This window comes from Gobio gobio (genome assembly GCF_949357685.1).
Source record: "Gobio gobio genome assembly, chromosome: 17".
Classification (NCBI taxonomy): Eukaryota; Metazoa; Chordata; class Actinopteri; order Cypriniformes; family Gobionidae; genus Gobio; species Gobio gobio.
The window spans coordinates 39,210,297-39,279,814 of record NC_137110.1 but is presented as its reverse complement, the minus strand read 5'-3'; the positions used below and the strand labels follow the sequence as shown (position 1 = coordinate 39,279,814).

General features: G+C 38.4%; 2 protein-coding genes across 4 annotated transcripts; both read left to right on the top strand.

Annotated features, from left to right (window-relative positions):
• The first annotated feature begins 15,520 nt into the window (after positions 1–15,520).
• On the top strand, positions 15,521–27,966 carry cobll1a (cordon-bleu WH2 repeat protein-like 1a). 2 transcript variants are annotated; one of them, XM_079840654.1, is made up of 13 exons: positions 15,521–15,579; positions 15,663–15,717; positions 16,260–16,300; positions 17,341–17,418; positions 17,623–17,769; positions 17,867–18,068; positions 20,547–20,772; positions 21,095–21,201; positions 21,447–21,665; positions 21,983–22,091; positions 24,243–24,378; positions 24,540–25,702; positions 27,544–27,966. In XM_079840654.1, exons 5-13 carry the CDS (start codon positions 17,678–17,680, stop codon positions 27,549–27,551), a joined length of 2,262 nt encoding a protein of 753 aa, XP_079696780.1. In that variant the 5' UTR covers positions 15,521–15,579; positions 15,663–15,717; positions 16,260–16,300; positions 17,341–17,418; positions 17,623–17,677; the 3' UTR covers positions 27,552–27,966. The 2 variants fall into 2 exon arrangements, with proteins under 2 accessions (XP_079696780.1, XP_079696781.1); XM_079840655.1 differs by lacking the exon at positions 16,260–16,300 and having other exon boundaries at positions 15,527–15,579; positions 27,544–27,963.
• Positions 27,967–38,358: 10,392 nt separating this feature from the next.
• LOC307141377 (fidgetin) lies at positions 38,359–62,879 on the top strand. Of its 2 annotated transcripts, XM_079841551.1 has the most exons (3): positions 38,359–38,574; positions 39,316–39,479; positions 57,500–62,879. In XM_079841551.1, the coding sequence occupies exons 2-3, from the start codon at positions 39,449–39,451 to the stop codon at positions 58,702–58,704; spliced, it is 1,236 nt and encodes a 411-aa protein (XP_079697677.1). In that variant the 5' UTR covers positions 38,359–38,574; positions 39,316–39,448; the 3' UTR covers positions 58,705–62,879. The 2 variants fall into 2 exon arrangements, with proteins under 2 accessions (XP_079697677.1, XP_079697678.1); XM_079841552.1 differs by lacking the exons at positions 38,359–38,574; positions 39,316–39,479 and adding an exon at positions 42,114–42,181.
• Positions 62,880–69,518: the final 6,639 nt, after the last annotated feature.

Sequence of the window (69,518 nt, the reverse complement as noted above, 5' to 3'; positions counted from 1 at the left end):
CCCCATGTCCTCACTTTTCAAAATGCTTATAAATCACACAGAATGAGTTTTTTTCACAGAAAGTGAACTGCACAGTCTCCTGTGAGGGTTAGGTTTAGGGACAGGGGCAGTGTAAGGGGATAGAAAATACGGTTTGTACGGTATAAAAACCATTACGCCTATGGAATGTCCTCACATTTCACAAAAACAAACGTGTGTGTGTGTGTGTGTGTGTGTGTGTGTGTTTACGGAACTGGATGGTTGTACCAGCTCTGTATGTTACAGTAGAGCAGCAGTGCCTGCGGGCCACCAGACATAAATAGCCAATCTGGCTTTCTGCCCTGAGTGCTGTGGCCAGACCTGTGAGCGCCTACTGGGCGTGTACTCAGAGCAAATCAGCTACAGTCCCAGGGGCTCCATGACCCCTATGAATCCCCCCTCCCCTTCAAGATTCACTGGCTCAAAGAATAGAGATATAAGATATAGGAGGGGGGGTATAAACTATAGAGATGGAGAAAGCAAGAGGGAGAGAAATAGATGACTATGAATCACAAATTTTGGGTCAGTAAATTTTTTTAAAGAAAGTGAAGGATCTAAGGATTCTCAGTACCAACCTGTGAAACCATACAACTATACCATTTATCATTTAATCATTAATTGATATTATTATTATTTTATTTATATAATTTATGATTTAATCATTTTATTCTTACTATTCATCATTTTATGTTTTTATATTTTATATTACTAATGATTTATTTTCTATTGTTGTTTAATCTTATAATTGTGTGGTTTTAAAGGGGACCTATTATGCAAAATTCACTTTTACATGGTGTTTGAACATAAATGTGTCGGCAGTGTGAACGTACACAATCACCCTATAATGGTAAAAATCCACCCACTCTTTTTTTTAATCTCCATAAATCATAAGCAGTGTCTCAGAACAAGCCGTTTGCAGATTCTAGCAGTGTGATGTCACATATGCTTAGGCCCCGTCCACGACTGCTGACAGACTCTGTCCTATTAGCATAGACCCCGTCCTAAGTGAGCTGTACACAGTCCGCCATGTTTATCTCCTCGTCGCCAGAGCATTTAACTGCAGCATTCAAGTAAGACATTTGTTCTTATTAAAGCTACTAAAGTTATTCTGTCAATAGCAGTGAGGGATTTTCTGTTTTTCTTTTGTTGTTTGATTCATATTAACAGCATATATAGCAGTAGGTACTGTATATTACACTGCTATCATTTCAATACACAGATCTAATATACACATGTGTTTAACCATCTGTGTTTATGTGTTTATGTGAACTTTGTGTGTTGTTTACATAACCTTGTGTGTATTTGACCGTTTAAACTTAGTTTAATACCTACGAGACGCGCCACCTGACAGCCAGCTTTCTGTGTGCGTGCTTCGGATTTGTGTGCGCTCAGAAAACCATATATCAGAACAGAAGTTTAGACTTTTGTGGCTTTAAAACGCATGCAGATAATAAACTTTCATGATGCTGAAGAACTTTAATGTCACGTGACGTGATCGCGACCATGTATCCGAGGCACAAGCTATAGGCTCTGTGAACAATCATACTAAAAATACATTTGAATGTGTTGAAAGTTATGTTAACTTTACTCTGTGACTGTGCGTTCGCTCGGTGGCTGACACTTGTTGCAATTTATTAGAATATCATACTAATAAAAGCTGTATGACTTGTGTTGCTAAATGGCATGCAATTCACTTTAAAATATATATGATAGAGAAAATTCTGCATTCCTGCTACTGTGGCTATGTTAGCCAATTGACCAAGTAACTAGTAAATTGTGCGCACGATTTACTAATTCATTCTCTCGTTTTATAAATCAGGCGCACAATTTACTATTTTGTTACTTCGATTTGCTAAAATGTGCGGACGATTTACTACTTCGTTCCCTCAACTTGCTAAACCGTCCACACGATTTACTAATTTGTTCCCTCGATTTATAATTAATGCACATGATGCACATTAGCAAATCAAGGCAACGAATTAGTAAATCATGCGCACAATCTATAAATCGAGGGAACTAATTAGTAAATCATGTGCACGATTTCGCCTACTATTTTTTCCTGCATGTCATGTGTGGGGCTCCGTAGTACGATGTAAGTACACAAGTCAACAAAATATATAACATTGTTCTAGTGGTTTTTGGATATTTGAATATTATTTGTCATCATGACTAAAAGATAAGAAAATGTCTTTATTTCAAGGTTTTTACATCACAGGATGATGTTTTAAAGCAGTAATTTTCCATTGTTTTTCCCTTGGTATAACATTTGTTGGATTTGTACTGGTCAGATGAAGTCTGAGCATTGAAACATAAGATTATTCAATAAACTCTGCAATCTTTATTATCATCTCCTGCTTCTGCTCTCCTCTAGCTTTCTCAGTCAAACTCTCAGGCTGATAGAAGACTGTTAATAGAGTTTTGGGGTGCCAGAGAAGACTTTCTGTTAGCAGGTCTTACTGGTTTTGGACACCAGACAACTTTTGACCAGATCCCGGCGTCCGGAGTTGGAATTGACATTTTTGACATAGGGAATCCATTCAATCTAACAAAAGCAAATGCAATAAATTGATCAAAAGTGACAGTAATGACTTTTAAATTGGTACAAAAAAAATCTATTTCAAATAAATGCTGTATGAAGGTTCTTTGGAAAATGATCACAGTTTCTAAAAAAATATTAATAACTGTTTTCACCCTTGATAATAATAAGAAATGTTTCTTAAGCACCAAATCAGCATATTAGAATGATTTCTGAAGCATCATGTGACACTGAAGACTGGAGTAATGATGCTGAAAATTTAACTTTATCATCAAATAAGTTTTAAAATATATTACAACAGTTATTTTAAATTGTACTACTATTTGAGCTGAATATTGGACTGGGTAAACCCAGCCCGATCTGCCGGCGATTTGATTTCGCCCTGCAGCTCAGGCTGGAAACCTGTACATATTTCTATCCTGCTTCTGTTACAAATTTGCGGGGACCAATCACAAACCGGCCTATCCACCTGGTGCGCTATTGGCGGGTTTAACACAATGACGGATAGAAAAGCGATGGATCGTTGGTCTGATTGGTTGAAGGACTATCCAATTGCGTACATAGTCATTTGAATTATGCCCGTTGATCACGCCTCTTGTCGTCTTGTGCAGTAGAAAATACAAAGCAGACTCCCCAGACCAATGTTCAATCTTAAAAGATTGAGCTTGGTCTGGTGATAGCCAGACAAGCAGAATATTACGCTTTTTTACTGTATTTTTTCTTCCAAGAAACATTTGAAAAAATCCGACCCCAAACTTTTGAACAGTAGAGCACATAATCGTAGTGCTAGTAAAAGATCCCACATTTTATTACAAGGCTATCTGACTGAATGAATGTCCTACATTGCATAGTTTAATGTCATATGTCCATTTATTTATTAACTATATCACATAACACATAACTCACACTGGAATCCAGTTTGGGAGATAATAATAACATTCCTGTGAGTGGCACCTGAGCATGCATCTGGCTTTCTAAAATGGATTATGAAATTTAACCACCCCTCCCCCCATTTATTCCCATTCGAAATGGTGAATCTAAAAAATGATGCCCAGATTCATGTTAAAGTTCGAAACCTTATTAAAGATGCCATAATTGCAGGCATAATTGCATAACATGCAGGCTCCATTCTTCTTTTTTCAGACAATACCATTCATTCAATAATTTCAGTTGACAGTAAAAAACATCTATAAAGCAGTAATTGTTTTATTTAATATGTAACAGTAGTTTCTAGAATTTTCTATAACTACGATTGCTTACACACAAACAACAGTTGACACTGCTCCAAACCACCCACGATGCAAAACTCTTAGTCCTCGTCCAACTGAAAAGTTATAGTAGTTGGAATAAACACATTTCACCAAGCCAAATGAAAAATCAATAGTACTAAAAACATTTTAACTCACTGGATCCTGCATAGATCATGCACTTAGATAAAATGCATGTATAAACCAAACAAAACATGCTATGCCTTGCCCTTTTGAGGAAATAACTACCACATTAAAATAGCAGAGGTGAAAAAAAAACAGTTTGAGAACAAACATCCTTATGCAAATCTGAAAATTGCATGCCTGGAATATGAAGCATACGTCAAATAACTCAATACTTATGAAGCTATACTAATATAATCAGTAGAAGCATAGACTTAGTTTCTTGGTGCAGTAAGCTTTTTGACCAAGTTGTCTGCATTCATTTGAAAAGTGCTTTCAATGATTTCAAGACTAAATATTTCAGGCTGCCCTCGCCTGCTCTGGGCTAGATTTCAGTTCACAACTGTGACTAATATTCGTCAAGCAATTGTTTGTGTGCGTGTGGGTCTGTGAGTGAGCACTGTGAGTAGTCTCTCCCTCCCTACCGTCACCCAGCCTGTTCAGCCTGTTCCCTCTGAGGACAGAAGTAAAAAACAACTCCCTCATCCATGCATCCACCCATCCAAGCACTCATCCAATGATCCATTTATTTAACCCCCCTTCCAAAAATGAGCCAACCCTCTGGAGAGCCATTACTCCCAGCCCCATCTCTAGGGTCAAACCAACCCTCAGAGAGGAGGTTTGGGGATATTTGGCACAATTTAAGTATACAGTAGGCACTCCTGGGTAAAGTACTACTACTCACAATTTTGATGAGCTGTCAAACTGAGAAATTTAAAAAGCTCCTCAGGTATCATAATAAAGTTGCATGTTACATCATAATATAGAAACATGCTAAGACCATCAGTGTAAAATATGCCACCTCAGTGGATCCTGCACGCTACTCCAGTTTAACAGGATACTCAAAGATTTTGACAGTATGTCATGGAGAAGGTGGATTCAAATATTCCAGGCCAACTCTGGGCATCTGTGTGTCTGAATTTCCCCTCAAACCATGACAGTCATGCATACATATTTAGACACCGCATGTGTTATAAAGACTGTATGTATATGATTTCTGACAGATGGGGGGGGGGGGGGGGGGGGTGACCGTCCACACCTCACACTAAACACCAACACGTGACATGTCCGAACGCTTTCTAGTCAAGAATGTGACATTTTCCTCAACTGTGCGTTAAAATAGTTCAGCTTCGTCGTGGGTAATAGGGATTCGCAACAGCTGCTCTCCGTGGTGCTGAAACACAGGTGCGCGCGCTTCCGCCTTGCATGGGCTCAGTTCAGGTCATCCGCCACGCGCTTCACGTCATTTTCGCATACAGTTCCCGAGACACGTTGACTCTTACGTATTGAACACACAGGTGATTCGTGGAATAAAATAATAGCAAATTTCATCTAGCATTATACATGTGCAAATAGAACATTTATAAAATGGTTCTCAATCTTTTTTAAGTCTTCAGTCTGTTTTAAGGGGGTTGTTTATTTGGATTTCACTGATTGGTTTAATATTATTGTTTATAGTAAAAAATAAAATGTCAAACCGCGAGTAACCTTCAAAATGGAATGGCGTTAATTTGAGCGTTTTCTTATAAGTAGCCTGTACTGTTTCAACAAGTCAAACATTTTAAGTACCTCGCAGGATCCACAATAAACAAATAAAAGGTTGTAATCGAAAGATGATGTTTATTTGATTGTCCTGAGTGGTGACAGAAGCCCAAGGTGAGCTCGAAGGCCCTACCTTTATAGATGAGGATTCATCTCGAGCGCAGGGGCGAAGCAGCTGTCGCCATGTTGACGTCTCCTTTTATTTCTATTCCGCAGGCTCGAGGTCCACCCAAAACACAACGAACTCAGAACATGACTGTTGCGTACCATTTACACGGCCATTTCTAGAGCTTTGTGTCAAAAAAACACCACCTGGGGCTACAACAGATCTACATTTGCGACCCTAACTACACCGATTGAGGAACCGAGATTGATGTAAATCCACGTAACGAGGAACCCACCCAAAGGGTTAAACGGTGTCTAGGCGACAGAGAAAACGTTTCTGGGCGTGCCTTTTTCACTGACCAAAAATGAGTTTCGGAGGCATAAAGGTTCGTATTAGCACCGCGAATTGGCTCATAATGGTGTTTTCGGATTGTGCTTTTCACCCCTTCTCGTGTACAGCCAGTGCGCGACGGTGGGTGGGTGTGGACATGTGAGGGAAGGAGGGGGTCGCGTTTGCTCCTCTTTTCAATGACAACCATTATCAATATAATTAACGTGCTCGGTGGAAATGCCAACGTCTTATGAAATCCTCAAAACAAGAGTTATTATTCCATTAAGCTTAAACCAGTCGACTGCAGCCCTTCGCTCAAGCTCATTTTAATAGATCAGCCAAATTCAGCACCACCATCATCATCTCCATAGGCAACCAGCGGACAGAAACCCAAACATCTGTCCAGATTCCCTACATTCACAAATCCCGTGTAAAACCCCTGATATGGCTAAGAGCGATAATGCCAGCAATCCAAATCCCGTTTAAACTCCTTATATGTGCCTGGATGATCCCAATTACTGTGCAGACATATGCCTCATCCTCTATGATCTTTGTATGGATACGATTAATTATTTTGTTTTACGTCATTTGATCAAGATCACATTGTGTTTGACGTAAAGCAGCAAGAGGGTGACCTTTAAATGAATGCACCGTCATATTCTAAATCTGGACATTAAGGACATTAAGTCCTAATCACCAACTGTCTTTTTTGTTGACGTTGAGGTAACGTTAAACAGCCTATTTATAACAGCCATACATTTATATTTTCACGAGCCTGGTCCTCGCAATTGTATCTGCTGAGTTGTAAGGCAATATATGATTAATATTTGCCAGGCCTTTCTAGACGTTTCTGAATTGATCTTTTACTCACCATAGCAATGCCTGTCAGGCTCGAACCTGGATGACGGTGGGCTCCAATAACTTCGTTTTTACCGTTAGTTCCTCCTGTTGTGTCTTTCCTCCCACTAAAACGCGGTTGTTGTCAAACAGATTGAAAGGACGCGGCGATGTTTTTATCCATTGAAAGGCGCTCTCAGCTGTCGTTCGTCTCCCCAAATATCACGGATGATAGTCGCTTCCGGTTATCGGTGGCTTGGGTGGTGGGAGTGACGCGTGCGCGAGCCTCACGACTCGAATCCAGAGTCAATGCACAGAACCTGCACGTGAGGCCCAGGTCGACGACTTTTACGAAAACACGAGGTTGCACAGAGGACAGATATCTAACATGTATGAAGTTTAGCATTTTTGAACATTAGTTTTCCCATTGTTTCGTGAATTGCTTTGTTTCACCTTTTTTTGTCTTGTTTAAATTAATCTGAAAAGGCTATAATATGGCATTTAAATGGCAAGTTGTGGGGCATGTTGTCACAGAAGGTCTTGGCCAATAACGGCGGAAACGCCTTTTATGTGCCTATGCAGAAATTGACTTAATAGATCTGCCCTGATAAAGAGAACTATTAAGTCCTTTTAAAGGGATAGTTCACCCAAAAATTAAAATTTGACATTTATCTGTTTACCCCCAGGCCATCCAAGGTGTAGGTGTCTTTGTTTCTTCAGTAGAACACAAATGGAGATTTTTAACTTCAACTGTTGCTGTGTGTCACTCATAGAATGCATGTCAATGGGGTCTAATTCTATTAGGGAGAAACCCAACGGTATTTATATAATTTTTTACCTCAAATACAAAACACACAGGAAGTGATGTCTCTACACTAGATCGTGTACATTGACCTTCTTTCCCGGAAGTGCTGCGCTTTCGGGGCTGTTGGACATGGTGTTGTATTTGAGGTAAAAAATGATATAAATACTGTTGGGTTTCTCTCAGAAACCGATCGTTTCGTGTCTTAAGACATTAATGTGTCATCACGAGCCGCATGGATTAATTTGAAGTTGTCTGTGCATGGTTTTTTTACCCTAATAGAATTAGACCCCATTGACATGCATTCTATGAGTGACACACAGCAACAGTTGAAGTTAAAAATCTCCATTTGTGTTCTACTGAAGAAACAAAGACACCTACACCTTGGATGGCCTGGGGGTAAGCAGATAAATGTCAAATTTTCATTTTTGGGTGAACTATCCCTTTAAGTTTAATGCAGATAATTCTGTGTCTAAATGTGAATCTTCTTCATATTACTTTTACACTTTATTTTATATCCGTGTCTGTGTTGTCTGCATGTAATCATTATGCACTCAGAATATTGTCTCATGTTTCCATGCAAATGTAATGAGACCCAGACTCAGAGAGGACAAGCAGATAAATGTTAACAATGGTGTGTATTGTGCAGATCAGAGGACAAGCAGATAAATGTTAACAATGATGTTTATTGTGCAGATCAAACAGGTGAGTATTGAGATTAACCAGAGCACGTGAACACTGAATCTTGAAAGGGAATCACAGTCTTTGTCTTCAGCAGGACATGACGTGACAGCAGGAGTGGAGAGATGGATCACACACACCTCGTCTGGGTAAGTTAGCTGGTAATCTTACACTTGCACAGGTAATCAGGACTGAAGACGCTGGAGACACGAGGGAGTAGAAACATACACAAGAGAATTGCAAGAGATATGCTGGAGCATGGGAATGCAGTTAAGTATATACTGTAAAAAAATATTTTCATGATTTATCAAAATTTTTCTTTTGTCAAATCAACTTAGATAATGAATGTGGTTCAGATAACATAATACTTTGAGTTTCTGTTGAATAAACCAATCTCCTTCATTGTATTAACTTAACATTTTCATTTCAATTAACTCGATTTTAAGGCAACCAGGTTACTCAATTTTTTTTTAAGTTAAACCAACAATACTTTTTATTACAGTCCTTGCTCAAAGGAGACCAGACAATGAGGTGATGATCAGAGACAGGTGCGGGTCATGGCTGAATGAGTGCAGGTGAGAAGCACAGGGATGCTGGGAAATGTAGTCCAGGGTGTGAGTGAGGGAGTGTAGCCGTGAAGGAGGACTAGTGCACTCGTGACATAAACATGACTTGATTTCCCCATTGTTGTTTTTCCTAAATTACCCTAAACGTACTATAAAACAATGGACCACATTTATACATGAAAATAACTACCTATGTTCTCTAGGGATAAAAAGCTTAAAGGGATAGTTCACCCAAAAATGAAAATTAGCCCATGATTTACTCACCCTCAAGTCATCCTAGGTGTATATGACATTCTTCTTTCAGACGAATAAAATCGGAGTTATATTACAAAAGTCCAGGCTAATCCAAGCGTTATTATAGCAGTTTTTGAAGTCCATAAAAAATGCATCTGTCCGTCAAATAACGTGCTCCACGCGGCTCCGGGGTGTTAATAAAGGCCTTCTGAAGCGAATCGACACGTTTGTGTAAGAAACATATCCATATTTAAAACTTTATAAAGTTACGTTTCGGCCGACCACCTTCCGTGTTCAATTAATGGAAAAAGTGTTGAAAGATCCTCTGCCGATCGAAAGACTAACGCGACCAGGTACGCTCGTCCTGACGACACGTACGCATCTTGAGTTTCACTTTAAACTTTCAACACTTTTCCACGGAAGGCGATCGGCTGGAACTTTACTTGATAAAGTTTTATATGCATATTTTTCTTACACAAACGCATCGATTCGCTTCAGAAGGCCTTTATTAACACCCCGGAGCCGCGTGGAGCACGTTATTTGATGGACAGGTGCATTTTTTATGGACTTCAAAAACAGAGCAACTATTACTGCTATAATAACGCTTGGATTAGCCTGGACTTTTGTAATATAACTCTGATTGTGTTCGTCTGAAAGAAGAATGTCATGTACACCTAGGATGACTTGAGGGTAAGTAAATCATGGGCTAATTTTAATTTTTGGGCGAACTATCCCTTTAAGACAATATTAAAAGAGATTCAAATTATTTTTACCTCAGCCTATCCACTACATTTCACTTTCAAATATACATGACAGGGTCATTCAATATTATTGTGTTATATAGTTTAGGGACCGAGATTGTTCATTCCTCAAATCCTCGAATTCACCACACACGGTCAAAATGAATAATCTTTATCCATGCTTGAAAGAGGATGCTGGCGTGCACTTCACCTGAGGCATAGGAGAGGCACTCTGCTCCTAACAATGCGCCGGCGCCCCCTGGTGGCGACAGAGGGGAATGGTAGCGCTTCTTATGACACCTTCCCTATCGCATGACCTGACTTCTTTAATTGCTAAGAAACTTATCGGGTTCTCTTCGGATGTTCATTAGATGTTTACTATGGATGAATGCACTGGTAAATGTATATGGTCTTAGTCGTAAAAATAAACACCCAGAAAATATCAGTGATTTACTGCATTACCGCACTGCTCTTTGCCAGCCTCGCGCCTCCGCAGGGCTTGTGGTGATGCATGACGCATCGCGCTGGTTTTGACATTCACTGAGCTTCCCTCATTAAGCGCTCTCGCCCGCGGATTGTCATCGAGGCATAGGGCGTACTGAAGGATCACCAGTCCGCTGAGTGGACAGAACACGGGTAAACTCTCTCAATGGAGCAGCTGGCTGTGACAGAAGTGTTTACCCTGCCGAACGAACAAGTGAACAAACCGATGCGTTCAGTGAAAGGTCCTAGATTCCTCAGCTGTCGACTAAACAAGCGATGTACGCATTTATAAATAGACATTTAGATCAATGTTAAATGTGCAGGTTATTTTAAAATGACTGTAAAAGTAGTTTGTTTAATGTGTTTCTTCATGTGGGCACCTTTGGCCCTGTGGAATTTTTGAAAATGTGATGTGTTTGCCGTTTAATAATAGGTCTATTATGTGATGTCATTGACATGGAATCAAAATAGATAATTCTTATTTTCTGGAATATTGCAGTGTTTATTTTAAATGATTTATCCGTGCATATCATTATTTAATGCAGCGATATCTTTTCTCTATTCTTCTCTGATGACGTGTTTACTGGCGTGAGGGCGGGACAACCTGTCACTCATATGAGATAGACCAATAGCAAACCACTACCATCCAACTAATTTCAGATGGACATCATTTCACTCGGATATAGCCTACATTACAATAGGGAGGAAAAGACAAGCACGCAGCCATCTTTAGAATTTGGTGTTTGAACTTCCGTTTTTGTTGTAGCTCTATGGCATCGCTGTCAGAGTAATTAGCTGATGAAGTGGATTTACTTTATCTATTATCCAAAGTTATCATGAGCTTTATAATGTTTGAAGCGGACATCATAACAAATATCAGTTGACCTGGAAGATTTTAAAACGGGCGGTTCATTCATAAATCGGGGTGTAACGATACATCGTTAATCGAGATATCACGATATAAAAATGCGACAATATGTATCGTTGATGTAAACGATATGATCCGTGATATATTAAGTTGTTTTATCCAAGGCTCAAATGTATTTATTAAGGTTTAATTCACCTACAAATGTAAATTCTGTCATCATGTACTCACCCTCATGTCGTTTTGTTTAACTTCCAAACACAAATGAAGATATTTTTATGAAACCTGAGAGATTTCTGTCCCTCCATTTAAAGTCCATTCCTCTAAAACTTAAAATGTCCACAAAATGTCATAAAGGCATCATAAAAATAACGAATCGAGTGGTCTAATCCAAATCCAAGTCTTCTGAAGAGACATGGCTTAATATGATGACCAGATTTACAATGACGTGCATTCTGTAGGCTAGTAAACACAGATGATTATTCCGAGTATGATTATTCAAACCAGTATAGATGGTTTATTCTTGTATGAATAGTACATTAATAGCGGGAGAGGCAGGACATAGCAAGCATCGGGAGAGTCTGTGTGCGTGCGGCTTAAGACTAAGAGATCAAATGCCTGCATTGAAAACGCGAGTAATGCGTGAAAAAAAAAGTGTATCGTATTGTAAAAAAATTCTTTATTAATTCTTAATTATTTTCTAAATTCTTTAGACAGAGCGTATTTAGGCCACGCCCACACCGGGGGGGGGGGGGGGGGGGGGGCAATCCAACGCTCTCCATTGACTTTGCATTGCGTGAGGCTGCCTCATTGTCATTCGGACTTATAACAAAAAACAGAACAATGTCTAAAAGCTGAGATGTGACAAGGTGTACAGCAAACAAGCTAAACAACACAGAAAAAGTTTTTATAAGCTGTCGACCCCAAAAAAACGAGCGTTTAAGGAGACAAAAGTGGATACAGGCAATACGAAGTGAAGCTTCAGCAGGAACAATGGGTACATTTTGGGATCCTGACACTCAGTATGCCTCAATATGTCTATGTGTGCAGTAAACATTTTGTCACTGTTAAGTCAAATATCCAAATGTCAGTATTAAATATTATATTTCCTGTCGCTGATTACGTTCCCCTCTAGTCGCCGTAGTTCTCAGTGTAATATGACCCGTCGCGCTCTGTCTCAATGGCCTGAATCCACTTTTTTGTCCTTAAACGCTCGTTTTTTGGGTCAACAGCTTATAAAAACGGCTGGGTTTTTGCTTCTGGGTGTTGTTTAGCTTGTTTGCTGTACACTTTGTCACATATCAGCTTTTATACATTGTTCAGTTTTTTGTTATAAGTCCAAAATGACAAGGAGGCAGCCTCCCGCAATGCAAAGTCAATGGAGACGGTTTGAATAGCCCCCCCCCCCCCCGGTGGGCGTGGTCTTCAGATTATGACGCGTGTCGCTCTATCTCTATAGTGAGTTCTGTATCGCGATTTGTATCGAATCGTGACACTAGTATATCGTTATACCCCCTATTCATAAATCCATAAGATCTTACCTTCATGCTGTGAAAATACAAACCGGAAGACAATACACAACAAGCACTTAATGCATGATGCGCTGACCAATCGGTGGCTGACTTGAAGCAGTGCATGCCTGTTAGAAATGTTGTCCGACTTGAGGCAGCGCCGACGCCACGTGACTGTGTGTCAACAAAGTGCCGCGAGAGAGATTCGAGCAGCCGGCGGGTGCATTTTGCGCAGCTTCTCCAGAGCGGCTGCAGGAGCTCTGATGACGACATAGCTGTTCCACGATTGGCCAGATTCACCGCATAACTTCGACCACATGTGTTTGGTGTTTATTCTAAAACCTTCAGTTCCACTAATGCTCACAAATCAGTGTTTTATAATGGTAAAACCTCTTTTCATATAGTTGCGATGTCATTTTGTCATGTTTATAAAAATAAAACTGATAAAAAATGTAGACCCCACTTCATTGCTAGTATAGCAATGCTATACCTGCTGTTCAAAATATGTTGAACTTTATTCTTGTACAAACAGACGCTGTATTAAGCAGTACATAAAGTATTACATGACAATAATGTCTCTGAAACATCTGTGTATTTGACAAATATTGCATTTATTTCACTTCAGCTGTGATAAAGTATGCAAACAGCGCAGTGTCACTACAGGAAGCAGAAAGTGTCCAACTTCACGTCTCCGTTTGCAGCTACTCCACCGATCGGTTACATCCAGCCGCAGCCGATGTAGAACACACCTAAGGTCTAGCAACTTCTGTTTCATGACAACTTTAAAAATAAAGTTTCCAAAAGTTTTTTTTTTTTGCAGAAATGCCACAGAAGAACCGTATTTCCCTAAAGAACCTTTCAATGAAGAGTTCTTCAAATAATTATATTAACATATATATCACTTCTTTATAAAAATATGGTTATATGTTGTAAAATATATACAGGCATCCCATAATACCATCACAGTATTTTTTTACAGTACATTTTTTGCCAACCACAGATGCCAGTTTTATTACTGTCAGTTTAACTTTAGCGTTAGGACATGAAAGTGCTCAGAGGTGAAGAAAGACCATTAAATGACCGTAAAAAATGATATCTGAGACATATTTGAGTTTCTTTAAATGCTACATGAAAACTACAGCATCGTTTTTTTTCATTAGATTAAAATGGGCTAAATTTGCTAATAAATAAAATTCCCTAAATATAGGCTAGTCCCAGTGTTCACACACTGGACAATTACATTAGCACTAAAGTGTGGTAGTACATGCCTTCATTAGAATGGGCATGCTGAATATTTCTACTCACCCCTTTGACACTGAACACACACACACACACACACACACACACAAGTTCATGAATATCTGTTCAGATGCCAGAATAAGCACATGGACTGAAATGTAAACAGACACATGAGAAAAGATTCAAGGTCTGACTTTTCTTTGTGGAGCTGGCCACTGGTCAGAGGATGTGTGAAATAAACAGTCGACTGAGAGATGGCATTATGACCTGCTGCAGGAGGAATAAGGTCATGTTATCAATGTGAAATGTAAACACATCTTCACACAAGGCTATGTGTTTGCGCATCTCACTGTGTGTGTGTGTGTGTGCTTCTTTGATACAATGAAACCACAGTCCTTTAAATGACTAGAGCATACTTAATACATAATTACTGTGATGAGTCCTTGACCCTGTTCTTCAGGGCTGTGGAGTAGAAACCCCCTTGGTGCTTACAAGACAAACAAACTAAACGTTTCCCCCATGTATGACTGAACTAAATGACTGCCGTTCTGTGTGGCCCGTCTGAGCAAGCAAGTGTTGAAATGAATCAACTTGCAGCTGAGACTTTAAACACTCTGAGACAACAGACATCCACAATAATCTGATTACTCATCCCTCATGTGATTAGCCGCCAGAAGTTCTTGAAGATTCCTAGTGCACTAGTGTTAATTCCTAGAAGATTCCTAGTGCACACGTAAACGCAAGTAGCTTGACCCATTCACGACCACGTACAAACTTTCTCTTCACAGCTTCCTTCAAACAATTAAGACAACATTCCTAACTTAACAACATATATTTTTGTTATACTATTACTCCTTTTAAAGTTGTTTTGAATTTAAAGTTGGCATGAAATGGAAGTCGCAATAGTATTTTCTTCCTGAAAAGGCTTCTTGAACAAGTAAAAGTGGACTTCATTTTGACCATCTGGGAATTGATTGGATGGTTGTGGTTTGCTATTGGTTGATCTCATGTGAGTGACAGGTTGTCCCGCCCTCACGCCAGTAAACACATCATCAGAGAAGAGATGGTTGCAAGTGGGAGGTAAAGTTGTTTTGATTTATAGATTATGAGAACTCATGATTTAAAAAAAAAAAAAAAAAGTTTATAATGAATGCGGTATTCCATAAAAAAAAACTAGATTTGTTAATTTTGATTCCATGGTGACTTTAAGTTCATTTAAATCAGAATGTCAACTCAATGCTCTCTCTCTCTCACACACAAATTATGTGTTATGCAAAATTCATGATGATGTGATGGTTCTGAATTTTTAATAAATTGCTATTTTTTATTTATTTATTTAAATAGAAAAACATCTGTGGGGTTTATATATGTTCTAATTTTATTGTGTAATGTTTGAATAGTAATGTATGACTGTTGAAACGTTAAAATTTAAGAATTATAAACCTCTCTCTCTCTCTCTCTCTCTCTCTCTCTCTCTCTCTCTCTCTCTCTCTCTCTCTCTCTCTCTCTCTCTCTCTCTCTCTCTCTCTCTCTCTCTCTCTCTCTCTCTCTCTCTCTCTCTCTCTCTCTCTCTCTCTCTCTCTCTCTCTCTCTCTCTCACACACACACACAGGAAACAGATTTGTTGATGTCACACACAGCACTGGGCATGTCCATAAGGTACTGACAACACTAGAGGATTACCAAAGCTTGTCTTTGCATTCTCTCTAAATCTTTACTCATTTAGTCCTTCTTTTATTCAGAAACGGCAGGTGTTTGAGGAAACCGCTAACAGAAGACTGTGGTAAGGACAGAAAGGTAAGGACAGAAATAAGACACAGGTGCCACACATTGTGAAATATGTCCAAGCGCTGAATAGCCTACTTTATGAGCTACAGATAGTACTTAAGTTAATCCTGCTGTAATGTGACAAACACTTTTACGTTGTAGTGAATGTATTGTAAGTAACATTTTGTGAACATTTCGGATACAATAAGAGTAAAATGAGCAGTTGTGGGTTAAAATATATCTGAATAAAAGAACCAAATGTGTATTTCGGAATGAATTTACCGAGTGTTGGCTAGCCATGCGCGCACCAGGTGCACGTGCGTTTGGCGTTTGTCGAGTTCGTTCTCGTGGGAAATTCACACAGTTGATATGCATTACTCCGCTTTGCATGGATGATCAGTGCCAGGGAGGCGTGAAGTAACGCTCACGCCCAGGTTATGATAAACGTGAAGCTCCAGCGAGCGAGCACCAAACACACCCAAAGGCGTTGGCTACCAAACATTATTTTTTAATTTTCGTCACTTTCAAGATAAGTGCTTCTTATTAATTAAACTGCTTTTGTTTTAATCCAGGAATGTATAATCAGCTGTGACTCGGACGTCATTTTGTGTTGGTATGTAATGGCAAGTTCCACGAACAGGGTAAAAACATGGTCTGAAAAGTTATCACAATTTTGTACATGTTGGAGTGCACTTTAAAACATTGATTTGTGTTATTTTAGAACATTAATTAAACCTAATATAAAAAAGTTTAAGCTTTTAATTAGATAAAAATGCTCCAGGGTGCGGGTTGCAAATTTCAGAAAATTCAAATTAGCCTGGCCCCAAAATACTGGTTTGTATAAAAATATTTGTTCACTTTTCATCCACTATACCTTGAGTTGAATGGTTTGATTGTAGTCAAAACCGTATTTTATGTGAAACTATACACTACAGTTCAAACGTTTGGGGTTGGTATAAGATTTATTATCATATTATGAAAGAAATCTCAGTTCACCAAGGCTGCATTTATTTGATTCAAAATACAATAAAACATTAATATTGTGAAATATTTTGTCAACTAAAAATAACAGTTTTCTGTTTTAGAATGTTATGTATTCCTGTGATGGCAGCTGAATTTTAAGATGGTCTTTTGGAAATCTTTCTTATGTGCTGATTTGATGCTTAAGAATCATTTCATATTATTATACAATTTAAAAATAGTCATGCGGCTTATTATTTTTGTGAAAATCTTGTAAAAAAATTGCAGTTTTCTTATAACATTATAAAGGTCTTCACTGTCGCTTTTGATCAATTTAATGCATCCAGAATAAAGATATTTTCTAAAAATCTTACTGACCCGAAACGTTTTGAACGGTAGTGTAAAAAAGTATTTACTTGTCTGCCGTTTTATCATTTTTATTGTAGGACACAGCTGATTGTGTTTTAATAATTTAAGTTAAGTTAATTTAATAATTCTATTCATTACTAAAGCTGGATATTATTTGGAGGGGGCTTAGAGGCAATTAATGTGTTAATTTAACAACATGAAAAGTAGCTAGTTTTAAAGTTAAAGCAAATCCAATATATTACTGATTTATTGCTCCAAAGAACATGGGATTTGCTTTTAAAAGTAAAGCAACTACAGTTAAAAATCTGATTCCATTTCTAAAAGGTTCACGGTCGATGGAACATACCTGGAAATTTCCTCTGCACAGCCCTAGCTGAGACACAGAAAGGTTTTTTCACACAGGTTGGTGATGTTATTCATCATAAAGCATTCTGCCATGAGTGTGTAATAGTGGATGCCATAAATGCCTGTGTTCCAAATACTATACTACCAAAAAGGCAAATCCATGAGTGGTTGTATCTGGATGGGTTTTCTTATATCATATCTAATTGGATCAAAGGTGTTCTCTGAATGACTTAGCCGTTTATTTTTCTGCTTCATCAATAGGACAACCCAAAATCTACAGTGTCATCTGTCCCTCATACTACCTACAGCACACACCATGGATCCCCAAGAAGATCTCATAGACAGGGACATTCCTCTGACTGTACTACTCCCAGGAGGACAGGAGACCACAGCCGCAGTGCATGGCAGGTGAGCGAGAAGGAAAAAATAATTGTAAAGCACATTTTCACCAATAATTTCATTGAAATGACTGTCTGGGTGTATGTGTGTATGTTTGCGCTTGCAGTAAACCAGTTATGGATGTTCTGGTTACGTTGTGTGCTCAACACCACCTCATTCCATCAGATCATGTCATCAAGCTTATCTCCACAAATCAAAACCACATCAATTTCAAGCCCAACTCCATGATTGGCTCTCTTGAGTTTGAAAGAGTTGTCCTGCAAACTAAAGGAAGTGAGGCTAACAAGAAAAAAACTCATATTCCTTTGGTAAGTCTGGTTTATATCCATCTTATTTCATAATTTTATCCTGATTTAAAAAAAAAAATGTTTGTGTGTCAAATATTAAGCAGTTCATCGAGAGTTACGTACCCTTATGGTGGATCAAAAGTGCAGGTTGCGGCATCTGAATTGTCATACTTGTATAGTAGGTCACCCAGGTTTACTGCTTCATGAATGCTGCTTATTTAGACATCATACTCTTTTGACAAACTGCTTTTTGCATACTATATAGTAGAGAATCGGGCATATTGTGACTCAGGGTCAGGGCCTGTCCAAATACCCATATTTGCGGTCTTTGCACTTGACCAATTGTCTACTTAAATTACGTATTTCCTGTATTTGTGCAAGTAGGCGTGAAGACCACAAGTGTGTGTAGAACATTTGATTACCTGGGACACACTTCAACTCCACACAGAGACGCATTTAGCTGTATACGTTAAAATTTTGTACCGTATTAGCGTTTCGTCCACACGGATCTGGCGTTTTGGGAGCATGAAAGCGATATTTTTTGAAATCGGGGGTCCGTTCTTCGTACCTCGCTAACTCAGTTAGCTGGATTTGATTGTTGACGATTTGGCATGATCTTGGATTGTTTGGTTCCTCGACGCTCATCCTGGACTTGCTGTCATAGCAACAGGTCCGGGCTTATTTCACGTAAATGGGATTAGATTGCATCTTTTTAAGTGGCATTGATACTTAAAATGTGTCTTTTGTGTGTAATTTGTCAAGTTTTTTGCCAGGTGGCTTTTTTAAAGGTCCCATGTTTCCTGTTTTCTTTAAGCTTTGATTGTGTTTACAGTGTGCAATATAACGTGTTCATGTTTCGCGTGTAAAAACACACAATATTTTTCACACAATTTAATTATCTGTATACCGCTGTTTTCACTGTCCTAAAAACGGCTTGAGGATTTCCTTATTCTACGAAGTCCCTCCTTCAGAAATACGTAAGGAGTTCTGATTGTGCCTGCGGTTCCCGTGTTGTGATTTGACAGCAGCTTAGCGCACGTTGCCCGGAGAGGTCACGCCTCTTACCATAACGGGGAGATGCATGTGCTCAAAGTACAGCGTCCCTGAAGGCCAAACAAAGGTGATTTGACTCCGGGATGAAAATAACAGCGTCTCGACGACATGGCGACAAACACATTCTACAAACCGCTACAAACGCAACGCTTCCTCTTCTCCACGTGGGAGCGCAACAAGACCACGCCCCCTTTTTTACGTATTCTTGTGGGCGGAGGTTAGTCAACAAACTGTTCTACTGACGTCATTAAAGCAGGATGTACAGGCATGTAGTCCAAACCGGCCGTTCGCTGTAGGCTTTGAAAGGGAACTTCTGTTAAATAAAATATCTCGCTTGGCATTGAACTTTGAGCTTTATCATTTTACAGGTATTATTTATGCTCTAACGGCAACATTACACACTAACTAAAGTTTGAAAAATGGGATCACGAAGAACAGGACCTTTAATTATATGATGTCATTACGTTGTCTTGATGCCAGCCAATCGCTGCAAGGCTGATCGTTGTTTCGAGTATCAATGCATCTGCCCTCTTCAGGGAACACAAGAACGCGCAGTAATCTTGGATAACTTGATCCAGATATTTTAATCCAATCCGCAAATTTGTTTGAAGAATCAAATTAGCCAGACATCAGTTATCATGATTAACAGATCTGGGAATAAATCTGATAACGACACCCTTGCGTTTTCGTGTTTACAGCCAATCCGTATATTTTGTGAAACGGCGATGTCATCACACCACGTCCCGCCAAGACTAGAAGGGAAACAACTCCCGGCACTGGGCATGCGCACATCAATATTGCGTAATTTAATTACTGTATTTGCATTATTGTAAGGGTAGGTTTAGGCGTTAATAAAACACATCTGGTAAGTAGCACATTTATTTATTGTTATTTTATTGCCTCACTTCTTACCATTGCTGTACCCCTTCTAGCCACAACTGGGAATGTTTTCTTCGACATCTCACGATTTTGGGGCACGTGAGTTCCCAAATATGATGCATGATGGGATTTGCTTCGCTTCGAATACTGCTCCGAAGCAGAGTTGGTTTAGTGTGCGTTCAGGGCACTGCGCTTTGGCATTTTTAAGACATGGGACAGTCTTACACACTCACTTTCTGTCGTGTGCAAGTGCTCTCAAGTGGCCAAGACCACAAGTGTGGTTATTTGGACAGGCCTTCTGTTTTCGTTACTGAAAAATCCAGCATTGCTGGTCACTGGAATAAGATGTTTTGCATTCTGGGACCAGCATGGGATACACCAGCTCAGTTTCGCTTGAGAACAGCATGACTATGCTGGTCCACCAGCTAGACCAGCACTTTACCAGCTGTAACCAGTCTGGACCAACATCGGATATCATTCTGATTTATGCTGGATTTTTTTTATGCAGGGTTGTCTTATGTTACATTAGACCTGTCATTATTTTGAGCTAAAATTTTTATTTTCTAGGCAACAGTTCGTCTTCTGATAAACTACAAAAAGTCCCATAAAGCAGTAGTACGGGTCGACCCTACAGTGCCACTGATTCAGTTAATGCCCACAGTGTGTGAGAAGTGTGAGTTCAACCCTGATGCCACCATCTTACTAAAGACATATCAATCAGAGGAACCCCTGGATCTCACCAAAACGCTGAATGACTATGGAATCAGGGAGCTGTATGCCAAGGAAATGCAAGGTCCGTAGTATGATTATGTAACACTGTTACATACTACAATGTACTATAAAGCTTTTTTGTTGCATACTAAAGTATTATTAATCTTTTGTAGTTGAGTTTGATATTTTTTTCTTCTTAAAGTGGTACAGACGAACCCTCCTGTTGATCCTATATCAGCTCCTAAAAGTACCAAGCGCCAGTCCAAACAACCTAATTTTGAATCCCAAAAATAGATTTGTTAACCTGCTCTTTAATATAGCACTGAACCAACAATTTCTGCACTGCTCAGATTTGTCCACGAAAGTTTACGCTTGATCTATGAGGCTCTTTTGTGTGTGCCCAGGTGGTGAGGAAGAACCGAAAACACCAGTCAATGAAAAGAACCAGAGAGAGAAGGGAAACAAAGGTTTCTTTGGTTTATTCAAGAAGAACAAGAAAACACCGGAGCAGGTTTGTACACCTGTCTGGTTTTGCAGTCTGCAACCTGCTGGTTGTCATATTCAGGAATATCATAACTGAACTGTAACACTGTAAAACACTTGTGCAGGTCGACCCATCTGTCTCTGCATCTGTTTATCTTTCAGCTTGCCTTTGCATCTGCTTATCTGGTCTCATGTTTATGGACATTAATTACATTTGCATATTGAAATTATATTCCTTTGCTGTAAGGTTTTTTTGTTTTGTTTCTTCTTCAGGCTGGGAGTGACAGTGCTTCAACATCTCCTGAACTGAACGGCCAATGTGCGGACAGGGTGAACGGTCTTAACGGCCACTCGAACTTACCCATGGTCCCTGCTGACATGCCAAAGAAGAGACACGCTCCAAAGCCTCCTATGATGGCATCCCAGAGTGTCGCCTGTGGGCTTCACACCAGAGATTCTGACCTATCAGAGACTGACCCTGCTGGAAAACAGGTGGGCATGCCATGTGGGCATCTCCATACCGGTCCAAACCTGAATCAGCATGGAATTAATGTGTTGGTTTAGCAATGAAATGGAGGTTCAAACTACACCGTTAACATCTGTTGTTTGTTTGTTTGTTTTTTTACTTTAGTCCTTTTATTATTAAATTAATTTGTACTTTTGGTCATCCAGTATTCATATTAGCATGCATTAGTGTCATTTTGGTTTTATTTATATACTATTATAGTATTCATTGATTATTTTGAATTGGTTTTTGTTTTATTTTTAATTTTAGTATTTAAATCATAACCTCTATGTGCTTTGCACAGGGTCTGCTCAGTCGTATTTCTTCCACCGAGTCCTCCCTTAAAAGGACTAAACGGAGAGCTCCGCCCCCACCATTTGATGGCCCTGCCCCGTCTGGTAAAGATAACAAAGGTATTAATTTTTATGGAATCTTGTTTCTGCCACAGGACAAAATTCTCAAAACCTTTTTTTTTTCTTTTTTCTAGCAATTCTGAGTTTAGATATAAACTCAAAATTGGAGGGGGGGGGGGGGGGGGGGGGACTTCAGAATTGCGAGTCGTAAACGCACAAATGCGTGTTTTTAATTTTATTTTCTTTCATTCATTTGTTCATAAGTGTTGCAGTTTTCTGTTTATGCATTGTGAATACTTGTGTGCCTGCTATTGCTGATTTCCTAGACACCAATGTTAAGTTGAAACTAAAGCGTGAGGTAAGATGTAAATAGGAAAACATTAAATACACGTAAAATGTTTTACAATAGAAATGTTAAATGACAGAATGTAACATCCAGTAATGCAAACAACGCAACTTTTTTCTCAAATATGGCCATTTTGTATTGAAAATATGGTAATTTACATGATTCATGTAATGTGACGAGACATATTAGGCATACAAATGAAAGTAGATATGTGCATATTTGCATGCAAATAGTTAAAAATGATTATTTCCCAACTAGAATTAGACCTCGAATTTCCTTCACTGTACTAATTTTTATTTTATGCAACCCCCCAGTGTTCAAGACATGGTATTTACAGCCTTGGCATAAAACTATTTTTCTGTTTTCCCCAATTGTTGGATTAATTATTTGCTCTTGTTTTACACTGTCCTACCAGGAGGGGGCGCCTAGCAGGCAGCACATCCTTTCCTCTTCTCCTCCATGCTTGCTTCTCTGTTCCTGCTCTCGTCGGTGATGGGCTAAATTTCCTCTGTTTTTTACATAGCCTTTATGTCTTATGCACATTGCACTCTGTCTTGTTCTGTTGTTTAATTTATTTCCTTGTTTAATGTCTGTCTCTGGCTTGGACCATATAAAGGTTGAAATGTAACCTTGTTAGCAAAACATAGTATAGGGGATAAACGAAAGTAACACACTCAGGACAAAACAGTTTGAGTCAATTTATGACTTGTATAAATGGGTTTCTATGTATGTTCTAGTGTCATTTTAATGTGAAGTCATTCAGTGTTTATCAGGCAAATCTCTTGCACTTTCTCACAATAACTGTGCCTTAACTCCGAGTTGTGTTTGGCTGCTCAGTTAGACACCGCTCCCAAGATGATTGTAATCAGTCTTTGATATATTTATCAACATAATTGCAGTTCAGCTTTATTAAATGTTAATCATGTCGATGTCTTTTTTTTTTTTTTAAATGTCAGGTGGTAAGGGATGCTTTTAAGAATTAATCTTAAATTATTCACATTTCAGGGATTCTAAATGAATTCATCAGCCACAAATAAATAAGTTTTAATTAAAGCTGTTTAGTTTTGTTATTTAGCTTTTTGCTAGAATCATTTTAATGTTATGTTTGTCTTTAATGTTCTGTGTGCTTGTCTTTTGAGTTTTTTCCCTTCAGAATTTCATTAAGTTGTTTGTTTTCGTTTTTGCCAAATTAACTTAATTTGCTAATACTGATTCATATTTGAATAAATTAAATAAAAATATATACTGTACACTGTGCTGTTTGTGTTGTTCCAAGGTGCTGAATGAAAAGGTTAGTTCAACCAAAAATCTAAATTTTGTCATTAGTTACTCGCCTTCATATCGTTCCAAAAGCGTAAGACTTTTGTTCATCAAGCGACGAGAATACTTTTTGTGCGCAAAAACAAAAGCGAGCTGGCGTTCTGACGTAGAACCCAGAAGTGTTGCACTGTGTTTACAACGTGAACAGTGTAGGAGACAAATACAGAAGAGAAGAAATTGTTGAGTAAAGTCGTTATTTTATTAATCGCTTCATAACATTAAGGTTGAACCACTGTAGTAACATGCACCATTTTAACAATGTCTTTACTACCTTTCTGGGCCTTGAAAGTGGTAATAACGTTGCAGTCTATCAGGGCTCAGAGAGCTCTCGGATTTCATGAAAAATATCTTAATTTGTGTTCCGAAGATGAACGAAGGACTTTTGGGTTTGGAACGACATGAGGGTGAGTAATCAATGACAGAATTTTCATTTTTGGGCGACCTAACCCTTTAAGAGGTTACAGATGAGATGGTTTCACAGATAAACACAAGACACCCTCGTGAAAACAATTGTGTCTTTGTCATAACACTTTGTTTCACTTCAGTAGCTCAAGGGGACGACAAGCGTTCAGACAAATACAGAGCTCGCATGGCTGACCGCTGCCCTGCAATCACTAAAGTTATGAGCGAACTTGTGGAATCTCTGCAGGCCCGGCAACAGAGAATGCGGACTTCTGCAAAGTATGTTCAATTTGTCTGGATCCAATTATTCATTATTTGCACTTCCTTGGAAATGTACTCTAAAGTTAAGTTCTAAAGTAAATTTGGATGGTTTGTGTGAGTGTTTCGGTCAGGAAATATCAGCCAGGAAACCAATTCTTCCTATTCAATTTCCTCTTTAGTTCTTCTATATCCCAGAACCAACCAGCAGAAGATCCTTCTACGGGGTTGTTTTCTGAGCATCACACCCCTGAGGCTGAGCTTAAGGCACTTCCTGGCTGTCAGCTGCTGAGCAGCCCCTCTGAGAGAGAAGGTTTGACCACCTTCACCGTGGTTCCCCAGAGACATCAACCGAGCAGGCAGTGCTTCGAGGTGCCACTTACATTACAGTCACCCGATGCTACTAAAGCTGAAAAAGACCTGTGTCCTGGAGACCCAGATTCCCTTGAGAACTCCACCACAGAGTCTTTGGAAGAAGGCCAATCTGAACTTTTTAGTAGTGGGGGCGAGGGTTCAGACAGAAGTGAGCACTTATCAGAGGTTCTACATGTACAGCACCTGGAGAAAGAGAATCAAGCTTGGACGGACATTGAGAGTGAGAATTTGGAACTGAAAGATGAAGAGGACCAATGTTTTCATCCAAAAACCGTTGAGCTAGAGAGTTTTGAATCCCTACCAAGGGGACAAAGTAATCTAGAACATTTAGATGGTAAGATGCAGAGTGTGCAACTAAGAGACAGTTGGGCTTGTCCTTCAAAACCAGCTAAACTTTCTGACGGGTCACCAATCGATCCAAATACAGGCCCTGTTGAGCAAGAGGAGATGGAAGAACATGCTTCGGTGGAGACTGAAGAAGACCAGGACTGGGTAGAGCAATACAAAGAGAGGAGAAGGAAGTTTCTAGATGTCGATGATGGTATGAAAGAATTTGATGTTTGGGGAAGGATTCAAAGAGAATTTACTAATGTGCAAGAAATGGATTTTCCCTCTCCGCCGCCACCTGTCCACTGGGATGTGAACAGCGGTGAATACAAAGAGGATATAGAAAACGGGAGCGAGCAGGAAATACAGTCCTGTGATGAAGATCTTGACAAATGGGCGAACGTTGATCTGAGTGCCCACTCTACACAAACTAACTCGGACACCTCTGGTGCTGAAAACAATTGCTTGACTCCAGAACCTCCTAAACCCCCCTTTGTATCTAAACCACATTCAAGCTTTGACCCTTGCCCTCCAGCAGCAGCGTCTCTTTTTGCCTTGGCTGTATTTCAGAAGGCCATGCGTTCCAAACCAGGGCTGGACCCCAACTGCTGCAGAAGACGAGAGCTACCCATGAACACACACAGTGAGTAAACCGATTAATATTAATAGAAGGTTATTAATATTAATGAAATCATCAACATTTATATGCATGTTGTGAATAGTTACAGAGAGTAATTGCCAAATTACTTTCCACATTCAAATGTCTTTGCATTGCATTTTCAACCAACTTCTTGACCCTCTCATGTTTGATTGAATTTATTGGGCCAAAACACACTACTGTTCCAAATTTTGGGATCCGTACAATTTTTTTATTCAGCAAGGATGAAATTAAATTAAGGTGATGGTACAGACATTTACAATGTTATACAATATTTCAATAATAAAATGTTGTTTTCATCAAAGAATCCTGAAAAAAAAAAATATATATATATATATTATATGAACTGAATATTAATCATCACAATCGTTTTAACTGATAAAAAATAATTGTTTCTTAAGCACATCAGCATTATAGAATGATTTCTGAAGGTATCACTGAAGACTGGAGTAATGATGCTAAAAAAACAGAAATAAATTACATTTTTTAAATATATTAAAATGGAAAACAGTTATTTTGAATTGTAATAATATTTCACAATATCACAATTTTTACTGTGCTTTTCATCAAAAAAATCTGCAGCCTTGGTGAGCATAAAATACATTCAATAACATAAAAAAATCTTACCAACCATAAACTTTGGAACAGTGGTGTTGTTTATCTTTTTCGTCCGACAGGAAACTAACAGGACGAAAAGGATGTATAGGCCTCTTTCGTGTGTGTGTGGTTGGTTTGTAATGTAAATGACGTCTGACACTCATAATAGTCTCTCTGTTTATTTAATGGGTATCTTCCTTCCTCTAAGCATGTTTTATGTGTGATGCAGGTGTTTATAGTTATTGATGCATTCCAGCTTTCATATGAATGTTTTGTATGTCTGTGAAATTTGAAATGACGACTTAATCCAATAATGACTAACATATACAACGTATGTAACCATACAATGTACTGCATACCATGTAGCTTCCTGAATGACGGTGTGCTATTATAATCTTTAAACCTGGGTCTAGGGACTCCCATGTGGCGCTAGGGGGTCCATAAAAATGTCAAAAGAAAAAAATAATAAATGCATTTTAAGATAAAATACAAAAAATGCGTAACGTAAAATACATTAAGATATTAAACATGTTTAACACCATATTGACCAAATTTGATGGTTCTACAGCTTCATGGTGAGATTTAAGTTAGTTAGATGAGGTTAATTATAATTTTTATTTTATGAAGGGTACGTTTACAAGACAATATACAAAACAATTCTTAGCTTTTTTCTTGTACAGATGTTGTCTTGTAACAATGTTGTCAAAATCCCTGTTCACACAGATCCGCAAAAATGACTAAAAAACGCTGTATTATGCATGTCAGGCCAGTAGTTGGCGATGTCACTTTGTAAAAGAAACACTAAGCACCTATAGACTGAACATGTAATATGCATGCGCATGACGTCACCATTTGTGTTTTTGTAGTTTACATAGAGATGATAATGATATAATTTTCAAAAACTCGCACTTCGAAACCCGTTTTCAAAAGTTTTTTCAGGCCCCTAAAACGCTGTTGTCGTGTAATTGAACAGACAAACCACATAAAGAAGAAATAAAAACAAAAAGGTTGATACATCTAACATTAGTCTTACAAATAGTAGAACAATTTTTTATTAACAGGAAACATTCTCTAGATAATGTTTTCAATAATTTGCTTTAGGCTTAGTATAGTGACAATAAAAAAGTATATTTAAATTTTAATATCGGAACCAACAAATTGTGTATATGTGTATGAATAGTATGTATGTCAGAAAGATGGGACTTACTATGGTGTTTTTTTCCCCCCAGGTAATTGATGGTCATTCTGAATATAGGATTGTTCATTTGACTTGAATGAGGAAGAGGTTTTCTTCATCCGAATGAAGAGCAGGACACACTTATCATACGATTATTTGATCGTCTTTTTAATCATTATGAATATTTTGGTTGGATGATGGAAAAACTGTTTGAACGCTTCTTGCATTTTCCTATTCTGTCAACTGATTTTCATGTGTCCTGAATGCTTTCAGAAAGGGTGATATTTTCCAGCTTTTTAATTAACTCTCACAAGAACAATATTATGCCAAGAGTTAACTTTGCCCCAAACAAATACACTTGGGGCTAAAACATGCATTTATTCATATATGTATATATTTTGTATATTAACGAAGGCTTATATTTCTGAGTTAATTTTTTTTCCTCAAATAAATTAGTTCTGAGAAACTTGCCAGGAGACTTTTTTCTAGATGTTGTCTCTTTTGAACATAAGTAAATCAAATCTGCTTGTAAAAAATCACATACAAAGTATGATTAATCATTCAGATTTGGAGATCAATATCATAGCAAAGACAGAGAGTGGGTGATGTTAGACTCCAAATAGCACTATAAAGTGTTATACCATATGACTACAAATGTCATCCAAAGCCATGCACTGATGAAGAAATTCATGTAATCGTTTACTGAAAATCTTGCTGTGCACCTTAAGTCTTGAGTCTATTGTGTGCCTTTGCATATTCAAACAGCATAAAACATGCAACCATAATGCTAAACTAAAGTATTGTGAATGTTTTCTATGTGCTGCTAAGTGGAGTGATTGTTAGCACATTGCTATGTAATTGGTGGTGAGTTCAAGGTGCTAGATGGTTGTTTTTTTGGTCTAAAGTCCACGAAATCTATGATATACTTATTCCTAGATATGGCCTAGGGTCCTAGCAAGTAGATTTAAAGTAGCAAATACTTGGAGAAAGCTGTTAGCATTCCCATTCATCTCAATGACATTTGCTCAGTTGTTGCATAAACCCCCTGGAATTACATGACCTGGAGGCTGCCATCTTCATTCAGAGATTGATCACTCACTGTCTCACACAATTTTTCAACCATATCGTCCTGCAGGAGAAAATCATATCTAGGTGCGACTTGTTTGCTTGCAAACTCATTTAGTGTAACTGTTCGGATGTTCACTAGGGGGCAGTATATACCAAGAGCGAAAAGCGCTTCTGAACACAGTGTATTGTGCAGGTATCTTTTTGTCACAGGCATGTCAAACCCTTCCCCCCCTCACTGATCCTAAAGTAACTCGCGTACTGTACCTTGCGGATCCTTTCAACTCTCAATTTCTTAATGATAAACACAAAGGTCGAATCTCAGAGGAGAGCTTTTCAACCAGCTATAGTGAAAAGTGTTTTGTATGTTTTTAGATACCATCCACTTTCTGCTAGTAACATTTTTTCCTGTCAAGACAAGATTTATAGACTTCATAAAACTGAAGGAAAAAGCTGCCGGTGTTGCTTTATTCTCTGGGCAGTCAAAGACATTAAAAGGGATGAAATTTATTTATCTTCCTGGCTTTTTGTTTGAAGAGGACTCTCTCAAGGCCGCAACAGCCTGCAGAGTGGTTGCATCTCCACCTTTTAGACCTTCAGCCATTTCAGATTTTCTTCCTCTTATTTTCAAGGCGTGTTTTCCTGCCCTCTAAGACACCTCTCCGTGGTGTGTAGGAATGGTTTTCCAACAGGCATGGCTGATTGAATAGGACACCGCTAAGCACAATGAGGGGCTTTTCATCAAATTGGGCTATTGAAACCCACGTGTGGCCGTAAACACCGTGGGTATATGTTTGCCATAGCCGGTTGGGGGTTTGGTGGGTTTTATTGGTCATCTGACCTATGCATGTTTTCTATCTTATAAAGCTAGTTTTATCTATATGTGTGTAAGTATGCTGAGGGAACTGATTGAAATGCTCTCGCATTAAAATATGCACCTTGTGCAAAGTCCACTGGTGGTGCATGAGATGGAGGAAGCGTCTAGTTCTCCCTGGTGGACTGGTGCCTTTCTCACCTCCCTCATCAGTATTCCGGCAAGTTTGTGGCGCACATACTTCCTACTGGTCACTGAAGCCAGATCAGCGCTCCCCCAACCCCCGCGCAGCACAGACACGCCCGGCGAGAGCAGTGCGCCACGCACACTCATGAATACTGATCACCTAAAGCCCTAATTAACAATCAGAGCCAAACTTATTTACATAAAGTCTGTCTCAGATGGAACAGGCCTCAGATGAAGCTGTCAGACAGATATCTACACTTAAAAATCCAGTGAAATCGGTTAGACTTTGATGGGTCGTTGAGTTCACTAGCACAGCAGCTTAAAAGTAATAGTTTTAGCCTATGTACATATAGTCTGTATCATAATATATCTTATCTCTGTGAAAATTTGAATATGACTTAAAATATATGAACATGATAATTCAATAAGAAATATACAAATAGGCTACAGTATACATACCCTCAAATCTTATTTGCTGAGAGGTCTTTCAGGTGCTGAAATACCATTTCATAATTACCGTAACGATTCTGAACTGTAAAAAGTCTTCACGTGCCTGTTGAACTTGTAATTACAATGTGTAAACTCACCCTCAATTTGTTCCAAACCTGTATCAATTTATTTCTTCTACACAAAATAAATTATTTTGAGGAATATGGGTAACCAAACAGTTGATGGGACCCCACTGACTTCCATAGTATGGGAAAAAAAATACTGTGGAAGCCAATGGGGAGAATTTTGTTTAAACATCAAATATGCAGTTTATTTATAAAGATATAAAGACCCACTAAAAAACAGCGGCCAAAACAGTGGCCTTGTAAGACGCAACCAAATTGGGAAATCGCCATAACCATGGAAAGTATACTACGTCAAAGATATTGCGATACGCAGCGTATTATACATATGAGATTGACCTGAAGAAAGTGTTTTACATAATACTTTTACTTATAATAGAGTGCATTAATGCCCACTGACTTTTTCAGCAGCATTGGTTCCGGAAGTATTTTTCCCATTCATTTCTCCAAAAAAAGTATTTGTTAAAGCGTAATAAGCCATGAACCAAGGCAACCAGATATGAGGTGAATCATAATATTACAAACTTTGATTGGAAGCAAAAAAGCATTTGAAAATCAGACAGAAATACAAAGGAACAAGACTGTGTACTTAAAGGGTTAGTTCACCCAAAAAAGAAAATTAGCCCATAATTTACTCACCCTCAAGTCATCCTAGGTGTATATGACATTCTTCTTTCAGATGAATACAATCTGAGTTATATTAAATAAAAAAGTCCTGGCTAATCCAAGCGTATTCAAATTACGGAAAAAGTGTAGTGCCTCTCGCAGTTCAAAATGCTTACGCTATTACGCTAAGTTTTAAATATGGATATTTTTCTTACACAAACGCATTGATTTGCTTGAGAAAAAGAAGCAGTTATATGACAGACAGATGCACTTTTATGGACTTCAAAACGATGCAACAATTCACTGCCATTATAATGCTTGGATTAGCCAGGGCTTTTAAATATAACTCTGATTTTATTCGTCTGAAAGAAGAAAGTCATATACATCTATGAATTGAGGGTGAGTAAATCATGGCCTAATTTTCATTTATGGGTGAACTATCCCTTTAACGGCTTTAGTGAGGGAAAGAACTACAATCCCATGAAGCACTACGAACAGCATACTCAAATTAAAAATGGAGAAATATAAAAATACGATTTTTATACAAATTAGATTTTATTTATATATACAGTGAGGAAAATAAGTATTTGAACACCCTGCTATTTTGCAAGATCTCCCACTTAGAAATCATGGAGGGGTCTGAAATTGTCATCGTAGGTGCATGTCCAATGTATGATTTTTTTAACTATTTATTTGTATGATACAGCTGCAAATAAGTATTTGAACACCTGAGAAAATCAATGTTAATATTTGGTACAGTAGCCTTTGTTTGCAATTACAGAGGTCAAACGTTTCCTGTAGTTTTTCACCAGGTTTGCACACACTGCAGGAGGGATTTTGGCCCACTCCTCCACACAGATCTTCACTAGATCAGTCAGGTTTCTGGCCTGTTGCTGAGAAACACAGAGTTTGAGCTCCCTCCAAAGATTCTCTATTGGGTTTAGGTCTGGAGACTGGCTAGGCCATGCCAGAACCTTGATATGCTTCTTACAGAGCCACTCCATGGTTATCCTGGCTGTGTGCTTCGGGTCATTGTCATGTCGGAAGACCCAGCCTCAACCTATCTTCAATGCTCTTACTGAGGTTGTTCCCCAAAATCTCGCAATACATGGTCCCGGTCATCCTCTCCTTAATACAGTGCAGTCGCCCTGTCCCATGTGCAGAAAAACACCCCCAAAGCATGATGCTACCACCCCCATGCTTCACAGTAGGGATGGTGTTCTTGGGATGGTACTCATCATTCTTCTTCCTCCAAACACGTTTAGTGGAATTATGACCAAAAAGTTCTATTTTGGTCTCATCTGACCACATGACTTTCTCCCATGACTCCTCTGGATCATCCAAATGGTCATTGGCAAACTTAAGACGGGCCTGGAAATGTGCTGGTTTAAGCAGGGGAACCTTCCGTGCCATGCATGATTGCAAACCATGACGTCTTAGTGTATTACCAATAGTAACCTTGGAAACGGTGGCCCCAGCTCTTTTCAGGTCATTGACCAGCTCCTCCCGTGTAGTTCTGGGCTGATTTCTCACCTTTCTTAGGATCATTGAGACCCCACGAGGTGAGATCTTGCATGGAGCCCCAGCCCCAAACCGAGGGAGATTGACACAGTCATGTTTAGCTTCTTCCATTTTCTAATGATTGCTCCAACAGTGGATCTTTTTTCACCAAGCTGTTTGGCAATTTCCCTGTAGCCCTTTCCAGCCTTGTGGAGGTGTACAATTTTGTCTCTAGTGTCTTTGGACAGCTCTTTGGTCTTGGCCATGTTAGTAGTTGGATTCATAGGGCCCTATGATTTCCGCGATCACCGAATCGCGGACGGAATCGCGGAATTGGCATATTAACGCGGCATCTATTGTTAACGCGGAATTTCCCGGAATTTGACATATTTGGAATGAAATGCGGTTTTGTGTGGGAGAAGAACGTATGTCTGGGGAAATGCAGACCGGGGGAAGCAAATTTGGGCAACACAACCCCTCCCGTCATTTCAGCTCCTCCTTCAAAACACTGAAAGTATGGCGAAGCGGCTCCACGGCTCTGCTTTCGTCGGCGAAAAAGTTAAGAAACTCAACAATAAGCCCTCAGTACCGAGCCGAGCAGTTCCCTCAGGGAGTGCTTGCTGTATTTTGCCTTGTTTTTAATGCACTTTAATGAACTGTATGGGAAATAATGCCTTAAATGAACTTGAGAGGAAATGAGATGCGCGGGTCAGCGCGTCTTATGTTGCCTTCACGTGCTCTCGGAATTATCGTAATATACAAGTTTCCTAGGTAAACATTGCACATGAACGCCCTCACATTTTGAAACTTGAATGCAATACGCTCGTAATCACGACTTCAGAAGTCGGAATCATCAAATTTCCGATAGCACGTGAAGGCAGCATTATCCACATCATGTTTGGCTGAGGTAGCTCTTAAAGTGACAGTAGCACTGATAATGTCTGTCATTAATGTTCAAAGAACAACGGGAACAGAAGATTGTAGCTTTAATGATGATTAATCTATATTTCACTTATTATTTATGCAGTTAAGAAAGGTGTTGATAACTTTATTCAATTTCTGTGTAGACTATGTCTGAGAGGGAAGGCCACAGGCAAATATAACATTTATTATAATAGATTTATGTAAAGATTGTTTTAAGTTCAATTAAATTAAAAGTTAAAAGTTTTTTTAAAGCCTAATAAATGTTGAAATTGGTAGCTTTCGGTTATACTGTAATGTAACGTCATCAATGTTTCATATAGACATTAATATCAATGATACTGGCCTTCATTCATAAAAAGATGCCATTACAACACACATTTAAAATATACTGTCTTTAAATTGTTTCTAAATTAATTTGGAGAGTAACTGAAATTATTACAATATCAAAATATAAAAAACTCCAATGTTTTTAATTGCAATTAATCATGATTAATTACAGAAAAAAATGTGATTAATTCTTTTTTTTTTTTTTTATCAGTTCACAGCACTAATATCTAGTTGTGACTTGAAGTGCTTAGAGTGCAGTATTATGTTGCAGTATTTGTCCTGAAAAGTAAATGTGATGTTTGTTACCTCAATAAATTTAAGGTCATTCCTATTTTATGTTTTATGTTCTATTATATTAACATTAAAAACACTCTTTTTACGACTAAAATAATAGTTAAGGGTAAAAAAAACTGAATTCCCAAAAATTAAAACGGAAAAAACGGAATTTGGGAAAAAATAAAATGGAATTTGGGAAAAAATAAAACGGATTTCATAGGGCCCTAGATTCATACTGATTGTATGGGGTGGACAGGTGTCTTTATGCAGCTAACGACCTCAAACAGGTTCATCTAATTTAGGATAATAAATAGAGTGGAGGTGGACAATTTAAAGGCAGACTAACAGGTCTTTGAGGGTCAGAATTTTAGCTGATAGACAGGTGTTCAAATACTTATTTGCAGCTGTATCATACAAATAAATAGTTAAAAAATCATACATTGTGATTTCTGGATTTTTTTTATAGATTATGTCTCTCACAGTGGACATGCACCTACGATGACAATTTCAGACCCCTCCATGATTTCTAAGTGGGAGAACTTGCAAAATAGCAGGGTGTTCAAATACTTATTTTCCTCACTGTATATAGGATAATTATATATCTAACGTACGTCATATAATATTGTAACAATATATTTTATGTTTATTGCAAAATATGCATATATTGAAATATTTAATTATTTTGAGAGACAACTTGATTATGTCATTCGCAGTGCTTCATGGGTCTTTTGGCACTCTTTTGACTCTGATGGAATTTTCGGTACAGCATCATGGGTAATGTATTTTTTTTACCGTGAATTCCACTGTTAAAAAATTACTAACTGAATTGACAGCTTCAGAAGCAAATATCATCAATTAACAACATCGTAGCTCACAGTAAGGCTGTCTTTAAAGGTTTATAATTTATTGGTAAAAATCATTTTCTATATGGAGAAAATGATTGTAGTGATGTCATGATTGACATTGGCTTCACTGAGTGAAGTTGTCAATGAGGCTCCAACTGAATTTTTTCTACATTTTCGGGAGGCGACTAGAGCTTTAACTTTCATTTCTACATTTCCATGACTGTTTATTTCACACCGACATAATGAATTGTTCTGCATCTGCGGGAGTGTGGGCGGGCTTTTGATATCGCGCCTCTACTTCCTGCTCTCTACTGCGCAGACTCCGGTCCCGAGGTCACTACTGCGCAGACTCTGTCCCAAATCTGCAAAAGATGCAGTGTTAATTTTGACAGCAAATTTTGATTTAGTTTTTGTTTAGTTAGTCTAGTTCCAGTCGACTAAATATCATAAGATTTTAGTCGACTAAATCTACAGTAGATTTAGTCTCCTAAAATCTAATGAGTTTAGTTAAATTGTAATACATTAAGCATTTAAGCATTACATAAACGACTGTCACTTGAGCTGACATTTTGACATCATTTTGTTTTTGACATAAAAAATACACGAAAGAGAGCTCAATTCACTTTTTTGTTTGTTTTTTAAAAATATCTATATCGTTTTTATAACTTTGTATTTCTGTTTTAGTTAGTAGGCCATATCAGGTTAAGCTAAAGCTTCAAATAAGTTTTTTCATTTATTTTTTTAATTTCAGTTAACATTTATTTAATTTCAAGTAAGTAAGTTTTTTTTATGGCTTTAGTTAACTACTATAACCCTGATACTTTATTGAATATGTGTCAAATACTGGTCTTTTCTCCTGACTATGAATTAAATGGGAATGAAATTACATACAGTTTATTGTGTAAGCAAAAACTAATATATAATGCATGACTTTTAATTATAAACAAGCTTGAAATACACATTGACTCTTATTTTGAAATGTCTGTGCCTTACTATTGCTGGATGCTCATTCAAGTTCAGAGGAGGGAGATAAAATTTGCATTGTTACAACCGTCTAAAACATATTACTATATAAACATCGTAAAGTAAACTTGGTCATTATTCATCAGCATTAGTTCGTAAACAATTGCCTGGCATAAATGTGCGCTATTCATTGACTGTGAACCGCTCTGGAGCACTGTATTGGGGATGCTAGAGCGTGCAACAGCGCCGTGTTTTCCAGCGGTTAGATCAGCACGTTCAAATCAAATGTGCGCATCTGTTCAGGATGTCAGTTCTGACTGGATCTCTTCCCTCCCTAACATTTTTGTCTCGTTTTTATTTGTTGACGAAAATGACAGTAGGTTTTCGTAATAGTTTTTGTCATCCAACACTTGTTTTTATTTAGTTATCGTCTCGTTTTCGTCATTGAAAAAAGGTTGTTGACGAAAATTATTCGTCAACGAAATTAACACTGGCAAGATGTCAGCGCCATATTCAGACATCCGGCGGCTTCACTTTTCTTCAGCTGAAGAGAATGAAGTCGTGTCGTCCCTATTTTTTTACGGTCAATGGTTCGGACCAATCAAATTGTCAGGGCGGGCTTTATACGATGATGGACAGAGGATCAACAGTAAAGTAAGCATTCACGTCACCAAAGAGCGCTTGGGTTGAATTTGTTTACTAAACGGAGAACTTGTTCGTATATGCATTCACCTTTACTATTTCTCTCAAAAATTATGATCATGTTGGCAAGTACAACGTGTATCCTTAAATTCTTTTTACAACACCAGCAAAGATCGTTTACACTCATCTTCTTCTTCTACTTCTTCCAGCGTGCGCGCAGTTGAGTTCTGTTGACAACTATGCGTCGCTCAACATACGCCACTTACTCCGTTGCTCTGATTGGGTCTATCCAATTGAATGCAGAGGCATTTTCGCCCCCTTAATAACAGCCCAATGGAGCAGTATCAGACTCATACTCTGACTAGAATCTGAGTGTGACGACGTCAGGCTAGCAACTCAGCGTTCCTTTGTTACTAGTTCTAAAGTTATATTTTCGTCGAATTCGTAACGGAGGCTAACTGTCTCAACTGTTTAACTGTCAACTTGAGATTTGAATCTGTGGCGGAAGTAAGTAGGTCCACACAAGGGTGTTTTAAGACACCCCTTTATTTATTTACACACTTGTGCCATCGAACTGTTGTATAAATGCAATATCACACTCGTAGTCGCACAGGATATAGCTTTAAAGTATTATTTTACCCACCTGTGTGTACTGTGTAAGTTTTCATATGAAGATATGCCTGACCTTTCCGACTGTCCACAAATGTCAGTTAGGCTTTCAGGCTCGGAGCTGAGTTTCTCTTTAACATTGCCTCCCACAATCTCTGACATTTCCTCTGATGTCACCACATTCTAACCCCCACAATGCTGTGCGGATGGCCTCTCCTCCCTGCCCTTACCCAAAAAGACAGAGAGAAAAGACAAACAGACAGACACTATATTTAGTCTAGAAATGGACAATAGAACCAAGCAAATAATCACAATTTTCCCAATTTAGTTTCGTCACATTTAGTCCTGTTTTCTTAAACTATATACAAAATCTTGCCGGTTGTCTGTGTTCTTTTCTTTTTTGAATTATTTGCATTTTTGCTTATACTGCTATGAGATGTGTCAGTGTATTTGAAATGAAAACTGGCCTGATTTTTTTTTTGGTGTGAAAAGTAATTAAAACAACTCTAAATGTCAAGGTGCTCTTTCTTTTCTCAGTCTCTTTCAGTATTTATTCTTTCTGTTTTTCATTCTGTCAGATTATCTCTCTTTCATTTTCTCTGCCATTTGACACCAGGGTCATTAACATGTCACGGCTTCACTGCTAATATGCAGAAATATTCGTAATTTATGCTAAACTCTTGCCTTTTATGCGAAATGATAATCGGAGACGGAGACATGAGTGGCTCTGTAATTAGCAAACATAAGAAATGTGGATTAGAATGAGATGATGTTGAGGTTGGTGAATGGGAGCTTGACTTTTTTCCACACACTGAATGCATGGTGAAATTTTTCTGGGATGTCTTAATATGAATTATAATGCTCATCATATATGCTTATAGTTTATTTAATATACAGTGACTGATAAATTACATACCCCAATATAGCCTACTCATTCAAATGCATATATACATATGTATGTGCACTGCAATTATGATGACCATTACTTCATTCCTCCAGGCATGTTAACAAGAGAGGAAGGAAAAGAGATTAAAAAAAAGAAAGAAATATAATTCGTATTTTGTATAGTATAGGCTATGCATTACGGATTTGTAAATCTCAGAAAAACATGTCTGTTGTTTATTTCAGTAGGCCTACAGTCTAATTTACATCACCATGACCTTTCATATTAGGCTATGACAACAAAATAAAATATTTTCTCACAGCTGTTTCCAAACGAAACAACGAATGTTGTCATTTGCTACAAACAACTGATATTTGTATTTATGCGAATTCCCAAAGGATGTTTAAATCCGCTAGCTTTGATAGTGTTTAAAATGACTCGTGAGAGAGAGAGAGAGAGAGAGAGAGAGAGAGAGAGAGAGAGAGAGAGAGAGAGAGAGAGAGAGAGAGAGAGAGAGAGAGAGAGAGAGAGAGAGAGAGAGAGAGAGAGAGAGAGAGAGAGAGAGAGAGAGAGAGAGAGAGAGAGAGAGAGAGAGAGAGAGAGAGAGAGAGAGAGAGAAACTGGACTCTCAGTTGGAGTCTGGTAGAGCGCATGCGCAGTAGGGGATGAAGCTTCTCCGCTTTTTTTCGGCAGCTGGCGTGAGGTTCTGGAATTCCAACATGGCAGTAGATGTGGTCAGTAATTCTGTGGTGGTCAGTCTCTCCAGCCCTGACTTGGAAGCATTCCAGAACATCACCGACTCGGAGTAACCGCCATCCCCCGCTCTCAGCAGCACGGCTGGACGCTGTCGCCGTTCACAGGCGCGGAACAGGTAAATCTTTCACTTTGTTTGTGTCCACCAGCTGTCCGTTTGTACCGGAGAGAGAGGCCATGCCATGCACGGACAGCGCGCTCGGACACTCGGACACAGGCCCGAGAAAAACAGCGCGCAGTTTTTGTTCGGCGCAGCTCTAAATAGCATGCAATTATGGTAGTTTGGGCACTAGGCAAGAAGTTTTATTATTGGAGTAGAGTTCTATAATACGACAGCATTGATCCGTATGTGCGTTGTGTGTCCAAGCGAGAGTGACAGAGAGACATTCTCATCCATCAGCACAAATGACTATGATCTTTCTTTATAATTCTCACTTTAGCTCTTATATCGTCGTTTCCCTTGAAATACTATTCACAAGACTAGCATATTTAAATTAAATTTAAATAATATTTAATATACTATACATACATACTGCAGTAGCCTAATTAAATAAAGAAATAATACTAATGAAATCCCAATTCACAAGTTTAAGCAAAATCGAGTTATCTACATTTAAATGGATTTCTGGGAAAATGGAAATGGAAAAAATTATATTTGCATTAAATGTTCATATAAACATGAATATAAAATATTACAATAATGAAATTTAAAAAATACGTAAATTCTATTTAGCAAGTTTAGGGGGGTAAATCGGGAAGTTAAATAAATAGCATGAACAGCATTTTCATATAGGCTAGCATACTTACTGTATTTTTCCTGCTGCATCATATGTTCATCTCTTCCTCTCTTTCTCCACAGTTTGGGGTTCCTGTCCGCTCAAAACACTGTTCGGTGTCATTCGTCTTGCTGAGAAAACCCCATACAATACGCGTTGTGGAAATCGTTGAAGTGAACCTTTCACTCCTTTCAGTCTTTCTCCGTCACCTCGCTGATGTCAAGCAATATGATCAGCGGTGTATATGGTAGGTCATATCTCTGTTTTTATTTTGGAAAATGCATGCAAATCTCCAGTAGAGGATGTATCTTCTTCACGAACCAGTTTGCTTCCTTCTTTGGGCTACCTGTTAGTCAGTACCAGTCATATGCAAAGCATGCATTAGTAGGCTATTTTGATTGCTTTTCGCCTTCTTTAGATAGGATAGCGAAGAACTGACTGGAAAGTAAGAGGGGGATCGCGACTTGACCCAGGCCGGACTCGGAAAAACAACACCCCACGAGCTCAGCTCTCTTAAATAGGCTATAACATAAAACTACTTATTCAGTTTTAGAACATCCCGTATACTCCGTTCTCTTGACTTTTATTTATAGCCTATTTCCTACTTAAACGTTTTTCCAATCTGCTCCTCCATTCGGATATTCCATTCATACTGGTCGTGCTAGACGCAGATTGATTTTCAGTGCTATGATAGCATTTTCCTGGCTCGCGTCAGGGGAAGGAGAGTTGAGATTGGAGGTTACAGACCGCAATCATGTACCGCTGTATCTCCAGTCGGGCGCGCGGGCAGAGCGACTGCTGCACGAGCGCGTAATAAATGCTCGCGCTGTGATGGGATTCTGGCGGGAAATCAGCCGTGAGCGCACAGTGGCGCGGTTAGTTAGATGTGCATAATTTGGACTCGGATGTATTGCGAAATGACAACACTTCATTTTCCAATATTCCAGTGTTCCTCTTGTCTCTCTTTATCTGTCTCTCAGTCAGGTGGAGCAGATTTGCTGTCTACTTGTCTGTACGAGTTGTTTATCTGTCTCTGAATGTGGTGTCAGTGAGCCAGACAGTCACACAATAAATCACAAGTTTGATGGGCATTCGTGAATTAGAAATGGACAGTTAAACTACTATGTGCACGTTTCTTATTGTACTTTCACATGAGTCGACTGGGTAACATCAATCACTGAGATATTGTCTGTTTTAATGTCCTGCTTGTTTGTACAGGTTTAGCTGTTCTTGTAGCCTACAGGTTAAGCTGAAGCATGTCGAAAACAGAATTGAGGACATTGTGGTCCTCTCTTTCTAAAATGCTCATGAATCGAACAAATCTTGTAGACCCATTTTCACAGACTGTATATTGAATCGTATCGTAAATCCTAAATCCTGCAAAGTTTTTAGTATTTTTTTATGTATGTATGTACATTTATAACACTAATACTTTGTATTATATTAGCCTACTTTTGCATCAAATTACAAAAAACAACATACCGCTGCTGTGAGGGTGTTTCTAATACATAGCATCTAAAAATGAACATCTTTCTCTCTTTTCACTACAGTTATCAATCTCACCCTCTTTATGAAAGTTGTGAAATCAATAATGTGGAGTTTTTCTTTTGGTTTTTGAGCAAATGGGGACACAAAAAATATATTTAATGTAAACTCTCATTCACCGCTATAAAAGTTAACCCAACTATGACGACTTCCGCTCTGCGAAACCCGGAAATGTGAAAAGGGTCTATTACTTGAGTATAATTACATCAATATACATAATTACGGTTTGTGTGAGGTTTACAGGTATGTACCCATACCGGATTGTACCCACAACAGACATTGAGGGGGGCATGACACCCCAATTATCAGATATGACTAAATTGTTTAAATTGTGTGAAATGACTAATCAAATAATACAAAATTTTTTATCCAGTGATGCAAACTACTAATGTTTGTCAAAATTCACCAAATAATTCAATCTCATTACTTTACAATAAATTGGTCCTTCTGTTTTTTTCATTCTTTATCTTTTTTTCCCCTTAAATCCTTTCGTTTCTTGATGTTCAAGAAGCCACAGTTATGGCCTTGGTAGCGTATAGTAACTATCCTTATGAAAATTGTTCTGTCACACACACACTTTCAAAAGTGAGTGTGTGTGTCTGTGTGTGCCAGAGGCCTTAATCAATGTTAAGCAAGAGTCTTTTCTGGGATTTATCCGTTCAATGGCGGAAGATAGGGTCATTCCTGTTACGCAGTACCGTTTAAAAAACGAGCATGTTTGTGTTGTAGTTACACAGTGAGGAATTGAGTGTTATAGTTTACATGAGGGTGTCAACATTCAAGTCCATTGCTGATTCTTGCTGCTTTTTTGTGCTGTTGTTTTCCCTAAACACTTCCTGATGATGTCATTTAGGAACTGGCTTTTGTTATAGTTAAGCGGATACTGCAAAAGACTAACAGGATGGACTACGACATTGAGGAATAACCTATAAACGAATATTCTCGAGAAAATGTTTAAACGTTTTAATTAGATAAACAAAAACAGGAAGAAACATCTTAAATTGTTCTTATAAATTGCATTTAAATTCACTCCATCTTTATTGTGATAAAAGTAAACTAATCGAATTATATTACAGATTCATCTTTAGTTAATTATCCAGTATATTTTAAACTACTGTCAATCCCTTTACAAATGTATTTATGTACAAAAGTAATTTAAGACTACATTATGACTTTACAAAAATAGGCTTTAGAGGTCAATATGTTGTCTCTTGTATTTCCATATCCTTGAACAAAACATTGAGCTGTTTTGCCTAGTTCTACAAGTTAAAAACTGTGTAACTTTTGGAAACTTTAAAAAAAACTTCCTGACATTCTTGCATTGTGTTCCACAGTTGTGCTTCATACATGAAACTCTTCTAACATGTCCTGTATGATCAGCTCCTTCTGTGCTGTCTGCTCACAGTAAGTTTTGTTTGGTGATAAAAGTGGCCTGATTGAAATGAGATTTCTGTGCACTTGCAAAAAAAAACATAATTTTTAATCGCTCCATTAGTAGCTAAATTCCTTATTTACGAACCGTTGAATCAGGGGGCATGATTGAATAAGGTAATTTTTACAAGAAATTTTGAACCCTTAGGTGTGATTGCTTATCAGTGTTGCCACAGTTACTTTGAAAAAGTAATCTGATTACTGATTACTCCTTTAAAAAGTAACTTAGTTACTTCACAGATTACTTAATTTTAAAAGTAACTAAGTAAGATTACAAGTTACTTTATTAGTTACATTCAGCAGTTGCCGACAACACCCCTGCCGCTTCAACATAAAAATGACAACCATTTTTGCCAACACTCACTTTATTGGAAGTGCATTTTTAACAGTAACATTCAAAAATGTATCTCCTGACATTTTAAGTTGAGAAAGCAAGAAGAAAGCAAAAATATATATTTTTACTAAGGAAAATTACTAAAATAGTAACTCACAGTGACTGGATAAGTTTAATCTGAGTTTGGAAATAGTAACGCATTAGATTACTCGTTACTGGAAAAAAGTAGTCAGATTAGAGTAACGCGTTACTGGCATCACTGTTGCTCATCCGTTGGCTACAGTAGAAAATAGGAATAAAAAAGCAACAAATAATATAGTCATATATATGAAATGAACATATAGCCTACAGTATATCATTAATAACCTTCCTTTCTCATCTTCATCTCCTGTCTGTCTGTCCCGCTTGACAATCCGATTGTGTTAAAAGTTTTGTGTTGACAATAGTGTTAGACCGATATATCGGCCGGCCGATATATCGGGCCGATATTTTTACGTGTATCGGCATCGGCTGATACAAGGCTGCTGCGTTCACCGATATTTTTTTCCCTGCATTATTTACAGACAGGCGTCGACCGGCAGCTCTCACCGTCTTCAAACTCTCTTGCTCTCCCTCCCTCGCGCATATTAATCAAAATCAATTGAGAATTGATACGATGGTAAAAGGTCGAAAGACTGAAGTTTCACGTGGAGCATTGGGAGATTTTTTCCTGAATTACCACTGGTGTTGCTCTACAAGAGATTAAGTTAACTGCACCTACACTCTAAAAAATGCTGGGTTAAAAATAACCCAAGTTGGGTTGAAAATGGACTAACCCAGCAATTGGGTTGTTTTAACCCAGCAATTGGGTTGTTTTAAGCAAACATTTAACCCAACCGCTGGGTCAAAACAACCCAATTGCTGGGTTAGTCCATATTCAACCCAACTTGGGTTATTTTTAACCCAGCATTTTTTAGAGTGTAACCATTAAAGACTAGGTTGTAAATAGTTTTAAAATTAAGTATAGTACAGTCAATGTACACTTTATTATGCTGCTTGCTTGTTGATACTGTGTGCAATAGAGTAATTTTATTTATGCTTAAATATTTATTTTCAGAATTTTTCACCACTGAACTCTTTTTTTTTCTTGTTCTACCTCACCTGTTTTTATTATTTGTTAAATATAGTTTTTTTTAGTTCAATTAATGTTCCTTTTTTAAATTGTAAATTTTAAATTGTTATCATGATCATTGTGAATTTTTATTTTAATGTAAATTGAGGGAACAAAAGCAGTATCGGCTCCAAATATCGGCTCAAGAAAATCGGCAGCCCGTATCGGTCATCGGCTAAGGCTGATGAAAAAAAATCGGTAACGGCATCGGCACTTAAAAATCCATATCGGTCGATCCCTAGTTGACAATGTTTGTCATGAAATGATTCATCTACCCTTTACATCTAACTTCACACTTTTCCTTATTACCCCCTCCAACTTCATTCCTCCCTTCACACATCTAAAGATATTTAGCGACAAGTGTCTTTGAGTGACTAATGTTGACTTTCTCACACAGTTTGTCTCTCATACTTTCTCTTTTCTCTCATGCTTGTCCCTACAGTGCATCCCTCTAGTTTCTGTGTGTGTGTGCGCGCATATGAGGGATGATTGAGCTGTTTAATATGCTAAAGCCCTATTAAAGGCCGATGTCAGCAGCAGACGGCGTGCGGCCGCCCAGCCTGCCCCAGCCCAGTGCTCTGTATTGTGTCTCTAAATGAACACGGTACTGTGTTAATTAGCAGAGGAAAATGGCGTGTGGAATTGAATTGGTCATTGACATGCGAGGCGTTCGTCTCTCATTTAGAGAGATATGAAAGTGATTTAAGCCCTTGCTATGTCTTTTATGGAGGTTTTAAATAATCTATCTGCAGGAAAGAGAAGGGGGAGGAAGTGAAAGAAAAGAGTTGCCTTGTCTGTCTTAGATTGAATTTATCACGTTTTTTTTTTTTTTTTGCGATGAATGTCTCTCTGAAATGTTTGATTCAGTCTGATTCATTTTAATTAAAGTTGAAGTGTCAGATTTCTATACTACTACTTTCACCAAACTGTATTGCAAAATAATGATAGATTCGAGTTTCCCGAACACTCCTCAAATAAAGTAATGTTTTTCTACAAACCTGTGTTCACACCTTTCAGGAAAATGTCCATGTGAATTGCAGTTTGCGATCCATTTAACGCACACAGTTTCTTAATTCTAAGTGGAATAGGATAACAGGAAAAAAATGTTGGGTGGGTTTTTTTTATCCACTGGAAACTAAAATTGAAAAGTGGCTGTTACATACCAAAAAAAGTCTGACCTGAATTTTAGTTTAAAACAAAGTCTTAAAGGGTTAGTTCACCCCAAAATGAAAATTCTGTCATTGATTTTTCGCCCTCATGTCGTTCCAAACCCGTAAGGCCACGCGAGCACAACGACGCATGCGTGTGATTCAGCGTTCTGATGTAGAACCCGGAAGTGCTGCACTGTGTTTACTATGTAAAAGCGTAGGAGACTGACACAGAAAAGAAGAAATTGTTGAATGAGTCGTTATTTTTGTAGTATTCTCATCGCTCCATAACATTAAGGTTGAACCACTAGTCACATGGACTATTTTAACGATGTTTTACTACCTTTCTGGGCCTTGAAAGTGGTTGTTGTGTTGCTGTCTATGTGGGGTCAGAAAGCTCTCGGATTTCATACAAAATATCTTAATTTGTGTTCCGAAGATTAATCTTACAGGTTACAGGTCTTACAGGTTTGGAACGACATGAGGGTGAGGAATTAAAGGGATAGTTCACCCAAAAATGAAAATTGTGTCATCATTTACTCACCCTCAAGTTGTTCCAAACCTGTATGAGTTTCTTTGTTCTGCTGCACACGCATTCATTCTTTGATTTCTTGTACATTGGGGACTTTCATGTTGAAAATTGCACCCACTTTAGCTTTATAACTCAAATAACTTTTTGACAGGGGTTTTGTGAGATTATTGAACTGGAGTTGTGTGTGGTTGGTTTCTCCTTAAATATTTTATTTAATGGTCTCAACCTTTTTGCGTCATTTTACAGGGACATTACAAAACAAAAAATTTGTTTCAATCTCTGCGCTTAAACTTTCATAGACCTTTCGCTGCTGAGGCTTCGTTCTGTCATACTTCTCTGCACCTCCCTCTCTCTCTCTCTCTCTTTCTCCCTCTTTCTCTCTATTGCAGCACTCAGCAGGCCAGGGCTGAAAGTCAGGCGTTTTGAAGAGAGGACGTTGAGAGTGAATGGCTCATTCACATTAAAGAAGAATTAGAGGGCTTCCACCCTGCCACTCTTACAATGGTCAAACTGCCTGGCACAACAGGAGAACTGTTCAAAACTGCTAACACACACACACACACACACACACACACACACACACACACTGAAATGCATGTCCTTTGTGTCAAGTAAAAGAGAGTGTGGTTTTGTATCAAATGGATTTTCTGTTTTATTTTTAGATGGATAATATGATCTTGATCTATGCAGTACTGTGGCTCGTGTCATGCAGTATTTGGCTGATTTCTAGAGAAGTAAACAGAGCACAAGTAGAAAGATATTATATAGGGACCCAAAAAATAAAATTCTGTCATCATTGGCTCACCTTAACATTTCTCCAAACCCATTTGACTTTCTTTCTTCTTTAGAACATATAAATAGTTAGGCAGTGTTCATGCTGCTCTTTTCCATACAATGATGGTGACCAGGGGCTTACAAAATATTCAGAATATAACGCCAATCAATGAGAACCAGCCAATCAATAGTACTTCCATATCCACATAACCATATCGTACCCTAGCTTGCGATCGGCACAATGCACGATATTAAATTTTCTATCATCCCTCCTCCTCCCCAGTGCCACCTGTGACGGGGGTTCCACCATTTCTTGCTGCAGCCTTTCCTTTGTTCATTATTTTTGACTAAGTTGAACAAATTATTGTATTTGCCCAGCAGCAGCAGCGTAGCAGATCACGTCCGCCAGAATTAAGCCTATGTTTATTTCATGCCCCATGCCAATAAATGCTAGTTGAAATTGATCCACTCTGAGAGTTGTCATGACCATGAACTTCTAAGTCTTTTTTAGCCAAATGATAGCTTTGTGTATTTAAATGACTAATTTAAGACATAATTGACTGGTTATCTTCTCCACTGCTGCAACTCTCAAATCTTATTCACATTGATATATATTAATACTATAATATATCACACCAGTTTGACTTCAGTGATGCCAAACATTGGTTCTTATGCGTCTTGTAACTGATGTGTCAAATTTGAAATTATGTTAATATTGGTAGATATGATTAAAAAAATGCTGTAAGAAATAAATCTGCATTGTTTATCCTTTTGATCTTTCATTAAAGGGATAGTTCAACCAAAAACGAACATTTTCTGCTTACCCCCAAGACATCCAAGATGTAGGTGTCTTTGTTTCTTCAGTAGAACACAAATGAAGATTTTTAACTCCAACTGTTGCCGTCTGTCAGTCGTATAATGCATGTGAATGGGGTCTAATTCTATTAGAGTAAAAAAAAAAGCACAGACAACTTCAAATTAAACCCTGCGGCTCGTGGCGACACATTGATGTCTTAAGACACGAAACGATCGGTTTCTGTGAGAAACCGAGCAGTATTTATGCTATTATTTCACCTATTATCAGATGAATGTCATCAGCTCTCCAGACCACCATAACTTCCTGCGAGTAAGGTCATAATACCAGCGCGATCATAGATATATACATAGATGCCTCATTAGTGCCTGCGCGGATCGGTCGAATGAGGATCTACGTATATATTTCTATGATCGCGCTGATATTTTGACCTTACTTGCAGGAAGTTATGGCGGTCTGGAGAGCTGATGATATTCGTCTGATATGAGGTGAAATAATAGCATAAATACCGTTCGGTTTCTCTCAGAAACCGATCGTTTCGTGTCTTAAGACATCAATGTGTCGTCATGAGCCGCAGGGTTTAATTTGAAGTTGTCTGTGCATGTTTTTTTTACTCTAATAGAATTAGACCCCATTCACATGCATTATACGACTGACAGACGGCAACGGTTGGAGTTAAAAATCTTAATTTGTGTTCTACTAAAGCAACAAAGACACCTACATCTTTGATGCCCTTGGGGTAAGCAGAAAAACATCAAATTTTCGTTTTTGGGTGAACTATCCCTTTAAAAAAATCAGAAAAATCTAATCTTTCATTGAAGTAAAACTAATGAATGTGGGCGAAAAATCACATTATGAAATAATGTTTTTCTCTGGTACATGTTGGCCAAAAATATTGGTACCCCTAGAAATTCTTATATCTCTGAAGTATATTCCCTTGCATATTTACATATTTAGCACACCAGGGTGATTGGGAGCATCAAATTGTCCAGCCATGACTTCCTTTTTCACAGGAGTATAAATATGAGGTTAACACAAAGGCCAAATTCTCTTAATCATTCATTACAACCAAAGAATAGTTCTGATTCACAAAATAGAAAGTAAATAGCTAAAGCATTGAAAATTCCCATTTCCACCACCAGGGTGATAATTAAGAAGTTCCAATCAATAGGAAGTGCAAAAACAAACTGGCATATTTCAGTTTTCAGACACTACTGAAACTTCAAATGAGACTGGGTTATATGGTTTAAAAAAATGGGTTTGGTGCACACAGGGATCAAAGTTACCCCATATGTACCATTAAATACACTGCTGGATTTAATGTTGTGGGCCTATATTTTCTGCTGGAGGTCCTGGACATCTTGTTCAGATACATGGATTGTGGATATCAACATGGATTTGGGAATTTAAAGGATCTGGAGAGGTTCTGGTCTCTGATCTCTTTTCAGGTGTCTTGTCATTATAGGAGAAAACTCAGAGTTGTTATCTTGGCAAAAGGAGGTATTGAATGAAAGGATGCCATGAATTGTGGCCAACATGAATAGAGATAAAAAAAAAAAATCATAGTAAGATTTTCCCCCCATTTTCAATTGTTTTACTTTAATGAAATATTAGATTTTTGTGATTTAAGAAAAAAATGCAGATTTATTTTCACAGCCGCCTTTGTTCATATAATTCTGACCAGGAATGTGTGCTTATTTAAATGATGCCATGGCAGAGAGGAAGATTTTCGCATTTTGAATTAGTGACTTGGTTTGTGACAGTAGTTTTGGAATAAAGCACATGTTGTATAGCCTACTATTGATTCATTTATGGGGCTATTTCTGCATTTTTGGAGCTTGACAGCCCCTGGTCATCATTTACTTTTATAGTGCATTGTGATCATCTTGCCTAACATCTCCTTTTGTGTTTGACAGAACAAAGAAAATCATACAGGTCTGAAACAACACAATGCTAGTTTTTATGTGAACTATACCTTTAATTTAATCATGAAATTCTGTAAACTGGTGACCTTTTTCTCAAAAACTATCTGGACTGAATTGAATATTTTTGTGTTGAGTCTTTGTCTTGCGTTTGCGAATAACATAAAGTTAGGATTTTTTTTACTTTAGTAGGCACTTACTGAAGTCAGTGGTCTGGATTAGATTGTGTGAATGAGTGAGTGTGTATTTATTTTGTTTAAAGGCTTTATCCGTTTTGCTGTTGGTGACAGCAATGGCAGTTTAATTACTCAATAAAAACGTTTTATGAATGCAGTGTGTATGTGAGTGAGTCTGTGTGATGTATTGATTTTGCTGCTGGAGAAACCTGAGATTTCACTTAAGGAAAAGTGAGTCTATCTTTCTGTCGATGTGCTTCTGGTTTTAAATAGCATTTACATACACGCTCATGGAAAAAAACACAGTGTAATCATTGTTTAAAGAGACGCTACAACTCAACTAACAACTTTCAGTCAATGAAGTGAAGATTCCTTCCTCTAAAACCAGTTAATGAAATGTCTGCCTTTAAAGTATGGAATATTGCTTTAGATATTGGTGTGTGTGTGTGTGTGTGAGTGATGGGCATTCTCTGGAGGATTTGTAGCCAGAGGGTATATTGGAACAATAGAAAGTCGTTCTCTAAAGCACAAGCACAAAACCTTTTACACACACACTAGATCAGCAGCTTTTGCGGCTAATGAGATTGTCCAGGTAGTTCTGTAGAATACAATAAAAAAGACAGCATTTGAGAGAACATTCCACCAAACCACAGCTAATATTGGACTTTACAACACGCATCCCTTTTGGCTTTAGACTGGTGAGGCTGTAATGTAGGCAAACAAGCCAGAGAATATTTGTTTGTTCATATTTGAATAAATAGCTCCCTCCATTATGAATAGTACTTTATCTTCGTCTTGTAGAACAATTGAAGTTGTGTATGTTCTTATGAAGAACCCTTTATGCACTGTTTTTCTCATCTCTAGAGGTTTGACTGATTGTGGTTTAATTGAGGCTTCAGTTTAGATGACATGTTCATCCTCTAAGGTTGTTTTACTCTTGCCTAGTCCTAATTACTGGTGTTTGCAATCGTTCATTCTCAGGGTTAGGAATTTAACAAACCCATATCTCATCTCGTCGAACTGTTTTTGCTAGAGACATGAATGGTACCTCAAATCATGTGGCTTGTTGAGGACAGTTGTGCCATCACCTTTTATAAGCAATTGGACATCCTGTAGCTCATACAGCATATCAGAATCAGAATCAGAATCAGAAAGGAATTTTTCTTGGTGCTGAAGCTTCCAGTGCACATATACAATACAAACACAACAAGAAGATATACAATACAATAGCACATATACAATACAAACACACAACATATCTCGATAACAATGCCAATGTCATGCATTCAACTGCTAGGGAATACATAAACTGATAAAATGCATTTCGAATGTAATGTAAATTAATCCATAAGCCAGATGCTTAAATGTAAATGTTAAAACAATTTACATTGAAAGATATCTGTGTAACAGGGGTCCGTTCTTTGTACGTTGCTAACTCGGTTAGCTGGATTGGATTGTTGACGATTTGGCATGATCTTGGATTGTTTGGTTCTTCGACGCTCATCCTGGACTTGCTGTCATAGCAACAGGTCTGTAAGAGCAGGCTTATTTCATGTAAACAGGATTAGATTGCACCTTTTTAAGCGGCGTTGATACTTAAACTGTGTCCCAACCACTGCTAGTTTATTATAAGAGTTCCTTACTGAACCAGGGGCAATAATAATTTTAAATGATAACAATAATAATATAAAAATGTATATTAAAATAATATCATAATGTTGTGTATAATACAGTTACAGCCACTTGATTGGGAGATTTAATTTTGATAGAATAATTACTTTATAATGTTATCGCAGTCTTACACACATGCTGTACAGTTACTCTGAGTCATTAATTTCAGTGGAGACAGATATTATGGGAGTGGCTTGATGCAGTGCAGGAGATGCAGAGAACTTGATCTTGTCCCTTAAAGGGTAACTTCAGTGGTTTAGCATTAGGCTTTGTATCAGTAGAAACCCGGTAGTATATTCAAATTATGGTACTTTCCCCCCTCATGTCCCCCTGAGACGAGAGAATTATGCATTTTATTTCTGGAAAAAGTCCTCCGATGACGCAAATATCGTAATTTTGCGTCATCTGAGTATTTTTTGGCCAGAGGCTAAAGACTACAGCCACTAGATGGAGCTGTTCCGGTTGTTATAGGATTTGCGTCATAGGGGAGAGATCTCACTCACAGAATGTAAGACACAGACGGCCGCACGCAGGGCCGGCCCTGACCAATTTGCTGCCCTAGGCAAGATTTTACTTGGTACCCCTTGTATCAAGGTTTAGCACTACACGTTATCAGTCTAAGTTGTTGGAAAACTCGTATTGTTTTATTTTTGTAAAGCATTGATGTTTTATTTTTATTGTTGTTGATGTTTTATATGATGTCCAGTCCATTCTACCCCGTCATTATGTTCATGATATTATTATTATTATTTTTTTTTAAAGGCTGATGATAGTAAAACTCTACAAAAATTGCACCTATGCCACATTACAGCCTAAACACAAATAGCAAGAGTAATTGCATCTAACATTCATTGCCAAACTATTCATTGAGAACTAGCAAAAGTATTTGTTTTCCAGTAGATGGCAGCAATCTTCCACTAAACTATGAGCATTCATGTTTTCACCTGGAATTCAACTGAGAAATTTTGATATTTAATGTGAATTTTACATAAAATGTTGCTATTTTAAATAAACCTGTATATAAATATCATCACTAATTTCGGCAAATCAATTTTAAAATCGCTATACACCCCCTTAAAACTGCACAACTGCAGAGTAAAAACATTAGGCTATTAAAAAAGTGATATTACATGCGTTTAATATTTGTATATTATTTATTTTTTACAAAATCACACTGGCTGTGGCCTCTGGAGAACCCAGAACAGCTGCTTGCATAAAGTTTAAGGTAAAAAATAATTGGAATTAATTAGCAAACATTAGTATTTTACTACTATGCAATTAAATAAACTGTTCATTAATTTGCCTACATCACTTTACTTCTGTCTTTACACTGCAAAAAATGCTCTTCTTATTTAGAATCTTTTTCTTGTTTCCAGTCCAAATATCAAAAAATTCTTAAATCAAGCTGCATTTACTAGATAAGTAAAATAACATAAGACATTTTTCTTATTTACTTGAAAATAAAATCAAAATGAAGTGAGTTTTTGCTTAAAACAAGCTAAATTATCTGCCAATGCGGTGAGAAAAATAATCTTATTTCTGTTTGGGACAGAAACAAGATTTCAATCAGAAACAAGATTATTTTTCTCACTCCAGCATTGGCAGATAATTTTGCTTGTTTTAAGCAAAAACTCACTTCGTTTTGATTTTATTTTCAAGAAAACAAGAAAATTTCTTCTGTCATTTTACTTATCTAGTAAATGCACCTTGATTTAAGAATTTTGATATTTAGACTAGAAACAAGACACAAATACTACGTAAGAAGAGCAGTGTATCCCTTATCTTCCCTGCGTCAGAGGGCTTCTGTCTTTTTTGTCACTTTCAATTCGGCCATCCGTCATAAATAATCAGGCAACTCACACCGTGTCAACACCTGGCGCTAGCGGCCAAGCACCCTAAAAATGAAAGCAACCCTGTCTGCGTTGGATGCGGCGAGAGGCGACGCGACACAACAAATTCCCAACATTAAACTGATCGCGCGTTGTATTTCTGACGCACTTCAAGTAGATCGGCGGGGGAGATTGAGGCGGACCGGGAAGAGGCGGGGACTTAGTGACGATTTTTTTGCGCTTTATTTGGTAATATTTCAGATTAATATTAATAAAATAGTATCATTAATACATTTTGGCGCCCCTATGGATGGGTGGCGCCCCTAGCATTTGCCTATTCCGCCTATGCCACGGGCCGGCCCTGGCCGCACGGACAATCATAGCGTAGCGCGGTGCAGAGTAGGGATGTCAATTTACACAAATTTCCATGATTGATCGTCGTTTAAATTAACGATCAATTAATCGATTAATCGTTAGCCTTAACACTGCATATGCGTCTACAGCAGTGCCTTGGCTCATATGCCTTGTTTATACTTTCGCCTGGCTCCGCGTGCGAGCCTCCGGAGGCTGACTGCGCGCGCGCCTCGTCCGCTTGGCACTCTCCGATGATGTCATTTTTGCCGTGTGCACCCTCGCGTAGTCACCCTCGCGCACTGAAATATATGCACACTGTACATGTATACAACTAAATTAACGATCTCTTAAATATTTCCTAATTTCACTAAACATTTTCATTTAGTTTCGTGATTTTTTTTTTATTAAACATGGATGGTTATTTAAAAGGGCTTATTTCTGCTTTTGTAGACTCATTTTGTAAATATAAGCACCTAATTTGTATGTGCAAACTGGGTGCCGGTGTGATGAGATGTCATGCTCGGCTAGATTCGCCTAGAACTCGTTCATCTACAGATGCGGAGTCACGCGCGCTGTTACAAAAAATGCGCTGCACACCGCCAGGCTAATGGGGTCTTGCGCACCCAACGCGCACGACTGCCCACTCCGCGTTGACGTCATTTTCGGCGTGCGCACCATCTGAAAACGTGCCAGACTGGCGCTTACCTCAGCTCTGCTCAGCTCGAATGAAATCTGACGTGACTTTCGTTCGGCTCACTCACACTTTATTGAAAGGACACGTTCAGTTTTTAATTGAAGTGTTTATTCTCTAACTGAACTAAATGATTGTATTACTATGAAGATCAAAACGACGGTGTACGGAGTGGCCTCGTAGGGCAACGAAGAAAGTGCATTCTGGGAGTTGTTGTCTTTCATCCACATGAGACAAAAATACATTTTCTGTCTTTTCTCAGTTTAGAAGGCACCAAATTCAAAAATAATTTCACATTTCTACAGCATAAATGACCCAGTTTAAATACAAAGCTTAATGCTAAATCACTGAAGTAACCCTTTAAGAAACTTTAATTAATGCTGTCACATAACAAATCTGCTTCAAATTTAATTAAAAATTAAAAGAATTGCTAATTACAACATTGAAATAAAAATGTAAAGGGTGTACAAATTACGGTGGCCCGGTAGTGCACAACACAACGCAATATAAAAAGCAAACATAAGTTCACAACACAACGAAAACAAGCCACAACACAAATAAATCAAGCCACAACACAATGGAATCAAACCACAACACAACGGAAACAAGCCACAACACAACAAAATCAAGCCACAACACAAATAAATCAAGCCACAACACAATGGAATCAAGCCACAACACAACGGAAACAAGCCACAACACAACGAAAACAAGCTACAACACAACGAAAAAGCCACAACACAAATAAATCAAGCCACATCACAATGGAATCAAGTCACAACACAACGGAATCAAGCCACAACACAACAGAAACAAGCCACAACACAAAGAAAAAGGAACGGAAATGCTCCCAACCACTCGGGGGTACTCCCCAATTTGGTACTCCCCGAGTGTGGTAAAGTTGCCACTGTTCTATAGAGCCGGCAATCTTACAAAGATATCAATACCACAATTAGTTTTAACAATATGTAGGCTAACCATTGTTTATCGACGTGGAATATTAATTCAAAATCACCTTCATGCAACTGCTTATTTATGCTCGAGAATGCTTTGACCCGATACCACGGCACATGGCGCCTAAGGGAACGTCTACCAATTCCACCAAGTGGTTGAGACGTATAATTTGTATTAATTAAAATTACTTTTAACATTTAAAAATAGACATGTTAAAATCCCACAGCTTGATTGTATTGTAAAACTGACTTAGTAATGCACAACACAACATTGGAATTTGAACATAAAAAAATTGAAAAATTGAATTCATACATATTATACGTTTCAACAATTAGGTGGAATTGGCAGACGTTCCCTTAGCGCCGTGGTAGCCGGTAAAAGCGTTCTCGAGTATAAATATGCAGCTATAATGCATGTAGGTGATTTTGAATTGATATTTCAAGTCGATATACAATTGCACACTTAAAACTGATCGTAGTGTTTAAATATTTGTAAGACTGGCAAATCTATAGAACAATGCAAGGAAAACTAACTTTACCACGCTCCGAGAGCCCCCTAGTGGTCGGGAGCATTTCCGTAGTGTTGTGGCTTTATTTCGTTGTGTTGTGGCTTTTTCGTTGTGTTGTGGCTTGATTTCGTTGTGTTGTGGCTTTATTTTGTTGTGTTGTGAACTTATGTATGCTTTTTAAATGTGGTTGTGTTGTGCACTACTGGGCCACCGTAACTAATACTATAAAATCGTGAATATAAATAATTGGGAATCATGTTTTAAAAACAGTGCACATTTCATTTATCTATTATAACTTTTATGTTGGTTTGGTCGTTTGGCTGTTTCCTTATAAAGGTCCAGAATTTTTCGATTTTTTTTCATTTTTTTCATCAAATTTTTTACGAGGTGGCTTTTGAAATTATGTCATTACGTTGCTGTCTTGCCGCCAGCCAATCGCTGCACTGTTGATCGTGGTTTCGAGTATCGATGCATCTGCCCTCTTCCGGGAACACAGGAACGCAAAGTAATCTTAGACAATTTAATCCAGATATTTTAATCCAATCCGCAAATTCGTTTGTAGAACCAAATTAGCCAGAGATCAGTTATCACGATTAGAAGATCTGGGATCTGTCAAATCATCTCTGATGTATTAAGCGAGGTACGAAGAACGGACCCCAGAACACTTTCTATTCTGTTTTTCACCAATCTAGTTTTGTGAATGAACTATTTTTGTACATCTGTTTTTATAGGAGAGCATGTAAGAACTAATTCTAATTTATAGACTATTATGTCTTGCTAGTGTCAACCATTAAAATAGAAAAAAACTATTAGAAAGACATCTTTAGCTCTTTAAGGTCTGTTATTGATATTGCTTTTAATAATTTTTCAGCTTTTCTTCTTTTATCCTATCATTTTTCAGCCACCTGTCTTGCTAATTGCCATTAGTGTGATTTGTACCCAGTATTGTAATTTGCTTTGGTTAAGTATCTGCTGCTAAACTATATAACTTTAGTTTTTAATAGTTATAGCTATTGCTAATGTAATAAGTGTTATGAGTGACTTTCAAAGTCCTAATTTATGTCAGTTAAAGTCCTTCCAGGGGAACGGCGCCAGTTGTGTGTGTGTGTGTGTGTTTGCAGTAAGTCCAGCCTTTTCCCATGAGAGAACACTGACTGACCTCAAGTTGCGCGTATTGATCAAGAGGATTTGCTGCTTGATAGAATTGAATGTAATTGGGCAGTTTTTAATTGAGATGGATAGAACATGTAAATTTTGCTCCATCAGTCCAAAATCAATATCCATCTGCTGTAATACGGAGTGTATGTCTCTTTCTTTATTTCAACAAAACAGGATTGTTTCTGATGCACAAGATTTTGCAAATCCACTGTACTTGCAAAGTCAGAGAAAATCCAATGTTTCTTTATCTTAGTTAGAAGTACATTACTATATGTATGATTTTATGGCCAAGGTCATAATTTCTCTTTTTTGTCCTTTTTCTCCTTCTCTCCCCCAATCTATTTCCCTCTGTACAGCCATATGCCAAGTTTCAAAGCGGAAGAAAAGCTCTTTGTTTCATAAACTAAAATCTCGGTGCCACTCTGCGCGTACTATATGTGTGAAGCCGAAATGACAGAGATACAGTATTTTTAGGGGTAACATCTGTTGTCGGGTTCAGTTGCTAATGCCGAGAGCTACATTATTGATCAATCGTTATTACAGTATGCTGAAATATTATGTTCCCGTGTGGTGTGCGTGAGTCAATGAAACTGAGAAAGAGACAGAGAGGGTGTAATATGAGGTTCCTTGATTACATTAAAGAGCTCTTATTTTATTCACTTGAGATGAAGCCTTCTGCTGTATCTCAGTATCAGACCCTAATCATATCATCAGAGCTATTCTTGATGTGTGTGTGGGGGTGAATCAAGTTCTACCAGTACACAGCTGAATTTAAACTTCACTGTCAAAGATCGCCCAACAGCTCAGATAACTGCTAGTGTGTGCTTCAAAAGGAATTTCTATTGTCTTTCGTTTTAATATTTTCATATTATTCATTTTTGTAAAAAAGATTTTTGTCTTTTTTTGACATGATTATGCAGAATTGGTCATTATCTGGAACTGCGCTAATTTACTAATAATGTTAATTAACCTAAATTGCTCACATTTTCTTTCAGTGCTGTTTTTTGTAACACTCCTAATTTATATTGTGATGGAAATTAGGTAGAATAATAAGTATAATTAGTGATGTTTTTTTTTGCAGAAATATATTATAGCATGTTTGCATATTGATTGGCAATTTCATGTGGGCGGCACACTCTGAGGCTCTTGGCTGTATAGAAATTCTATTATTCTTTTTGCTTTTAATTTATGATGTTATTTATATTTCTGAATTTTATGAACTTCCATGAGTTTGAATTGACATGAATTAAACTTTTTTCTTTCTTTTCACTGGCAGGAGTGACCATGCAGTGGAGCCCTGAGCAGTCGCAGTGGGCGGAGCAACACTATGACATCACCTCCACCACTCGTTCACCAGGGCATAAGATTGAAGCACTTAGGGATCCAAGGCTAACAGGTTCGACCTCAACTGTAGCGTATCAACATTCATGGGCAAACGATGACATTTCAGCTTTGACCGCTTCTAACCTGCTCAAGCGGTATGCAGAGAGATATTCTGCCATTCTGGACCTACCCTGTGAGAGTGGACTTATGGGATATCCAGACACAGCCATCTCCGTTAGCATTAGGGGACCCGGTATTGTGAATAACGGGCCCCCCCTTCTTAATGGACGGAAGGTGGAGGCAGATCCCTGGCTGGAGAGCGTCTACCCTCCGTTGGGTTGCGTGCCTGAACTTCTTCCCAAAGCACCGCTCAGTGTGTCGGATGTGTCCGTCAGTGCATGTAACTCTCCAGTTATAGGCAGCGGGAGTCTTCCGGAACCTTGTTTCTCCAGCAGCAGTTGTAACGGTCAGTCCGGAAATCAGGAATACAGCAGCACTCCCTACAGCACTCCCTTCCTGCAGCCTGTAGGAACTTACGGTGGCTCTCTTTTCCACCCTACCCCTTCCCATGCCAGTTTAGTGTCAACCTACAGTGCTAACACCTCGCAAAACCTATCTGCATACAGTTACCCAAATCCCCGTTACCCCTCACAGGCTGTTCTTCCTGCTGGCTACAGTCCCCCCCCTCCGCCCTCAGCGTACCTGCCCTCAGGTATAACTCCTCCTAACCCTCTTCCAACTGTGGGATACTCATATCCAACCCCCAGCCTGGGAGGTAGTGTCTCTGAAAGTGATGCCCCAAGTGCTACCAACCTTTCAAAGTCATATTACCCATCAACTCAAAGCGAGATTGGAGTGTTTGAGGAGTTTGATTTTGGCGGCAACTCTAATTCGGACTCTAGGTCTGAAGGCAGCCCTCTTTACAGACCATCAGGAGATAACACGGTGGACAAGCAAAATGGGTTCAACCAATCGGGAGATGTAACGTCTTCATCTTTCAAGCCAACTAATCACGGAGACTCTTTAAGAAGCCTGGAGACTCTCACAGTAGCCATGAGCGGACGGAACAATGGTACATCCGGACAGCACTTCCCATCTACCTCGACTTCTGTTGTCACTTCTCACCAACATCTCTGCCTTGACACAAACTCACCCTGAGAGGTTGTGCTCACTCTCAACCAGCAATGCTTGAGTTGATGACGTGTGAATGCTTCCCCATAATGGATCGGAGGTCGAAAGGAGGGACTTGCTCAAAGCCATTGTGTTGGGGTTCAATGCAGGGGCCTCAAAATACAGCTGCATCATGGGGAATTCTGTCCTGGAAGTCTCTTGGTGTGCTGTTAGAGCTACAGGACAGGAGGAGTTTAGTTTCTCCTTTCTGGAAAGAGGACAATGATGTTTATGCCCCTCCTAGCCGAGCCTAACCGGTCATTGCGAGACAATGACCTCCTCACTCTGCTGGAACGGACAGACCAGTATATCTTCCATGATGGACACACATATCTGAGAGGGATGGAAAGAGTTCACTCCTCCATTCCGAGAGATAGGAGAGTACATCAAGGGAATTTATATGTCTAATGGATGTGTTGTGGCTGCCATGGAGACAAGGAGTCACGGTAACAGATGTGGTGGTTGGACACTAGCTATGGTTGACCATATTGCCATGGTGTACATTTAGTGTGTGCGTGTGTTTGTGGCCTTGTAATGGTTATTTATGTGGTGAGCTTTAACTGTAAATCCTGTTGCCCCTTTTCCACAGGAGAATTGACCAATCCTGGTTGTTTAAAGAATCCATGTGTGTGAGTGTGGGAGAGAGAAATAAAAACCTCAGGAAAGTGTCTGTCAGATAAATGGCGTATGCCTGTATGTGTAACAGAGAAGAAGAGGCCGTTTTCACATACCGTCCATAGGAGAAAAAAAAAACAATTCAATGGACTTGAACCAGGTGGTCTGTTGGTCAGTTTGTGTGATCTTTCACAGCATTTTAAGAGAGTATACAGATCTGTTGCTAGACGTCTTTGTAGAACAGGATTATTCTACGAAACATTATGCAAAACGTTTTTGCAGTTCTTTAGGTTGCTGTGTGTCATTTTTTTCGATGAGAAATGATCTCCTTTTCTAGATTAATATGCAGAGAAACTGTGACTCTGTGGTGCTTTGTTTGAGTGGCACAACCTTCCAACACTGGCTTAACCATTGGGCGATTTTGGTGGCGGGACTTCCTTTTTGTCCAACCAATGGAAGATGGAGGGAAAGGTTTGATTTTAAACTATCTTTATTTTTATAATTCCATTTGATGCCCTTAGGGCCTAACAAAATTACAAACTGCAGCTTTAAAATTTGCTGTTCGATTTCAAATGCTTATTAAATGGCAGTAATTATCAGTCATTAAGTTATATTGTGCTGTTCTGTCTATTCCACCAATTTCTGCTGTTGTCTCCAAAAATTTTGCAGGCTATTTTGAAAAACAAGCATATTGAGTGAAACATTACTGCAGACATAAAAACAAATGGAATTCAGACAATTCAGGCTACTTCCTGAGATGGTCTCAGCCTGCTTGGCTACCAAAAATAAAACATTGCCTTAAGGGCCAAGTGTCAAAATGCTCAGCGAGAAGGAGACCGCATGATTTTGCGTGTTTGTCTTCACTTAAGGTTTTGTGCATTTTTTAAAATAGTGTTGAGTTTACTTTATCCCAAGCACTGGAAATAGGGTTGGCTGACCTCACTACATTCTGTTTACTTCCTTTCCCTTCTTTATGAACCCCACCAAAGGGAATTAAGATATTATACTTATTTATGAAAGTCAATCACCAAAGCAGCAGTATGGGAGCCAAATCACAAGGAAATGTTCAGCCAAAATGACTCCCTCTGTGTGAATACATTTTATTTCTGTGCAGTTTCAATTCGAGAGGGGGAATTGGCTTCATTCCAAGAGACAAATGGAAGGAATTCCTTGAAACGGCTGCTTAAAGATCAACCAGGCCAAAATGGGATTGTGAATTGAACCAAAATTCAATTTCTTCAGCTGAATGAAACAGACGATGTGAAATGTAAGAATAATGTAAGTTATTGTAAACGTTTTCAGTGATTAGGACAGTACACTTCTCCTTACACAACCACACGTATGTAACATTGTCTTTGAAAGCACAAGCATTCTTCAACATTTTTTCAACTGTTTACCAAAAGTGCCATTTATATTTCTTTATTTTGAAAGAGAAATGGTTTCTCACACATCATGCTTTATATTGCTGTCATTTGATGAGATTTTACTTTTACCTGTTTTATTCTGGCTACAGATTTTCCTTTTGGGTTTGATTATTTTGCAATGTTGAATTATCGATATTACATCAGTTCCTGATCTAACCATCTGTCATCCTCTTAAAAGGGTTGTTTGGTGTTAAAAGTAAGGCACTAAGTAACTTGCTTGGCTTTTTCCCTTACATACTACTTCTAAATTCAAAAATTCAATAGTCATTCTATGCAAAACTCACTTCCTAAACCTAGCGAGCGCACTCTTGACATGAAGGCTGTTCCAAAGAGTAGGCGATATTGTTCATTAAGATTTCATTTTAAATGTACCATTTCACCCAATATTTTGTGCTATGTATTTTTGTGTTCATTACAGTGTCAGGTTGTTAGCTTAGCAACATGCTAACATGAGTCTTAAGCCGGGTGCACACTGCGATTTTGGCCACGATTTGGCCGTCTGAGACAAATTTTGCAAATCCTAAAATATTCCTCTGATCCTAGGCTAAAGTCTGAAGTATTTGATCGTTAGTTTGACATGTTCACCGACAGCCGATTAATGACCGCTGCGATCAAATTTAACCTCAGACGATATTTTGGCCTTGTCAGAAGATTTGGCACACAGTCCTGCAGTGTGACTTCTCCTAGGACGAACGTCAAATTGTCTTAAATTTTCAAGGCAAACCATGACCAAAATGAGTGCTAGAGATTTCTTTGTAGCCACCATTTCAATCCCGCCTGGTCCTACCAGACTCTCGTACATTTAATTTGTACAGAGAGTCTGGCCACTCTCCATTGGGAAGCGTTAACTTCCTTGGGTACTCTGTTGAAGTTTAAAACTATTGGATCTGCCATAACCAATCGCTAACATTTGGTCGTGACGTATGTCATCTCAAACTAGCGCACAACATCAACGTCATCGTTCTCAGCCACTCCCTCTGTTCGCTGATTGGACCGGTTAAAATTTGACCGAAGAAAAACAGAAAATATACCGCAATCCCAGAAGGAGTACTGAGCGGAAGAACAAAGGAGGGCGGAGCCAGGCTAACCGAACGCGTCATTGATTGATAATATAGAGTCCGGGCGAGTTTTCTTGCGTGCGTCCGTTTAGCACGTACAGTCTGACATTAATGACAACTTAGATCTTACAGTGTGACATGGCTAACAGTGGGGATCATGTTCGTACAGACAAGGAACAATCGTAAAGTACTATTATAAATCGCATAGTGTGCACCCGGATTTAGTTGAGTCTCTTATGCTTTGCATGCGGAGTAGACTAATATTTGTGTACTCCTTTTCATTGAAATTTTTTTCAAATCAGTCATTTAAGTCGCCTATATAGGTAGCCTGCTCACTAGTTTTTGGAACAGAACTCTTGACAAACCTTTGGTTGCTTTCCAACAAAAGATTCAAACGTATTTGGCAAAATTTTGTAAAAACCCTTCTAAGATGTATCTAAACCCCTCTTATTCTTTGGGAGGATTTTTTGTTGTTATTGGAACTAGGAAAAGAGTGTGACTGCAGAATGTACTGTATCAAGTTATATAACCAAACTGAAGTAATGGGTCATCAAATACTCCTTGCAGACAGCAAGGTGAAAATAGGGTCCATGAAATGAGAGATATTGAAAACTGTACATCATAATCATATCATAAAGTTTAAGACCACTTTTACACCCATAAACAAAAACCCCAGGCCAGAAACCTCTGAAATCCTGTAGTGTTTGCAGTAATGGTGCACTAAACTCTCTAAAGTTGTTTTGTTATACACCAAGACTTTGGACAGCTGTGTTTGGTATTTTTGAGTGCTGGAATTGGTGTTAAAGGTGCATTAAAACCGCACATGATGTTTCACTGTGTAAACACCACGTTTAGTGGTTGGTCACTCTTTTCTGCATTTCAAAATATGACATTTTACAACGTGTGTTCTCAATATATAAAATACAGTTACATTTAGAACTAAATTGTGAGTTTATTGCAGTCAAACAGGGGGAGTGTGTTGCCATATTCTCAATCGACTATATTGTGTTGTTTTCATGACTTTTGGAGTATTGTAAACAATTTCCTAATTAAATATGTTTATCTTAAGGCCATGTTTGCTGTTTTCTATGGACCTGAAACATTATTTTTACTTTGTGAATGAATCCAGAAATCTGACAAAACCACTTTTAAGGCTGCAAGGTACTCTAACAAAAGAAGAAGAAGAAAAAAAAAGATTGCTTCAAGTAAACATTTAAACTATAAATGTGCAAATATACTGTAAGTGCAAATAGATTTATTTTAGGATAAGGTTAGTCTGTACTAATCAGCTTTATATTAAAAGTGAATAGGCTAAAATAGTCTATTATATTTTTTATATTATAATTGTTTTCAGAGATTAACTTTTTTTGGTCCTTCATTTTTCATTTTCCTTTCAGTGGATTATAATGTATAAATAATAACATTAAATATTACAGTTTAGATGGATATAACTGCAATAAAGTTGTAGACACTAAATTGTCCTAAGGTGTGAGTGCGAGTGTGAATGTGTGTATGTCCGAGTGTGTTAACCCTGTGATGGACTGGCCATCCGTTCAGGGTGTTTCCCTGCCTATAGCCTAAGATTCAGGGACAGGAAAATGAATGTTGTTAATTGCAATATAGTTCATACTAAATAAATATGTTTCTGTGGGCTGTAAGTGTTACTCAGGTAAATTAGATAATTTTGTGCTTTTGTATTTTTCAGGTGCAAGATCTTGCAGTGAGCTTTTATTTGTCAATTTTTTTTTCCTCTGTTGCATTCTCTCACTGTGACTTATGTTTTAATGGCTTTGTTTTTTTTTTATTCATTTCAAGTTAAATGTAATTTTCAACAATTAAAGTATGCAGGGCAGTAATTCCGTTTAAGAACCCTTAAATGGACAGTCTATGCAAATTAGGGGAAATTGTGCAAAGGCAGAAGAGAGAAAGAAAAACACGAATAAATTATGCAAATAACAAAGGGACTTGACCATTTGAAAGCCTAAATTTCCAGTAATAAGCGCAGTGTTTCATTTTTTATTTTACCATGCGGTTATGAAATGACTGCTTCAGTGTGTGTGTGTGTGTGTGTATGATGGATTTGACATGGGGTGAATGAACACAAACGGCACTAAATGCCAGTGTGCATGTCTGTGTGTGCTTTAAGGCTTTCTGGACGACGGTACATTTGCGGGGTAATTATGCATAGTATTGGAATGAAGTTCAAATTATGTATCCATTTGTGTGTGCCTGTTTGTATTTTTTTCTTGCTAGGCAACATGTTTAACCTTCTTTCTTTCTTTCTTTCTTTCTTTCTTTCTCACACCCTCATTTGAATGATATTCCAGGTTTGTTTACTGTGTGTGTGTGTGTGTGTGTGTGTGTGTGTGTGTGTGTGTGTGTGTGTGTGTGTGTGTGTGTGTGTGTGTGTGTGTGTGTGTGTGTGTGTGTGTGTGTGTGTGTGTGTGTGTGTGTGTGTGTGTGTGTGTGTGTGTGTGTGTGTGTGTGTGTGTGTGTGTGTGTGTGTACCTACTTAACCACATTTTGGAGACAAATTGTGAGCTAAACCTGACTAAATATCCCAGAACCCCTTTTTGGATACATTTCAATTTGTAAAAACAGTAAAAAATAAAATAAAGTAATTTTTTCATTGTAAAAATGCTGAACGTTTTCTGTGAGGGTCAGGGGTGTGGGTTACAGTATAGCTATATATTAAAACAATAGAAGTCTATGCGCTGTCCCAATTTTGATAGCTAAAAGTGTGTGTGTGTGTGTGTGTGTGCATGTGTTTGCACAAAAGCTACTTAACGCTTACTTCACAGTGTACACATTTTCATTTGTTTAGTCTTCACACTAGGTGACCCCTACAAAAGAAATCCATACCACCCTATCGACCACATAACAGTTTTGCATTGCTCTTTTTTTTTTTTTTTTTTAAGAAAATGTATCAAGTTTATTTTTCTCAGTTCTCTAAAAGCCTAAAAAAATTCTAGAAAAAGGTCTGACCGTCTTGGATTTACATTCTGAACTCAGAGCCCCCAAAAAAGACAGACCTACAGCTCATCATACGGTCCAATCAGCTGCCCTGGCATTTGATCCTTTTTTAATGTGCCTGAGTTGCGGGAACATTTTGTTCTAGATGAGGGCTGATAACAGTGATGATGTCTTCTAATCTCAGACAATTATCTACATGTTATTGTGGTTAAGCTAGAATGAAGATGTATTCATCGTCACGATTCTCTATTTTAATAGACACCTTAATTACCCCCAACACAAGTCATTAAAATGTAAGGTAGAGTACTCATTTGAATAATCATTGTGCTGCCTTGGCAGGCATTGAGACCCCTTGTTCACAAATGAGTTCATCACTGTTAAAATTATATTTGAGCTGTTTTATTTCATAGAGAGGTCTTTCAGAGATAGATTGGTGTGCTTTATCCCATCTTTTATTTATTTATTTATTTTTTTTCAGTCTCTTCTTTCACGGTCACTTTTGATAGTGTGAAGTTTATCTTCCAAGGCAGTCTCAACATAAATGGCGGCCCCCCTTTTTTTGTCATATTATTACAACCTGTATTATTAGAAAACATGTGAATATACCTGCATTAAGAGGAAAATATAGGTGTCTAATAATTTGATCATCCAGATTTCCGGAATGGCAGGGTACTCTTCTGGAGAATCGCAGCATTCTTGTCCAGAGAGACATCTTCACGTACCTTAAAGGTCCCATGGCATGAAATTTTCATTTTATGAGGTATTTCAACATTAATATGAGTTCCCCTAGCCTGAATATTGTCCCCAAGTGGATAGAAATGTTGATCGGTGTAAACCCGAGTTCTGGCTGTCTTTCTCTGCCTTTGACAAAATGACAGGCCAGACGAGCCAATCCTGAAGTCTCCTGGTTTGACGTCCAAGCAGGAACGGTTTCCTCCCTTTCCTCCGCCCAGAGAATCTGGCACGCCCATGCAAACACTCGAGATCATTAACGTTACTTGTGAACGAGTGAACACTGGCAGTTTCTCAGTGTTTGGATGTACAAATGAAAACAGAAGTCTTTCTTCAGTTCCTTCTGATCTGTGATCATTGATTTCTTATGTGTAGCTTATTATTTATTATTTGTGGACACGCAGCGGCTTCTCTCTCTCCCGACAGAACGGTGTTTTCGTGTTTTCTATCTTGTGAGTCAGTGTTTTTGTACGTCCTTGTCGCGTCTATCTGTTCTAAAATGTGCATACAGTCTTTTCTGTTTAACATCAGCAGTCACATCTTTAGAGATAAACTTCACGCACGCCGAAGCTCGGCCTCCAACATCCCCGACCCCCAGTACTGCATCTGGCCCACAGCGGAGGCACCAAACGCGGCGTGAGATTAAGAAGAAGGAGGGTAAGCGTGAGGGTATCCGGCTAGGCTAGCCAGCTTTCCCCACAATAAACTGGATTACATTCGATTACAGCTGTTGTGTCTTTGTTTGCGCTGTGTAACGTTACTCAATGCGCGTCAATGACGCTATTCATATGATTGGAACATATCTAGAAATAATGCTATACTCAACACTTACTAACTCGTTCATCTCGCTGTAATGGTACATTGCATGTGTTACAAAGTTGGTAGAATAATGATGAAGAGGACTCGGTGTGACTGGGACTCGTGTTTATTCAGAACTCTCAGATACAAACACAATAAACTTGCGCTGACTGACAGCGCTCTCATAACTCAGTAGTTACTATAAATAACTTTGTTAGCAATCGCTTAGTCTCCGTGATGTCCGGTTCGCGAACGAATCATTCTTTTGAATCGGTTCTTTTTAGTGAACCGAACCAGTTCACCAAATCGGACTGAATCGTTCTAAACGGTTCGCGTCTCGAGTCAGCGCTGATCCATAATTTACTAAAGTTACTAACTTTCTGACATGAGTGACAGCCCCTCCGACTAGAAATAAACTAATAACCTGAAGTATATGCTAGTAACTACAACAGTTCACCCTGAACTGAGACATGCTGAGAGAACTGATGAGAAGTGAACACAGGTCCATCCGTCTCTCTGGCAGACTCGTGCCTGCTCGTGCCTCGTTAAACCACGCCCCCTCCGCTCATTTAAAATGCAAAGATGTCAGCCAATCACAACAGTGGGCGTTTTTACTGAAGTCTCACAGCAGACACGCCTCTTGAAGCAGGGCATTCAGCCACAGGGCAAACAGCAGTATAGAAAAAATGCCTTTTATTTCTAAATTATGACATTTTATGATGTAAAAATCATACTAATAATATAAGTACACCTCAGAAAACACTATAAAATAACAGAAAAATGCCATGCCATGGGACCTTTAACAAATCAAACTGAATAAAGCTGGAAGGAATAACAAAAAGGGAAAAAACAGAGAGATTGATTTCAGCAGTCATATGAGAGAAAGATAACAGTTTTTACCTCAGCAGATGTAGGCCTATTAGAAACCCCATCTCAGCTAACACAGTTACGTTGTGAAGACGTAACCGGACCAGACCATATTCGTCGTAGCGACGTACCACATAACGTTCCAGCGACGTAACTTTGTGATTCCTGTATTCGTCGTGGCGACGTTATGTGGTACATCACAAGAACGTGATGAGGACGTCTCAGTGACCAAACTGGCATGTTGCGAGGACGTTACATCAAAGGACCATATTAGTCGTAGCGACGTAGGCCTACCACATAACGTGCCCACGACGTTTCTGGAACGTTAGTCAAGATTCTAAAAAATGGAACTTTACCACGACGTCCTCACAACGTTCCCTGTGGGATAAACTTGCGACGTCTTTTGAGGACGTGCCCACGACGTTTCTGGAACGTTAGTCAAGATTCTAAAAAATGGAACTTTACCACGACGTCCTCACAACGTTGTCATAAAGTAACGTCACGCTGACCAAATGACAACTAACTGACGACGTCGTCACAACGTACTGTGTTAGCTGGGATCAAAGCAGTTGAGCTTTTTTGTAATTTAATGCAAGGATAATAGAACACAACGCAAAATGTTATATATGTTCATTAAGTTAAAAAAGGACAATTAAAAAGCCTACTAAATCGCGTTTGTGAATGAATCATTCAGACAGTTTCTTATAGCCTACTGAATCAATCGATTCATTGAAATATCCGATTCCAAAGAATCATTCACGAGTCGTTCCCTAATTCTTAGCCTAATTCTCTCGCGAACCCTCATGGAACAGTCTTCAAGCTTTCTCCATTTGTGTTCCACGGAATGGAACGAAATGTTTGGTGAGTAAATTATGACAGAAATATACTTCAAAATAAACAAAGCACGTGCATTTATTGTTGCGAATTGAGCAATGAACGCCACAAATCTGAGAAGACCATTGGTACATCATTTGAACCAATGGTTTGAATTACAAGCTGCACGTTTTTTTGGTTGATATTAATTATTATATAATTATTTATTTCCATTCATATGTTGTTGTTAATGGAACAATAGCATGTAACATTTATGGCTCATGATTCAATATTGATTAGGTGGGAATTTTCGGAGGAGCAATAGCAAGCTAGTTTTGAATGAAATCCTCCCTTCAGAACGCTCTCAAAAGCCACGTCTCCTTCCTTCAACACACACACACACACACACACACACACACACACACACACACACACACACACACACACACACACACACACACACACACACACACACACACACACACACACACACACACACACACAAACACACACACACAATGCTGGGAAATATAAAAACCAGGCCCAAGTTTCGGACCGAATGCAATGATTTGACGAACATTTTTTGGTCCTGAGACTTCCACAGATGATATATGTACATGTTAATATATTTAGACCACTTCTATTATTGATTTCTATCAGGATGTGAAGAGAGTTTCAACCAGTATAACAAAAAAAATTGCATACCAAACCTTTAAGTAACGTGACAAGGCAGTCTAGGAAGAAAATCTTGTTAATATTCATTTATTCATTTTCAATATTCATTATTGTTCAGTCTTCTCTACATAGAGACATCACTACCCAAAAAACTACTACAAAAATGTATCGCTGCTGTTTCAACGATAAAATTCACACTTGCCCACATTCAATCTGAGGTACACAGCTACAGTCATAAAGAGCGAAATATGTATGTCCAACGAGGAATAAATACCATAGGTTTATAAGTTTAGGCCCCACTGTGTCTGTTACTTCCTCCACTTTAGCCTTTTTCCTCATTGGCATCGCATCTGATTGGCTGAAAATGAGGTAAAGAGTGAATTTTAACCCACTGAAATACAAATAGCTTTAATGTACCGGCCTCTCGTTCTATAATGCTGGCCGTGCGTCTATGGGTGTGATGCATTGTCTCTCTGGAGACACATTACACAACTAATGGTCTGAGCGTGCTTCATTATTGCTTTAATGCAACACAGTGAGATCATTTCAAAACACACACACACACACACACACACACACACACACACACACACACACACACACACACACACACACAATCTTTCATATCTTTGACACATTTGTTCTCGTTCTTGTAAAAACATACATGCAAATATCATAGGTTTATAAATGTATGGTTTCGGATGCCCCTTTCTCTGTAAAGGCTTGCTGTCGGTACACATTTATAAAGCCACCCTTCAACGGACGAACCCTGCTACCGCCACCTTTTTATTTCTCCCTCTCTCTCTTTTTCTCCCTCACAGTAAATGCCATCTGAGAAGAGAACATT

What these genes read in the sequence shown, in the direction of transcription:
- cobll1a (XM_079840654.1), top strand. Translation starts at nt 17,678, where the DNA reads ATGGATCCCCAAGAAGATCTCATAGACAGGGACATTCCTCTGACTGTA. An exon ending in GTCTGGTAAAGATAACAAAG is followed by an intron (nt 22,092 to 24,242) that starts GTATTAATTTTT and finishes GTTTCACTTCAG; the next exon opens with TAGCTCAAGGGGACGACAAG. An exon ending in AGAATGCGGACTTCTGCAAA is followed by an intron (nt 24,379 to 24,539) that starts GTATGTTCAATT and finishes TTTCCTCTTTAG; the next exon opens with TTCTTCTATATCCCAGAACC.
- LOC307141377 (XM_079841551.1), top strand. Translation starts at nt 39,449, where the DNA reads ATGTCAAGCAATATGATCAGCGGTGTATATG. An exon ending in TATGATCAGCGGTGTATATG is followed by an intron (nt 39,480 to 57,499) that starts GTAGGTCATATC and finishes TTTCACTGGCAG; the next exon opens with GAGTGACCATGCAGTGGAGC.